The sequence below is a fragment of the Eumetopias jubatus genome, unplaced genomic scaffold (genome assembly GCF_037043125.1).
Source record: "Eumetopias jubatus isolate StellerSeaLion01/CBP00866 unplaced genomic scaffold, mEumJub1_p1.0 scaffold_1, whole genome shotgun sequence".
NCBI classification, from domain to species: Eukaryota; Metazoa; Chordata; class Mammalia; order Carnivora; family Otariidae; genus Eumetopias; species Eumetopias jubatus.
The window spans coordinates 156,726,379-156,798,467 of NW_028274807.1; the positions used below are offsets into that span (position 1 = coordinate 156,726,379).

General features: G+C 48.4%; 1 pseudogene; it reads right to left on the reverse strand.

Moving 5' to 3' along the window:
• Positions 1-21,536: 21,536 nt before the first annotated feature.
• On the reverse strand, positions 21,537-51,265 carry LOC148165086 (solute carrier family 41 member 3-like; annotated as a pseudogene).
• Between the last annotated feature and the right edge of the window lie 20,824 nt (positions 51,266-72,089).

Consider the following 72,089-nt stretch of genomic DNA (forward strand, 5'->3'; position numbering starts at 1 on the left):
CGGGTCCCTACATTTGTATCTTTGTGGTAAATACCCAGCAGTGCAATTGCTGGATCGAACGGTAGCTCTAATTTCAACTGTTTGAGGAACCTCCATACTGTTTTCCAGAGGGGTTGCACCAGCTTGCATTCCCACCAACAGTGTAGGACATCTGCCGCCAACATCTGCCGTTCCCTGACTTGTTCATTTTAGCCAATCTGACTGGTGTGAGGTGGTATCTCATTGAGGTTTTGATTTGGATTTCCCTGATGCCGAGCGATGTTGAGCACTTTTTCATGTGCCTGTTGGCCATGTGGATGTCTTCTTTGGAGAAATGTCTGTTCATGTCTTCTGCCCATTTCTTGATTGGATTACTTGTTCTTTGGGTGTTGAGTTTGATAAGTTCTTTATAGATTTTGGATACTAGCCCTTATTCTGATATGTCATTTGCACATATTTTCTCCCATTCTGTCGGTTGTCTTTTGGTTTTGTGGACCGTTTCTTTTGCTGTGCAAAAGCTTTTTATCTGGATGAAATCCCAGTAGTTCATTTTTGCCCTGGCTTCCCGTGCCTTTGGCGATGTTTCTAGGAAGAAGTTGCTGCGGCTAAGGTCGAAAAGGTTGCTACCTGTGTTCTCCTTTAGGATTTGGATGGTCTCCTGTCTCACGTTTAGGTCTTTCAACCATTTGGAGTCGATTTTTGTGTGTGGTGTAAGGAAATGGTCCAGTTTCATTCTTCTGCATGTGGCTGTCCAATTTTCCCAACACCATTTGTTGAAGAGACTGTCTCTTTTCCACTGGACATTCTTTCCTGCTTTGTCAAAGATGAGTTGACCATAGAGTTGAGGGTCCATTTCTGGGCTCTCGATTCTGTTCCATTGATCAATGTGTCTGTTTTTGTGCCAGTACCATACTGTCTTGATGATGACAGCTTTGTAATAGAGCTGGAAGTCCGGAATTGCGATGCCGCCAGCTTTGCTTTTCTTTTTCAGTATTCCTCTGGCTATTCTGGGTCTCTTCTGGTTCCATACAAATTTTAGGATTATTTGTTCCATGTCTGTGAAAAAAGTGGATGGTATTTTGATGGGGATGGCATTGAATGTGTAGATTGCTCTAGGTAGCATTGACATCTTCACAATGTTGGTTCTCCCAATCCATGAGCATGGAACGTTTTTCCATTTCTTTGTGTCTTCTTCAATTGCTTTCATGGGTATTTTATAGTTTTCTGAGTACAGATCCTTTGCCTCTTTGGTTAGATTTATTCCTAGGTATCTAATGGTTTTGGGTGCAATTGTAAATGGGATCGACTCCTTGATTTGTCTCTCTTCTGTCTTGTTGTTGGTGTATAGGAATGCCACGGATTTCTGTGCATTGATTTTATATCCGGCCACTTGACTGAATTCCTGGATGAGTTCTAGCAGTTTTGGGGTGGAGTCTTTTGGGTTTTCCACATACAGTATCATATCATCTGCAAAGAGTGAGAGTTTGACTTCCTCTTTGCCGATTTGGATGCCTTTCGTTTCTTTTGGTTGTCTAACTGCTGTGGCTAGGACTTCTAATACTATGTTGAATAGCAGTGGTGAGAGTGGACATCCCTGCCGCGTTCCTGACCTTAGGGGAAGAGCTCTCAGCCTTTCCCCCTTGAGAATGATATTGGCTGTAGGTTATTCATAGATGGCTTTTATGATATTGAGGTATGTACCCTCTCTCCCTATACTCTGAAGAATTTTGTTCAAGAAAGGATGCTGTACTTTGTCAAATGCTTTTTCTGCATCTAGTTACAGGATCATATGGTTCTTTTTCTTTTTTTTTTATTAATGTATTGTATCACATTGATTGATTTGCAGATGTTGAACCAACCTTGCAGCCTAGGAGTAAATCCCACTTGGTCGTGGTGAATAATCCTTTTAATGCACTGTTGGATCCTATTGGCTGGCGTTTTGGTGAGAAGTTTTGCATCCATGTTCCTCAGGGATATGGACCTGTAATTTTCCTTTTTGATGGGGTCTTTGTTCGGTTTGGGGATCAAGGTAATGGCCTCATAAGACGAGTTTGGATGCTTTCCTTCCATTTCTATTTTTTGGAACAGTTTCAGAAGAATAGGTATTACTACTTCTTTAAATGGTTGGTAGAATTCCCCTGGGAAGCCATCTGGCCTTCGGCTCCTGTTTGTTGGGAGATTTTTGATGACTGCTTCAATTTCCTCTTTAGCGGTTAAAGGTCTCTTCAGGTTTTCTATTTCTTCCTGGTTCAGCTTAGGTAGTTGATACATTTCTGGGAATGCATCCATTTCTTCAAGATTATCTAATTTGCTGGCCTAGAGTGGCTCATAATATGTTCTTATAATTGTTTGTATTTCTTTGGTGTTGGTTGTCATCTCTCCTCTTTCATTCATGATTATTTTTTTAATTTTTTTATAGTTATGTTAATCACCATATATTACATCATTAGTTTTTGGTGCAGTGCTCCATGATTCATTGTTTGTTCATAACACCCAGTGCTCCATGCAGAACGTGCCCTCCTCCATACCCATCACCAGGCTCACCCATCCCCCTACCCCCCTCCCCTCTAGAACCCTCAGTTTGTCTTTCAGAGTCCTTCATCTCTCATGGTTCGTCTCCCCCTCTGACATACTCCCCTTTTCTTCCTCTCCTGTTATCTTCTTCTTTTTCTTTTTTCTTAAAATATGGTGCGTTATTTGTTTCAGAAGTACAGAACTGTGATTCAACAGTCTTGCACAATTCACAGCGCTCACCGTAGCACATACCCTCCCCAATGTCTAGCACCCAGCCACCCCATCCCTCCCACCCCCAACCACTGCAGTAACACTCAGTTTCTCTCCTGAGATTAAGAATTCCTCATATCAGTGAGGTCATGTGATACATGTCTTTCTCTGATTGACTTATTTCACTCAGCATAACACCCTCCAGTTCCATCCACGTCGTTGCAAATGGCAAGATCTCATTCCTTTTGATGGCTGCATAATATTCCATTGTGTATCTATACCACCTCTTCTTTATCCATTCATCTGTCGATGGGCATCTTGGCTCTTTCCACAGTTTGGCTATGGTGGACATTGCTGCTATAAACATTGGGGTACACGTACCCCTTCGGGTCCCTACATTTGTATCTTTGTGGTAAATACCCAGTAGTGCAATTGCTGGATCGAACGGTAGCTCTAATTTCAACTGTTTGAGGAACCTCCATACTGTTTTCCAGAGGGGTTGCACCAGCTTGCATTCCCACCAACAGTGTAGGAGGGTTCCCCTTTCTCCACATCCCCGCCAACATCTGCCGTTCCCTGACTTGTTCATTTTAGCCAATCTGACTGGTGTGAGGTGGTATCTCATTGAGGTTTTGATTTGGATTTCCCTGATGCCGAGCGATGTTGAGCACTTTTTCATGTGCCTGTTGGCCATGTGGATGTCTTCTTTGGAGAAATGTCTGTTCATGTCTTCTGCCCATTTCTTGATTGGATTACTTGTTCTTTGGGTGTTGAGTTTGATAAGTTCTTTATAGATTTTGGATACTAGCCCTTATTCTGATATGTCATTTGCACATATTTTCTCCCATTCTGTCGGTTGTCTTTTGGTTTTGTGGACCGTTTCTTTTGCTGTGCAAAAGCTTTTTATCTGGATGAAATCCCAGTAGTTCATTTTTGCCCTGGCTTCCCGTGCCTTTGGCGATGTTTCTAGGAAGAAGTTGCTGCGGCTAAGGTCGAAAAGGTTGCTACCTGTGTTCTCCTTTAGGATTTGGATGGTCTCCTGTCTCACGTTTAGGTCTTTCAACCATTTGGAGTCGATTTTTGTGTGTGGTGTAAGGAAATGGTCCAGTTTCATTCTTCTGCATGTGGCTGTCCAATTTTCCCAACACCATTTGTTGAAGAGACTGTCTCTTTTCCACTGGACATTCTTTCCTGCTTTGTCAAAGATGAGTTGACCATAGAGTTGAGGGTCCATTTCTGGGCTCTCGATTCTGTTCCATTGATCAATGTGTCTGTTTTTGTGCCAGTACCATACTGTCTTGATGATGACAGCTTTGTAATAGAGCTGGAAGTCCGGAATTGCGATGCCGCCAGCTTTGCTTTTCTTTTTCAGTATTCCTCTGGCTATTCTGGGTCTCTTCTGGTTCCATACAAATTTTAGGATTATTTGTTCCATGTCTGTGAAAAAAGTGGATGGTATTTTGATGGGGATTGCATTGAATGTGTAGATTGCTCTAGGTAGCATTGACATCTTCACAATGTTGATTCTCCCAATCCATGAGCATGGAACGTTTTTCCATTTCTTTGTGTCTTCTTCAATTGCTTTCATGGGTATTTTATAGTTTTCTGAGTACAGATCCTTTGCCTCTTTGGTTAGATTTATTCCTAGGTATCTAATGGTTTTGGGTGCAATTGTAAATGGGATCGACTCCTTGATTTGTCTCTCTTCTGTCTTGTTGTTGGTGTATAGGAATGCCACGGATTTCTGTGCATTGATTTTATATCCTGCCACTTGACTGAATTCCTGTATGAGTTCTAGCAGTTTTGGGGTGGAGTCTTTTGGGTTTTCCACATACAGTATCATATCATCTGCAAAGAGTGAGAGTTTGACTTCCTCTTTGCCGATTTGGATGCCTTTCGTTTCTTTTGGTTGTCTAATTGCTGTGGCTAGGACTTCTAATACTATGTTGAATAGCAGTGGTGAGAGTGGACATCCCTGCCGCGTTCCTGACCTTAGGGGAAAAGCTCTCAGCCTTTCCCCCTTGAGAATGATATTGGCTGTAGGTTATTCATAGATGGCTTTTATGATATTGAGGTATGTACCCTCTCTCCCTATACTCTGAAGAGTTTTGTTCAAGAAAGGATGCTGTACTTTGTCAAATGCTTTTTCTGCATCTAGTTACAGGATCATATGGTTCTTTTTCTTTTTTTTTTATTAATGTATTGTATCACATTGATTGATTTGCAGATGTTGAACCAACCTTGCAGCCTAGGAGTAAATCCCACTTGGTCGTGGTGAATAATCCTTTTAATGCACAGTTGGATCCTATTGGCTGGCGTTTTGGTGAGAAGTTTTGCATCCATGTTCCTCAGGGATATGGACCTGTAATTTTCCTTTTTGATGGGGTCTTTGTTCGGTTTGGGGATCAAGGTAATGGCCTCATAAGACGAGTTTGGATGCTTTCCTTCCATTTCTATTTTTTGGAACAGTTTCAGAAGAATAGGTATTACTACTTCTTTAAATGGTTGGTAGAATTCCCCTGGGAAGCCATCTGGCCTTGGGCTCCTGTTTGTTGGGAGATTTTTGATGACTGCTTCAATTTCCTCATTAGCGGTTATAGGTCTCTTCAGGTTTTCTATTTCTTCCTGGTTCAGCTTAGGTAGTTGATACATTTCTGGGAATGCATCCATTTCTTCAAGATTATCTAATTTGCTGGCCTAGAGTGGCTCATAATATGTTCTTATAATTGTTTGTATTTCTTTGGTGTTGGTTGTCATCTCTCCTCTTTCATTCATGATTATTTTTTTAATTTTTTTATAGTTATGTTAATCACCATATATTACATCATTAGTTTTTGGTGCAGTGCTCCATGATTCATTGTTTGTTCATAACACCCAGTGCTCCATGCAGAACGTGCCCTCCTCCATACCCATCACCAGGCTCACCCATCCCCCTACCCCCCTCCCCTCTAGAACCCTCAGTTTGTCTTTCAGAGTCCTTCATCTCTCATGGTTCGTCTCCCCCTCTGACATACTCCCCTTTTCTTCCTCTCCTGTTATCTTCTTCTTTTTCTTTTTTCTTAAAATATGGTGCGTTATTTGTTTCAGAAGGACAGAACTGTGATTCAACAGTCTTGCACAATTCACAGCGCTCACCGTAGCACATACCCTCCCCAATGTCTAGCACCCAGCCACCCCATCCCTCCCACCCCCAACCACTGCAGTAACACTCCGTTTCTCTCCTGAGATTAAGAATTCCTCATATCAGTGAGGTCATGTGATACATGTCTTTCTCTGATTGACTTATTTCACTCAGCATAACACCCTCCAGTTCCATCCACGTCGTTGCAAATGGCAAGATCTCATTCCTTTTGATGGCTGCATAATATTCCATTGTGTATCTATACCACCTCTTCTTTATCCATTCATCTGTCGATGGGCATCTTGGCTCTTTCCACAGTTTGGCTATGGTGGACATTGCTGCTATAAACATTGGGGTACACGTACCCCTTCGGGTCCCTACATTTGTATCTTTGTGGTAAATACCCAGTAGTGCAATTGCTGGATCGAACGGTAGCTCTAATTTCAACTGTTTGAGGAACCTCCATACTGTTTTCCAGAGGGGTTGCACCAGCTTGCATTCCCACCAACAGTGTAGGAGGGTTCCCCTTTCTCCACATCCCCGCCAACATCTGCCGTTCCCTGACTTGTTCATTTTAGCCAATCTGACTGGTGTGAGGTGGTATCTCATTGAGGTTTTGATTTGGATTTCCCTGATGCCGAGCGATGTTGAGCACTTTTTCATGTGCCTGTTGGCCATGTGGATGTCTTCTTTGGAGAAATGTCTGTTCATGTCTTCTGCCCATTTCTTGATTGGATTACTTGTTCTTTGGGTGTTGAGTTTGATAAGTTCTTTATAGATTTTGGATACTAGCCCTTATTCTGATATGTCATTTGCACATATTTTCTCCCATTCTGTCGGTTGTCTTTTGGTTTTGTGGACCGTTTCTTTTGCTGTGCAAAAGCTTTTTATCTGGATGAAATCCCAGTAGTTCATTTTTGCCCTGGCTTCCCGTGCCTTTGGCGATGTTTCTAGGAAGAAGTTGCTGCGGCTAAGGTCGAAAAGGTTGCTACCTGTGTTCTCCTTTAGGATTTGGATGGTCTCCTGTCTCACGTTTAGGTCTTTCAACCATTTGGAGTCGATTTTTGTGTGTGGTGTAAGGAAATGGTCCAGTTTCATTCTTCTGCATGTGGCTGTCCAATTTTCCCAACACCATTTGTTGAAGAGACTGTCTCTTTTCCACTGGACATTCTTTCCTGCTTTGTCAAAGATGAGTTGACCATAGAGTTGAGGGTCCATTTCTGGGCTCTCGATTCTGTTCCATTGATCAATGTGTCTGTTTTTGTGCCAGTACCATACTGTCTTGATGATGACAGCTTTGTAATAGAGCTGGAAGTCCGGAATTGCGATGCCGCCAGCTTTGCTTTTCTTTTTCAGTATTCCTCTGGCTATTCTGGGTCTCTTCTGGTTCCATACAAATTTTAGGATTATTTGTTCCATGTCTGTGAAAAAAGTGGATGGTATTTTGATGGGGATTGCATTGAATGTGTAGATTGCTCTAGGTAGCATTGACATCTTCACAATGTTGATTCTCCCAATCCATGAGCATGGAACATTTTTCCATTTCTTTGTGTCTTCTTCAATTGCTTTCATGGGTATTTTATAGTTTTCTGAGTACAGATCCTTTGCCTCTTTGGTTAGATTTATTCCTAGGTATCTAATGGTTTTGGGTGCAATTGTAAATGGGATCGACTCCTTGATTTGTCTCTCTTCTGTCTTGTTGTTGGTGTATAGGAATGCCACGGATTTCTGTGCATTGATTTTATATCCTGCCACTTGACTGAATTCCTGTATGAGTTCTAGCAGTTTTGGGGTGGAGTCTTTTGGGTTTTCCACATACAGTATCATATCATCTGCAAAGAGTGAGAGTTTGACTTCCTCTTTGCCGATTTGGATGCCTTTCGTTTCTTTTGGTTGTCTAATTGCTGTGGCTAGGACTTCTAATACTATGTTGAATAGCAGTGGTGAGAGTGGACATCCCTGCCGCGTTCCTGACCTTAGGGGATGAGCTCTCAGCATTCCCCCTTGAGAATGATATTGGCTGTAGGTTATTCATAGATGGCTTTTATGATATTGAGGTATGTACCCTCTCTCCCTATACTCTGAAGAGTTTTGTTCAAGAAAGGATGCTGTACTTTGTCAAATGCTTTTTCTGCATCTAGTTACAGGATCATATGGTTCTTTTTCTTTTTTTTTATTAATGTATTGTATCACATTGATTGATTTGCAGATGTTGAACCAACCTTGCAGCCTAGGAGTAAATCCCACTTGGTCGTGGTGAATAATCCTTTTAATGCACTGTTGGATCCTATTGGCTGGCGTTTTGGTGAGAAGTTTTGCATCCATGTTCCTCAGGGATATGGACCTGTAATTTTCCTTTTTGATGGGGTCTTTGTTCGGTTTGGGGATCAAGGTAATGGCCTCATAAGACGAGTTTGGATGCTTTCCTTCCATTTCTATTTTTTGGAACAGTTTCAGAAGAATAGGTATTACTACTTCTTTAAATGGTTGGTAGAATTCCCCTGGGAAGCCATCTGGCCTTGGGCTCCTGTTTGTTGGGAGATTTTTGATGACTGCTTCAATTTCCTCATTAGCGGTTATAGGTCTCTTCAGGTTTTCTATTTCTTCCTGGTTCAGCGTAGGTAGTTGATACATTTCTGGGAATGCATCCATTTCTTCAAGATTATCTAATTTGCTGGCCTAGAGTGGCTCATAATATGTTCTTATAATTGTTTGTATTTCTTTGGTGTTGGTTGTCATCTCTCCTCTTTCATTCATGATTATTTTTTTAATTTTTTTATAGTTATGTTAATCACCATATATTACATCATTAGTTTTTGGTGCAGTGCTCCATGATTCATTGTTTGTTCATAACACCCAGTGCTCCATGCAGAACGTGCCCTCCTCCATACCCATCACCAGGCTCACCCATCCCCCTACCCCCCTCCCCTCTAGAACCCTCAGTTTGTCTTTCAGAGTCCTTCATCTCTCATGGTTCGTCTCCCCCTCTGACATACTCCCCTTTTCTTCCTCTCCTGTTATCTTCTTCTTTTTCTTTTTTCTTAAAATATGGTGCGTTATTTGTTTCAGAAGGACAGAACTGTGATTCAACAGTCTTGCACAATTCACAGCGCTCACCGTAGCACATACCCTCCCCAATGTCTAGCACCCAGCCACCCCATCCCTCCCACCCCCAACCACTGCAGTAACACTCAGTTTCTCTCCTGAGATTAAGAATTCCTCATATCAGTGAGGTCATGTGATACATGTCTTTCTCTGATTGACTTATTTCACTCAGCATAACACCCTCCAGTTCCATCCACGTCGTTGCAAATGGCAAGATCTCATTCCTTTTGATGGCTGCATAATATTCCATTGTGTATCTATACCACCTCTTCTTTATCCATTCATCTGTCGATGGGCATCTTGGCTCTTTCCACAGTTTGGCTATGGTGGACATTGCTGCTATAAACATTGGGGTACACGTACCCCTTCGGGTCCCTACATTTGTATCTTTGTGGTAAATACCCAGTAGTGCAATTGCTGGATCGAACGGTAGCTCTAATTTCAACTGTTTGAGGAACCTCCATACTGTTTTCCAGAGGGGTTGCACCAGCTTGCATTCCCACCAACAGTGTAGGAGGGTTCCCCTTTCTCCACATCCCCGCCAACATCTGCCGTTCCCTGACTTGTTCATTTTAGCCAATCTGACTGGTGTGAGGTGGTATCTCATTGAGGTTTTGATTTGGATTTCCCTGATGCCGAGCGATGTTGAGCACTTTTTCATGTGCCTGTTGGCCATGTGGATGTCTTCTTTGGAGAAATGTCTGTTCATGTCTTCTGCCCATTTCTTGATTGGATTACTTGTTCTTTGGGTGTTGAGTTTGATAAGTTCTTTATAGATTTTGGATACTAGCCCTTATTCTGATATGTCATTTGCACATATTTTCTCCCATTCTGTCGGTTGTCTTTTGGTTTTGTGGACCGTTTCTTTTGCTGTGCAAAAGCTTTTTATCTGGATGAAATCCCAGTAGTTCATTTTTGCCCTGGCTTCCCGTGCCTTTGGCGATGTTTCTAGGAAGAAGTTGCTGCGGCTAAGGTCGAAAAGGTTGCTACCTGTGTTCTCCTTTAGGATTTGGATGGTCTCCTGTCTCACGTTTAGGTCTTTCAACCATTTGGAGTCGATTTTTGTGTGTGGTGTAAGGAAATGGTCCAGTTTCATTCTTCTGCATGTGGCTGTCCAATTTTCCCAACACCATTTGTTGAAGAGACTGTCTCTTTTCCACTGGACATTCTTTCCTGCTTTGTCAAAGATGAGTTGACCATAGAGTTGAGGGTCCATTTCTGGGCTCTCGATTCTGTTCCATTGATCAATGTGTCTGTTTTTGTGCCAGTACCATACTGTCTTGATGATGACAGCTTTGTAATAGAGCTGGAAGTCCGGAATTGCGATGCCGCCAGCTTTGCTTTTCTTTTTCAGTATTCCTCTGGCTATTCTGGGTCTCTTCTGGTTCCATACAAATTTTAGGATTATTTGTTCCATGTCTGTGAAAAAAGTGGATGGTATTTTGATGGGGATGGCATTGAATGTGTAGATTGCTCTAGGTAGCATTGACATCTTCACAATGTTGATTCTCCCAATCCATGAGCATGGAACGTTTTTCCATTTCTTTGTGTCTTCTTCAATTGCTTTCATGGGTATTTTATAGTTTTCTGAGTACAGATCCTTTGCCTCTTTGGTTAGATTTATTCCTAGGTATCTAATGGTTTTGGGTGCAATTGTAAATGGGATCGACTCCTTGATTTGTCTCTCTTCTGTCTTGTTGTTGGTGTATAGGAATGCCACGGATTTCTGTGCATTGATTTTATATCCTGCCACTTGACTGAATTCCTGTATGAGTTCTAGCAGTTTTGGGGTGGAGTCTTTTGGGTTTTCCACATACAGTATCATATCATCTGCAAAGAGTGAGAGTTTGACTTCCTCTTTGCCGATTTGGATGCCTTTCGTTTCTTTTGGTTGTCTAATTGCTGTGGTTAGGACTTCTAATACTATGTTGAATAGCAGTGGTGAGAGTGGACATCCCTGCCGCGTTCCTGACCTTAGGGGAAGAGCTCTCAGCCTTTCCCCCTTGAGAATGATATTGGCTGTAGGTTATTCATAGATGGCTTTTATGATATTGAGGTATGTACCCTCTCTCCCTATACTCTGAAGAGTTTTGTTCAAGAAAGGATGCTGTACTTTGTCAAATGCTTTTTCTGCATCTAGTTACAGGATCATATGGTTCTTTTTCTTTTTTTTTATTAATGTATTGTATCACATTGATTGATTTGCAGATGTTGAACCAACCTTGCAGCCTAGGAGTAAATCCCACTTGGTCGTGGTGAATAATCCTTTTAATGCACTGTTGGATCCTATTGGCTGGCGTTTTGGTGAGAAGTTTTGCATCCATGTTCCTCAGGGATATGGACCTGTAATTTTCCTTTTTGATGGGGTCTTTGTTCGGTTTGGGGATCAAGGTAATGGCCTCATAAGACGAGTTTGGATGCTTTCCTTCCATTTCTATTTTTTGGAACAGTTTCAGAAGAATAGGTATTACTACTTCTTTAAATGGTTGGTAGAATTCCCCTGGGAAGCCATCTGGCCTTGGGCTCCTGTTTGTTGGGAGATTTTTGATGACTGCTTCAATTTCCTCATTAGCGGTTATAGGTCTCTTCAGGTTTTCTATTTCTTCCTGGTTCAGCTTAGGTAGTTGATACATTTCTGGGAATGCATCCATTTCTTCAAGATTATCTAATTTGCTGGCCTAGAGTGGCTCATAATATGTTCTTATAATTGTTTGTATTTCTTTGGTGTTGGTTGTCATCTCTCCTCTTTCATTCATGATTATTTTTTTAATTTTTTTATAGTTATGTTAATCACCATATATTACATCATTAGTTTTTGGTGCAGTGCTCCATGATTCATTGTTTGTTCATAACACCCAGTGCTCCATGCAGAACGTGCCCTCCTCCATACCCATCACCAGGCTCACCCATCCCCCTACCCCCCTCCCCTCTAGAACCCTCAGTTTGTCTTTCAGAGTCCTTCATCTCTCATGGTTCGTCTCCCCCTCTGACATACTCCCCTTTTCTTCCTCTCCTGTTATCTTCTTCTTTTTCTTTTTTCTTAAAATATGGTGCGTTATTTGTTTCAGAAGGACAGAACTGTGATTCAACAGTCTTGCACAATTCACAGCGCTCACCGTAGCACATACCCTCCCCAATGTCTAGCACCCAGCCACCCCATCCCTCCCACCCCCAACCACTGCAGTAACACTCCGTTTCTCTCCTGAGATTAAGAATTCCTCATATCAGTGAGGTCATGTGATACATGTCTTTCTCTGATTGACTTATTTCACTCAGCATAACACCCTCCAGTTCCATCCACGTCGTTGCAAATGGCAAGATCTCATTCCTTTTGATGGCTGCATAATATTCCATTGTGTATCTATACCACCTCTTCTTTATCCATTCATCTGTCGATGGGCATCTTGGCTCTTTCCACAGTTTGGCTATGGTGGACATTGCTGCTATAAACATTGGGGTACACGTACCCCTTCGGGTCCCTACATTTGTATCTTTGTGGTAAATACCCAGTAGTGCAATTGCTGGATCGAACGGTAGCTCTAATTTCAACTGTTTGAGGAACCTCCATACTGTTTTCCAGAGGGGTTGCACCAGCTTGCATTCCCACCAACAGTGTAGGAGGGTTCCCCTTTCTCCACATCCCCGCCAACATCTGCCGTTCCCTGACTTGTTCATTTTAGCCAATCGGACTGGTGTGAGGTGGTATCTCATTGAGGTTTTGATTTGGATTTCCCTGATGCCGAGTGATGTTGAGCACTTTTTCATGTGCCTGTTGGCCATGTGGATGTCTTCTTTGGAGAAATGTCTGTTCATGTCTTCTGCCCATTTCTTGATTGGATTACTTGTTCTTTGGGTGTTGAGTTTGATAAGTTCTTTATAGATTTTGGATACTAGCCCTTATTCTGATATGTCATTTGCACATATTTTCTCCCATTCTGTCGGTTGTCTTTTGGTTTTGTGGACCGTTTCTTTTGCTGTGCAAAAGCTTTTTATCTGGATGAAATCCCAGTAGTTCATTTTTGCCCTGGCTTCCCGTGCCTTTGGCGATGTTTCTAGGAAGAAGTTGCTGCGGCTAAGGTCGAAAAGGTTGCTACCTGTGTTCTCCTTTAGGATTTGGATGGTCTCCTGTCTCACGTTTAGGTCTTTCAACCATTTGGAGTCGATTTTTGTGTGTGGTGTAAGGAAATGGTCCAGTTTCATTCTTCTGCATGTGGCTGTCCAATTTTCCCAACACCATTTGTTGAAGAGACTGTCTCTTTTCCACTGGACATTCTTTCCTGCTTTGTCAAAGATGAGTTGACCATAGAGTTGAGGGTCCATTTCTGGGCTCTCGATTCTGTTCCATTGATCAATGTGTCTGTTTTTGTGCCAGTACCATACTGTCTTGATGATGACAGCTTTGTAATAGAGCTGGAAGTCCGGAATTGCGATGCCGCCAGCTTTGCTTTTCTTTTTCAGTATTCCTCTGGCTATTCTGGGTCTCTTCTGGTTCCATACAAATTTTAGGATTATTTGTTCCATGTCTGTGAAAAAAGTGGATGGTATTTTGATGGGGATTGCATTGAATGTGTAGATTGCTCTAGGTAGCATTGACATCTTCACAATGTTGATTCTCCCAATCCATGAGCATGGAACGTTTTTCCATTTCTTTGTGTCTTCTTCAATTGCTTTCATGGGTATTTTATAGTTTTCTGAGTACAGATCCTTTGCCTCTTTGGTTAGATTTATTCCTAGGTATCTAATGTTTTTGGGTGCAATTGTAAATGGGATCGACTCCTTGATTTGTCTCTCTTCTGTCTTGTTGTTGGTGTATAGGAATGCCACGGATTTCTGTGCATTGATTTTATATCCTGCCACTTGACTGAATTCCTGTATGAGTTCTAGCAGTTTTGGGGTGGAGTCTTTTGGGTTTTCCACGTACAGTATCATATCATCTGGAAAGAGTGAGAGTTTGACTTCCTCTTTGCCGATTTGGATGCCTTTCGTTTCTTTTGGTTGTCTAATTGCTGTGGCTAGGACTTCTAATACTATGTTGAATAGCAGTGGTGAGAGTGGACATCCCTGCCGCGTTCCTGACCTTAGGGGAAAAGCTCTCAGCCTTTCCCCCTTGAGAATGATATTGGCTGTAGGTTATTCATAGATGGCTTTTATGATATTGAGGTATGTACCCTCTCTCCCTATACTCTGAAGAGTTTTGTTCAAGAAAGGATGCTGTACTTTGTCAAATGCTTTTTCTGCATCTATTTACAGGATCATATGATTCTTGTTCTTTCTTTTGTTAATGTATTGTATCACATTGATTGATTTGCGGATGTTGAGCCAGCCTTGCAGCCTAGGAATAAATCCCACTTGGTCGTGATGAATAATCCTTTTAATGTTCTGTTGGATCCTATTGGCTAGTATTTTGGTGAGAATTTTTGCATCCATGTTCATCAAGGATATTGGTGTGTAATTCTCTTTTTTGATGGGGTCTTTGTCTGGTTTTGGGATCAAGGTAATGCTGGCCTCATAAAATGAGTTTGGAAGTTTCCCTTCCATTTCTATTTTTTGGAACAGTTTCAGGAGAATAGGTATTAAGTCTTCTTGAAATGTCTGATAGAATTCCCCTGGGAAGCCATCTGGCCCTGGGCTTTTGTTTCTTGGGAGATTTTGATGACTGCTTCAATTTCCTTAGTGGTTATAGGGCTGTTCAGGTTTTGTATTTCTTCCTGGTTCAATTTTGGTAGTTGATACATCTCTAGGAATGCACCCATTTCTTCCAGGTTATCTAATTTGCTGGCATAGAGTTGCTCATAATATGTTCTTCTAATTGTTTGTATTTCTTTGGTGTTGGTTGTGATCTCTCCTCTTTCATTCATGATTTTGTTGATTTGGGTCATTTCTCTTTTCTTTTTGATCAGTCTGGCCAGGGGTTTATCAATCTTGTTAATTCTTTCAAAGAACCAGCTCCTAGTTTCGTTGATGTGTTCTACTGTTCTTTTGGTTTCTAGTTCATTGATTTCTGCTCTGATCTTTATGATTTCTCTTCTCCTGCTGGGTTTAGGCTTTATTTACTGTTCTTTCTCCAGCTCCTTTAGGTGTAGGGTTAGGTTGTGTATTTGAGACCTTTCTTGTTTCTTGAGAAAGGCTTGTATTGCTATATACTTTCCTCTCAGGACTGCCTTTGCTGTATCCCAAAGATTTTGAACAGTTGTGTTTTCATTTTCATTGCTTTCCATGAATTTTTTTAATTCTTCTTTAATTTCTTGGTTGACCCATTCATTCTTTAGTAGGATGCTCTTTAGCCTCCATGTATTTGAGTTCTTTCCGACTTTCCTCTTGTGGTTGAGTTCTAGTTTCAAAGCATTGTGGTCTGAAAATATGCAGGGAATGATCCCAATCTTTTGGTACCGATTGAGACCTGATTTGTGACCTAGGATGTGATCAATTCTGGAGAATGTTCCATGGGCACTAGAGAAGAATGCGTATTCCTTTGCTTTGGGATGGAATGTTCTGAATATATCTATGAAGTCCATTTGGTCCAGTGTGTCATTTAAAGTCTTTATTTTCTTGTTGATCTTTTGCTTAGATGATCTGTCCATTTCAGTCAGGGGGGTGTTAAAGTCCCCCACTATTATTGTATTGTTGTCAATGTGTTTCTTTGCTTTTGTTATTAATTGCCTTATATAATTGGCTGCTCCCATGTTCGGGGCATAGATATTTACAATTGTTAGATCTTCTTGTTGGATAGACCCTTTAAGTAGGATATAGTGTCCTTCCTCATCTCATTACAGTCTTTGTTTTAAAATCTAGTTTGTCTGATATAAGGATTGCCACCCCAGCTTTCTTTTGGTGTCCATTAGCATGGTAAATGGTTTTCCACCCCCTCACTTTCAATCTGGGGGTGTCTTTGGGTCTAAAATGAGTCTCTTGCAGACAGCATATGGATGGGTCTTGTTTTTTAATCCAATCTGATAGCCTGTGTCTTTTGATTGGGGCATTGAGCCCATTTACATTCAGGGTAACTATTGAAAGGTATGAATTTAGTGCCATTGTATTACCTGTAAGGTGACTGTTAACTGTCTGTTGTCTGTGTTCGTTTTTGCTCTTTGCTGCTTTTAGGTTCTCTCTTTGCTTAGAGGACCCCTCTCAATATTTCTTGGAGGGCTGGTTTCGTGTTTGCAAATTCCTTTAGTTTTTGTTTGTTCTGGAAGCTTTTTATCTCTCCTTCTATTTTCAGTGATAGCCTAGCTGGATATAGTATTCTTGGCTGCATATTTTTCTCGTTTAGTGCTCTGAAGATATCTTGCCAGTCCTTTCTGGCCTGCCAGGTCTCTGTGGATAGGTCTGTTGCCAATCTAATGTTTCTACCATTGTAGGTTACATATCTCTTCTCCCGAGCTGCTTTCAGGATTTTCTCTTTGTCTCTGAGACTCGTAAGTTTTACTATTAGATGTCGGGGTGTTGACCTATTATTATTGATTTTGAGAGGGGTTCTCTGTGCCTCCTGGATTTTAATGCCTGTTTCCTTCCTCACATTAGGGAAGTTCTCTGCTATAATTTGCTCCAATATACCTTCTGCCCCCCTCTCTCTCTCTTCTTCTTCTGGGATCCCAATTATTCTAATGTTGTTTCGTCTTATCGTATCACTTATCTCTCGAATTCTGCCCTCGTGATCCTGTAGTTGTTTCTCTCTCTTTTTCTCAGCCTCTTTATTTTCCATCATTTGGTCTTCTATATCGCTGATTCTCTCTTCTGCCTCATTTATCCTAGCATTTAGTGCCCCCATTTTTGATTGCACCTCATCAATAGCCTTTTTGATTTCGATTTGGTTAGATTTTAGTTCTTTTATTTCTCCAGAAAGGGTTTCTCTAATGACTTCCACGCTTTTTTCAAGCCCAGCTAGTATCTTTAAAGTCATGATTCTGAACTCTAGGTCCGACATCGTACTAATGTCCGTATTGAGTAGGTCCCTGGCTGACGGTACTACCTCTTGTTCTTTTTGCTGAGGTGATTTCTTTCGTCTTGTCATTTTGTCCAGAGGAGAATAGATGAATGAGAGAACAAAATGCTAACAGGTTTACAACGTCCCCAGCAAATATACTGTATACAAATCAGAAAAGACCTGAAACCAGGGGAAAAGAAAGGGAAAGAAAGAAAAAAGAAAGAGAAAAAGAAAAAAAAAGATAAAAAAAAAAACAATACAAAAAAGGCAGAATATGATCAAATATGATCAGCCTAGTGCATAGATCAGTGCCACACACTAGATTTTGGGCGTATTTTGGTCTGTTAGAAAAAAGTGCCTCCTAAAATTTTAAAGGAAGAAAGACATATATGTACAAAATAAGGGTTGATACAATGAAGGGACGGAAGATGACTGTAAAGATGAAAATTATAAAAGATTTTATAAAAAGACTTGGTAAGATAAGTTGTTTGAAAAAAGAAAGAAGATTTAAGAAAAAAAGAAAAGGAAAAAGGGAGAGAATGTGATCAGGCAGGAGACTAGAACAAAGCCATAGACTAGTGATTTAGGGTATATTTTGATCTGTTAGAAGAAACTGTACCTCAAAATTTTAAAGAGAGAACAACTTATATATATATGCCAAAAATAAGGGTAAGTACTATGAAGGGATAAAATATGACTCTAAAAATGAAAAATAAAAAATGTTTTTTTTTTTAAAAAAAGGGATTTATAAGATGTTGGTTGAAAAAGGGAAAAAGAAAAATAAAAAAAAAACAGTCAACAAAAATTAACTTTGATGAAATAATGAATCATGGTAAAAAAAAAAAAAAAAAACAAAGCCATGAATCTATGTGCAGTATTCCCCTAGCGCTGGAGTTCTCCTATTCTCCTTGATCGATCAACTTGGTCTTGGCTTGCTGGTTGTTTGTGCTGATCTTCTGGGGGAGGGGCCTGTTGCTGTGGTTTCCAAATGTCTTTGCTGGAGGCGGAATTGCCCCGCCCTTGTCGGTCCGGGCTAAGGAAGCTGCTCCGGTTTGCTCTCAGGAGCTTTTGTTCCCTGCAAGCTCTCGGTACAGCTTTGGAGGACCAGGGCAGAAATGGTGGCCTCCCAATCTCCACCCGGAGGAGCTGAGAACTCGGGGCCCCACTCCTCAGTGTGCCCCCAGAGAAAAGCAGTCACTTCCGTGTCCCCGGTCTCCGGCCGCACTCCGTGCTCACCCGGCCTGTGATCGAGCGTTGCTATCTCTGGCACCCGACCCCGCGCGGAGTCTCCAAACCCAGCAGATCCCTGCAGTGCGTTCCCGCACCGCTCCTCCCCGGGAAGGAAGGGGAGTCTCCCCGGATCTGCTGCTTGTTGGGTCCTTGCTGGGGGAGCCGTGCCCCGAGTGGGCCGCAGATCACAGTTTATGGCAACCCCGAGCTGAGAGCCCGCGACTCTGCTCCGTATCTGCAGCCGGCTTCCCTGCTCTGATACCTGGGAGCTCTGGCGCACTCAGGCACCCCCGGTCTCTCTGTGACCCCAAGGGTCTTGAGACCACACTGTCCCGGGAGGATTCAACCCCCCGCTTAGCCACTGCAGCGACGTCCCTCCGCCGAGCCAACTTCTAAAAGGTCCGATTTTGTGCTCCGCGGCTCTATCACTTGCCAGAAGCGCCGGCGGAGGCCCCTCCCCCGCCGTCTATCCTCCCGAATATCGCCTCGGATTCTCTTCTCCGCGCGCCCTACCTTCCAATAAGTGGTCGCTTCTCTGTTCAGAGAGTTGTTCCTACTCTCCTGTTCGATCTCCTGTTGAGTTCGTAGGTGTTCAGAATGGTTTGATCCCTATTCAGCTGAATTCCTGAGACCAGACGAAATCTAGGTCTCCTACTCCTCCGCCATCTTGCTCCGCCTCATTCATGATTTTATTTACTTGGGTCATTTCTCTTTTCTTTTTGATAAGTCTGGCCAGGGGTTTCTCAATCTTGTTAATTCTTTCAAAGAACCAGCTCCTAGTTTCATTGAATCTGTTCTACTGTTCTTTTGGTTTCTAGTTCATTGATTTCTGTTCTGATCTTTATTATTTCTCTTCTCCTGCTGGGTTTAGGCTTTATTTGCTGTTCTTTCTCCAGTTCCTTTAGGTGTAGGGTTAGCTTGTGTATTTGAGAAATTTCTTGTTTCTTGAGAAAGGCTTGTATTGCTATACACTTTCTAGGACTGCCTTTGCTGCATCCCAAAGATTTTGAAGAGTTGTGTTTTCATTTTCATTTGTTTCCATGAATTTTTAAAAATTCTTTAATTTTCTGGTTGACCCATTCATTCTTTAGTAGGATGCTCTTTAGCCTCCATGTATTTGAGTTCTTTCTGACTTTCCTCTTGTGATTGAGTTCTAGTTTCAAAGCATTGGACCACTTTCTCTTTCTATAATACACTTCTTTGGTCTCCAAACATGATGCTCTCCTGTTTTGTTTTTTTTTCTCCTTACCTCTCCCATGTCTCTTCTCTGCCTCTGCATTGCAGGATCATACTCCCTTGGTCATTAAATGTTGCAGGAACTCAAGCTTCAGTAGTGGCCCCTCTACTCTGCTCCCCCTTTACCTATGATAAGATCCATCTTTCTGAATGCTCTACCTTCCACCCAAACCTCTTCACTCATTGCTGATTTACTCCTGCTTATTCTTGAATCTCAGCTTACATGGCACTTCCTGAAGAAAAATCTTTCCTGAGCTCCTGTCTTGGTCAAATCCTTTTACTACTTGCATAGCTTGGGTCTCAGCCAGATTGTCACCACTCACCAAAGGATCCTGGGAAAGTGAAGAGACCTCAAAATGGCTGTCTCCTCATCTATAAATGGGAATGATCTATCATACCTATAACATAAGGTTGCTGTGAGATTATTACACTGAGTTTACACATTTAAAATGCTCAGAACATGGCACAATAGGTGCTCAATAAGTTTTAGCTCTCGTTACATACTTCTACAGCACCATATTCTTCTCTTTTGCAAGATTTATCAGAGCTAAAATTTTAACACTTGTTGGTGTAGTGTTATTTATTTAAGCAATTTTTTGAGTATAGTTGACACACTATTAGTTTCAGGCATACATCATAGGGATTCAACATCTCTTCCCATTATGCTCGCTCACCAATATAGCTGCTCTCTGTCCCCATACAACACTATCATTGACTATATTCTCTATGCTGTGCCTTTTATCCCTGTGACTTATTCCATAATTGGAAGACTGTACCTCCCACTCCACTTCACCCATTTTGCCAATCCCCATACCCCACTTCCTTCTGGCAACCATCAGTGTATTTATAGGTCTGATTCTTTTTGTTTATTCATTTTTTTTTTTAGATTTCACATATGAGTGAAACCACATGGTATTTATCTTTCTCTGTCTGCTTATTTCACTTAGCATAATACCCTCTAGGTCCATCCATGTTGTCACAAACCTATAATGTCTATTATTGACCATCCCCCCTATAGACCCTTGAGAGAGGGATGATGAATGCTTTGCCCACAAGTGCATCCCCAGTACTTAGCCTAGGACTTGGTACCTAGGTGTGCTGGATATTCTCCACTTGCCTCTCCAGAACCACTCTCCACCCTCAACTGGCTCTGAGCCCCAGGGGGGCTGAGACCTCTATATATTTATGGAACCATCCATAAATGACACCGCCAGTCATTTAACTTCTGGCTGGGTTTGGCTAATGGGAGACACTAGCAGTTTAAAGGGTAAGCAGAGAATAAGGTTGGGTATTTATTCCCATGGATCTCTCTCTGTCAGGCCACAGCTGATGGTAGCTGTTTTTTTTAAATAGAGATGCCCCTTCACCCAACCTCAGATAATCCCACTCCTATTCACTCCCCAGTTCAGGGGAGTTTCTGGTGGTAACAGCCCCTTAACTGTGACCAGGCATAAGGTGCTTCACCATTGTTCCCCTTCCCCATGTATCTGTAAACTGTCCCTTCTTCAAGCCCTGCCCAATTACACCACTTAGGATGCCACCTCTTTCCTTCTGGGGCACTGATACAAGATGGCCCATGTCCATATGTGCTAAATTAATAAGTAAATACCTGTTTTTACCAGATGAAGATAATAATCCTCAGTCCAAACCATGGCTAAAGTTGTTATGATGAGTTAATAAGAAACAAGAAGTAGCAGGCGCCTGGGTGATTCAGTCAGTTGAGCATCTGACTCTTGATTTCAGCTCCGGTCATGATCTTGGGGTCATAGGATTGTGCCCTGTGTTGGTCTCCATGCTCAGCATGGAGTCTGCTTGAGATTCTCTCTCTCCTTCTGCCCTCCCCCAACTCGTGTGTGCTCTCTAAATAAATAAACTTAATAAATTTAAAAAAAATCAGGAAGTAAACATATATTTTAAAAAAGTGAGGGCATTCTGGAGTAGTGGTTCTCAAATGTGAGAGTGTATCAGAACAACATGGAGGGCTTATTAAACCTACATTGCTGAGCTCTACCCCAAGACAGGCTGATTTGGCAGGCCTAGGGGAGGGAGGGTAAACAACTTGCATTTCTAACAAGTTTCCCCATGTTGTTGATGCTTCTATGCTGCAGACCACAGTTTGAGAAACAGACACTAGAGAAACACCAGAGGTTTTTGTTACTTATAGACCCCAAGTCTCATGGTGGCATTAACTATCTTTAAGGACACAAAGGCCAAGTATAATATAATCTATGTTTTATTTTATACTTCTCTGATCATTAAAATCTAAACAGAAGTTTTGCTTAAACATAAAAAGAAAAAAAGAAAAAACATTAACAGGATTAAATACTGGGAACAGATGAAGGGTGTGCAAGGAAGGGCTGTCTTGGGAAGGGCTGCACATTTGCAGGCACACTGGCAAAATGGCCCATGAAGCTCAGACCTGGTGAAGACTGTGCTTAAGCCACAGCTCAGTCCTGAGGCTTGGGCACAGAAGGCATCTCATTCCTGCTCCTCCCCAATCCAGGCTGCATGGGCACAGAACAGTGACAGCATATCTCCCAAGTGCACCGGACATGTCTCTTCCTTCAGCGTCTTCAGGCCAGAGTCCCCTGCTCTCCACACACACATGCACACTCGTTTGCACTCACCAAGCACATGAGTGTGCACTTATGTCTGGGAACATGCAGTCACATTCATACACAAACAATGCTTCTGATTTCAGGCCTCTCTCACCCTCATAGGCTCAGGTTCCAACTCCAGAGTCAAGATGTGTGTTAGTGTCCTTAGCAGACTGACAAAGGGCCACTGCAGAGGCAGGGTGTCAACCATCCTTCCTGAGGACACAGGCAGGGAGAAACTGTATTCTGTACCCTGCTGGTGTGAAGGAAAATTCTACTGAGAAACTGGGGCTGCCTGGGCTCATTAGGGAGGTCCACATGATGGTTCTGAGAAACCATCCAGCCCTGCATCACTCCTCAATAACCAGTTGATAAGAAAGCAGAGTGTCAGAAGGCCAGTCCCTAGGAGGTCCCCCAACCCTGTGAGATAGGAGATACAGTGGTTGTCTGGATCCAGGGCCTGGTGCCATGTCAGCCGAACCATCACTTCTGCCAGGTACAGAAGAATCGTCACCTGGCACAAGAGCAAGCAGACACAAAAAATAACAACTAAGTCAGAGAGTCAAGTGTCACTAAGAAACACTAGCAAATTTCAAAGGCAGATACCAAGGTGGACATGTCCACTCCAAGGAGCCCCCTTCCTCTAGCTTTTCTTGGGGTCAGTGCCCAGCTCTGAGCTCATGCAGAGGCAGGAAGTCCACCCTTATCCATACTTGCCTAGCCTCCCTCCCTGTGGTCAGGTCCTACTTGTGGCAAACTGAGGTGCCAGACAGACCATCTCTGCTACACCAACTCCTCTCACTGTCCTTGAAAACTCAAGACATAGACCTTATTGGGACTTCAATTTGAGTTTGTTGGAAGCCCTTGTATGGGCAGCTTTGGACAGTAAGGCTTTCCTGAAAGTGCCAGTAGTGAGCACAGTCCTGGCTTCATTCCAGGGCTCCTCGGTCCCCTGTCCCAGGCTGACTCCAGCCCTTTCCGTGCTCCTGCTCAAGACAGTTTGTCAGAGTGCCCCAACCCACTATTCAGGGTCAGGGACATGCTGCAATTGTAAATGCCCTAACTCAGGGAGATTTGAGCACGTCAGTCCCTAGCTCTAGCACTGCCCTCCTAGAATTGCCCATCAGTGTCCACAGTTATCTCTGCAGACAACCTGGGCCCACGAGGGGCATCAGTCAGCTAGTCTGGGCAGACAGTCTGCTGAGTACTACCCAGAGGCAGGCACCAGCTTAATCTCTTTCATCATGTCCTTATCACCATCCAGCCCTGACTAAAGTCCCTGCATGCCTTTCAGCAACACTCCAGCAGGGGGCTGGTCTCTGCCCACCCTGTCTGTGATGGTTGGTGTGCATGGCACAGTTTATCGGCTGGACCCAGTCATCAACTTGCTTCACAGCAACTTGCTGCAACTTCAGGATGAACCTTTGGTCCTGAGGAGTGTGCAGTGTGCTATACGTAGTATGGAGCGTGCCTTGTGGGGGGTGTACCCTATTAAATGTGCAGTGTAGCATGTGCTGTGTGGAATGTGCAGTGTGAAGTGTGCAATACAGAGTGTGGAATGGCCTCTCTGTCTGGATCATGCCCTTGGGCTTGAACAAGTTGACTCTTGTAAGATGGGGGTCCTAGAACCGCCCCCCTCACCAACCAAGACAAATCTTGCCGGCTGACCAACCACTGAATGCTGCTCTGATACTGCTATAGTCATCCTCACCTGGATCAGGCTTGCTAGCAGATAGAACACCACAAAGATCTTACTGTCTGGGACCAAATGGCCTTCCACCAAGTAGAGGATGTAGAAAAAAAATCAGATGGCCCCGAACCACCGGAAAGAGCAGGACTCGGGCTGATATGGAATTAATTTCTGTAAAAAGAAAACCAAGGAGATTGTGTGACGTGCTAGGCAGCAGAAGCCACCTTGGCATGTGGCAGTCTCCAGTGAGGCATCCACATTCATTTATCTATTACATGAGTGTTTACTGAGCACCTACTATGTGGCAGGCACGTTCTTGCATATGGGGATATACTCCTGTCCCTTCCCTCATGGAACTGACATTTTAGGGAAGAGAGAGAGAGGGAAAAAGAACAGAATCGAGTAGCAGAAACAAACAAGAAAAGTCATTTCAAACTGACCAGTGTGAGGATGAAAATAAACCAGGATAATGTGGTAGAGAACAAAGTGTATGTTAGTAGGATGAATACTGGAGACTAGAAGCCCTCAAGAGAAGATGACATCTAGGCTGAGATACGAATCTGGAGGAGAGGACTCTGGGCAGAAGAAAGGGAACATGCAAAGGGCTTAAGGTGGAAGAGAGCTCTGGCATGTGGGCGAAAGAAGGCTCAGCATGTGGAATTAGTAATCCAGGGAAGGGTGGCACACTCATGGGAGGCCTCAGGCAGCCCCTTCCTCACGCTAAGCCTCTGGGACTCATTCGGCACATTCTCTTTTGGCTTCAGTACTCTGAGAATTTGAGACTCTGCAAGAAGTGTGACTTCCTTGCCCCAACCACACACACTTAAAAATTGTAACATATGAATGCAACTGACTTCTCAACAGAAATAGAGTTTCAATAAAAAGTCTCCATTTGCCTCTGAGTTAATATATTTCATCAAACTAACAAGAAAGAGGAGGAACAACCATACAGCTTAGAAGCTAAAAACACTACCATAAAATAATATGTAGAGAGGCTGAGAACACTCAAGAGCTCCAAAATCTCTTCATGATGAAAAATTAGACAAGGTATGAAAAGATTCTTTGGAAAAAAAAAGTAGAAGCAAAATAAATAATTGCTATTGGTAGCTGGTCCTAAAACTCAAGAAAATCTATAGAAACGTTACATAAATAAGAATTCAGTAAAATATTTAGATGCTGCTATAGCATCTGGGTGTCCCCCACCACCCAGATCCATATGTTGTAAATCTAATCCTCAATGTGATGGCATTTGGAGATGATTAGGTCATAAGGGTACAGCACTCATGAATGTCATTAGTGCTTATAACCTTATAAAAGACATCTCGGACACTTCACCCCTTCCACCATGTGAGGACACAGTGAGAAGACAGCTGTCTACAAACTAGGAAGCAGGCCATCACCAGACAAAATTTGCTAGTGCCTTGACCTTGAACTTCCACAAACTACAACTATAAAAAATAAGCTTCTTGTATTTATGAGCCACCCATTCTATACTTCCATTATAGCAGCTGAACTAAGACAGATACAGAAATAATAGAGAAAAAGAAATAGATTTTCTTTTTTTAAAAGATTTTATTTATTTATTCATGAGAGAGGGAGAGAGAGAGAGAGAGACAGAGAGAAGCAGAGGGAGAAGCAGGCTCCCAAGGAGCAGGGAGCCCGATGCGGGACTCGATCCCAGGACCCCGGGATCATGACCTGAGCTGAAGGCAGACGCTTAACCATCTGAGCCACCCAGACGCCCCTAGAAATAGATTTTCTATATATAAATGACAAATCAGAAAATTCAATGGTAATTTCCACTTCAAGACAGGATGGTTAGACATATTTCTTCCTATTCCTCTCACTAAATACAACTAAAAACCCTGGACATTATATATAAAACAAACATAAGAAGATTTGAAAAGGTGGAGAGAAAAGGTGGGCTGGCCAGGGACCTGGGGACCCAACAAACACAGAAATGAATTCCCTGAGTTGTTGTTTTGAGGGAGTTTTGCCTCATATATCCCAGACCAGATGCTAGAGCAGTCAGCAATCCAGAAATGTCAATGGCCACAGACAAAAAAAAAAAAAAGAAAAGAAAAACCTCAACAAAAGCCCACTCTGTCTAGCCAAAAGTCCATAAGAGGGACAGCCTAGCAAAACACAGAACTTTTAGGCAACAACTTCTCTATTTCAGCCAAACATCACAGGAAAAACTGCAGCCCCACTTCCATCCGCAAAGGCCAAGAGGGGAGCCTGGACTTCTGACCAAATCTAGGTGGAATGTGCCACTCACCCCTCTGGTTGAGGTGGGATAGAGAAGGCTGAGTGGAGAGTAAGCAGTACTCTGCCTGGTGGTAATGAGCTCCCCACTCAACCATGTCTGTGAAAGCCATGTGGGCAGCAATAACAAAGCTTTCCTCTCCCTCTCAGCCAGGGTGGTGTCAGAGGAACGTGGACCCCTCCCCAGCCCACCAGCAATGAAGTGCTCCTCTTCCCCCAGTGTATGAACAGAGGTGGTGGGTTTGGTAGGGGTGGGGGGAAACCTGGACTTCTACCCCCACCTGGCAGTAAGGAAGCAAAGCATTCCCTTTCCTTCAGTAGTGCAGTGTCAGAAAAGGTAGCTGAAAGAGACTTAAATGAGATCCAGAGTTTCATAATATATACCCCGAATGCCTGGGATTCAATCTGAAATCACTTCTTATAAAAGAAAAAAAAATTCAACTTGAAAAGACAACCAACAGACACTAAGAATGAGATGACACAGATGGCAGAATTATCTGAAAGCAATTTTAAGGAATCCATTGTAGAAGTGCTCCAACCAGCAATTACAAATATACTTGAAACAAATAATAAAAATAGAAAGTTTTGGTAAAAAAAAATTAGAAAGTCTCAGAAAAGAAACAGAAGATACAAAGAAGACCCATGTGGAAATTTTAAAACTGAAAAAATACAATAGCCAAAAAAACCCCAAACAACTCAATGCAAGGGATGACTAGCAGAGTGAAGAGGGCAGAGGAAAGAATCCATGAACTTGAAAAAAAACTATGGAAATTAGCCAATATGAATAAGAGAGAATAAAATAGGCTGGGGGGAAAACTGAACAGAGACTCTAGGGCTTGTGGGACTGTAACAAAAGATCCACCATCATGTCATCAGAATACAGGAAGGAAAGGAAAAAGACAGTGGGGCTGAAGGTGTATCAAAGAAATCATGGCTTGAAATTTCCTAAACTTGGCAAAAGATAAATCCATGTACTCAAGGAGCTCAGTAAACCCCAAACATGGAAAACCCTCAGAAATCCACACCAATGTGCATCACAGCTCAAAAACTAAAAGGTAAAGAAAAAGTCTTGAAACAAACAAAAGACAAAAAAATAATTCTAATGACAGTAATTTCTCATCAGAAACCAGGGGATTCAGAAGAAAGTGGCACATTTTTCAAGTGCTGAAAAGAACCATCAACCTTGAATTTTATATCTGGCAAAAATATCCTTCAGGAATGTGCCAGCAAATCTACCCTAAAAGAATGGCTAAAGGTAGCTCTTTTTTTTTTTTATTTATTTATTCATAAGAGACAGAGAGAAAGAGAGGCAGAGGGAGAAGCAGGCTCCCCACTGAGCAGGGAGCCTGATGCGGGACTGGATCCCAGGACCCTGGGATCATGACCTGAGCCGAAGGCAGATGCTTAACCATCTGAGCCACCCAGGCGCCCTAAAGGTAGTTCTTGAAACAGAAAGGAAATGATTAATAGAAAATGCAGTGGGAGAAAAGATCCAAGTTTTAAAAGTAACAAAAAGAAAAGACCTCAAAAGGTTTCCAGTGGTTCTCAGAATAGAATCCAGTCTCCCTTCCTCAAGCTTCAAGGACCTATAACGAAACCCCTCCCTCCCTGGTCTCAGCTTCCTCCATCCTCTCCCTTGCTCGTTTTGCTCAGGTCTCCCTGGCCTTTCAGTTCTTCAGACTTACCAAGCTCCTTCCTGCTTCTGAGCCTTTGCTCAGGCTGTCCTCCTTGCCTCAAACGCTCCTCTTGCTCCAGCACGCTTCCTCCCCCCACACCCTCCCCTGCTCCCCCCATCATCCTCAGAGAGGAACTTGCCAAACCCAAATCTCAATATCTCCTGAAATTCCTTCCACTGAACCCTGTATTTTTTATTTTAAAACATGCCATAATTCGTAGTTAAATGCTCCTTTTTTTGGTATGTTTATCTGCTCTTCTACATCATGTAAATCCATGTGGGCAAGAATCAGCTTTCTCTGACTCATCACTGCAACCTGACACCTAGCACCTTGCAGAATTAAATATCTGAACGAATGGATGAATCAACTAGAGGCAGAGATAGGGAGTCAGGTCTCTGGGAGGAGGAGCTGTGTCCTTGACGATGATCTGGGCTGAGGTCAGCACTGGTCTTAGACATCTGTTGCTACAGAGCAGATTCCAATGATGGCAATTTTGACTTGTGTAAAGAAATGGCCACATGGCCTCTGGAAGACGCCAGACCCACCTGAGGTGCAGAAAGTGGAGCATGGGTTAGGCCAGAACTGTTTCATCCAGAGGGGGAGAACACCAGGCGTGCTCCACATGTGCAGGTAGGTGGAGATCCGGCTGGTCTGAATGGCCACCAGATTGCCACCAACACCTGGGAGGAGAAAAAGAATGTGGTTTCCCCTTTTTTATGCCAGTCTCTAAGTTCTATCTCTTATTTTAAGTCTATGTCCTCCAGGAAGCCTTCCTTGACTGATTCAGCACTGGATCTTTCTTCCTTCTCTCCCACTTTACCACAGATCTTGTTCGGTCCCAAGCAAGGGTAAACTGGACCTTGTGAATGAGGTACCACCTTGACAGCTATCTCTTACGGTGAAGGAAGTGTGACTGGCAAAGTAGGTGTTTAATACATATTTGTTGGGTAGAGGGAGGGGGTGTGGAATAGGAAGAGAGGGAGGGAAGACAGTGATAGAAAGGTCTATGGGAGGGTATCTTGATAAGCCATTCAAAGTCGTAGGATGTGACAGGAATCAGATTCCAGACTGGAACATCTGAGAAAAAGAAAGTTTTTTTTCCCCCTAAGGTGGGAAGGAGACAGAAGAAAAATTGGGGACAGCAGCAAGAGAAGAGGAGCTATCATATGCAACAGGCCTGGGGCTTACTGCTGAGGCCCCAGCTTCCACATGGAGTGGACTGTGCGCAGCCCTGCCACGACCCCAGGGCCCAGGAGACAAAGGTCATGCCAAGCTCCCTCTGCGGGGCCAGGATCTGGGACTGGCAGAGAACAGGGCCTACTCATGGCCATCTCCTTTAGAGGGTGGGTGGGCTGCCCCCATTTGATTTCCTCAGCCCCCTGGGGATTAATCCCTCACTGGGCCAGATGTGCCCCAGTGATCTCCAGAGGGAGAAACCAACTACCCTGGATACAGAGAATGGTCTGTGGGCAGAGGACAGCTGCAGATCTATTTTGCTAGATCCACATGATTTTTTTATGTATGTATATATGTATGTATGTATGTTCAGTCAGCCACCATATAGCACATCATGAGTTTCTGATGTAGTGTTCAATGATTCAATAGTTGCTTAGCACTGGGTGTTATACACATGATTTTAAAAAAAGGAAAAAACTTTTAAAAAGTAACTCAAATTAATTGCCAGCTTCTCCTAACAAGTCAATTGAGGCAACTCCAGACCTCCAATCTTGACAGGCAGCAACTGGCTGGAGCTGAGCAGGCCCCACTCCCTCCAACCCAAGAACATGCTCTGCAGCGTGACTGTTCCCTGCCACTCCTTGCAGCCCAGTTACTGTCACACCTGCTGAACTCATTCAAACTGCTTTTGTGGCACCAGAGGCATCTGAGTTGGTGACATACAAGGAAATCTCTCCAAGTGTTAAACATCGGGACCTGACTCAGGTGATGCAGTCCGCTAGGTGGCCAGCCCCTTGTGTGAGTGGCCAGCCCTGCCTCTGTTGGGAGCAGAACTACTGGGTCTCACTGACATGCAAGGTACAATCACCTGGGTTCCCATGGAAGTAGGGGGGAGGGGTACCCAAGGGCCTCTGAAGCCTGTTTCTTTCTTACTTTTTTTAAAGATTTTGTTAGGGGAGAAGCAAGATGGCAGAGGAGTAGGAGACCTAAATTTCCTCTGGTCCCAGGAATTCAGCTAGATAGGTATCAAACCATTCAGAACACCTACAAACTCAACAGGAAATCAAAGTAAATAGCAGCAACTCTCTGAACAGAAAAGCGAGCACTTTCTGGAAGGTAGGACGTGTGGAGAAGTGAATCTGAGGCGAAATTCTGGAAGATAGATGGCGGCGGGGAGGGAGCCTCCGTCAGCTGGCTACCGGCAAGTGATAGAGCACAGAGCACAAAATCGGAATCTGCTCCACTGAGGGACATCACTCCAGTGGCTAAACGGGGGGTGGAACCCTCGCTGGGACAGTGTGGTCTCAGGACCCTTGGGGTCACAGAAAGACTGGGGGTGCCTGAGTGCGGCAGAGCTCCCAGGTATTGGAGCAGGGAAGCCAGCTGCAGAGACGGAGCCAAAGAGTGGGCTCTCAGCTCAGCGTTGCCGTAAACCATGATCCGTGGCACAGCCAGGCCAGCGCTCTTCCAGCAGGGACCCAACAAGTGGCAGATCTGGGGAGACTCCCCTTCCTGCCCAGGGAGGAGTGGCGCAGGAGCGCACCTCAGGGATCTGCTGGGTTTGGAGACTCCACATGGGGTCGGGTGCCAGAGATAGAAACGCTCGGTCACAGGCCGGGTGAGCACAGAGTGCGGCCGGAGACTGGGGAGACAGGAGTGATTGACTGCTTTTCTCTAGGGGTGCACTGAGGAGTGGGGCCCCGAGTTCTTGGCTCCTCTGGGGTGGAGATTGGGAGGCCGCCGTTTTCACTCTCGTCCTCCAAAGCTGTACCGAAAGCTCGCAGGGAACAAAAGCTCTGGAGAGCAAACCCGAGCAGATTACTTAGCCCGCACCAAGCAAGGGCAGGGCAATTCCACCTCCGGCCAAGACATTTGGGAACCACTGCAACAGTCCCTTCCCCCAGAAGACCAGCAAGAATAGCCAGCCAAGACCAAGTTTACTGATCAGTGAGAATGGCAGAACTCCAGCACTAGTGGAATACAGCACAAAGAATTCATGGTTTTTTCCCCCCATGATTCTTTAGTCTTTCAAAGTTAATTTTTTAAATTTTCTTTTTTTCTTTTTCTATATTTTTTGGTTGAATTTTTCTTCTTTCCTTTTTCAACGAACATCTTATCAATTCATTTTTTAAAATATTTTTTAATTTTTCATTTTTTACAGTCATATTCTCTCTTCATTGTATTTAAAATTTGGGGATACAGTTTCTTCTAACAGACCAAAATATACCCTAAATCTAGTGTATGACATTGTCCTAGTGTCCTGCCTGATCACATTCTCTTTTTTAAAAAATTTTTTTCATTCTTTTTTCAACCAACTTCTTATCATTTCCTTTCTTAAAATCTTTTAATTTTCATCTTTACAGTCATATTCCATCGCTTCATATTTACCCTTATTTGTGTGTGTGTGTGTGTGTGTGTGTATATATATATATATATATATACATATATATATATATATTTTCTTCCTTTAAAATTTTGGGAGACAATTTCTTCTACAGACCAAAATACACCCAAAATCTAGTGTGTGGCTCTGTTATTTTCACCAACCTGATCATATTCTTTTAATCCACCTTTCATTTCCCCCCAGTTTCTGGTATCATCTGATTTGTTTAGTGTATATTTTTCTGGGGTCATGGTTATTATCCTGTTAGCATTTTGTTCTCTCATTCTGCTATTGTCCTCTGGTCAAAATGACAAGATGGAAAAAAAACACCTCATAAAAAAGAATAAGAGGCAGTACTGACTGCCAGGGACCTAATCAATATGGACATTAATAAGATGTCGGAACCAGAGTTCACAATGACGATTATAAAGATACTAGCTGGGCTTGATAAAAGCATGGAGGATATTAGAGAAACCCTTTCTGGAAAAATAAAAGAACTAAAATCCAACCAAGTCAAAATCAAAAAGGCCATTAATGAAGTACAATAAAAAATGGAGGCTCCAACCGCTAGGATAAACGAGGCAGAAGAGAGAATCAGTGATACAGAAGACCAAATGATGGAAAATAAAGAAGCTGAGAAAAAGAGAGACAAACTACTGGATCACGAGGGCAGAATTCAAGAGATAAGTGATGCCATAAGATGACACAATATTAGAATAATTGGGATCCCAGAAGAGAGAGAGGAGCAGAAGGTATATTGGAACAGGCATCAAAATCCAGGAAGCACAGAGAACTCCTCTCAAAATCAATAAAAATAGGTCAACACCCCGACATCTAATAATAAAACTCCCAAGTCTCAGAGACAAAGAGAAATTCCTGAAAGCAGCTCGGGACAAGAGGTCTGTAACCTACAATGGTAGAATCATTAGACTGGCAGCAGACCTATTCACAGAGACCTGGCAAGCCAGAAAGGACTGGCATGATATATTCAGAGCACTAAACGAGAAAAATGTGCAACCAAGAAATCTGTATCCAGCTAGGCTGTCATTGAAAATAGAAGGAGAGATAAAAAGCTTACAGGACAAAAAAAAGCTGAAAGAATTTGTGAACACCAAACCAGCTCTACAAGAAATATTGAAAGGGGTCCTCTAAGCAAAGAAAGAGCCTAAAACTAACAGACCAGAAAGGAACAAAGACAATATATAGTAACAGTCAACTTACAGGCAATACAATGGCACTAAATTCATACCTTTCAATAGTTACCCTGAATGTAAATGGGCTCAATGCCCCAATCAAAAGACACAGGCTATCAGATTGGATAAAAAAACAAAACCCATCGATATGCTGTCTTCAAGAGACTCATTTTAGACCCAAAGACACCCCCAGATTGAAAGTGAGGGGGTGGAAAACAAATTACCATGCTTATGGACACCAAAAGAAAGCTGGGATGGCAATCCTTATATTAGACAAATTAGATTTTAAACCAAAGACTATAATAAGAGATGAGGAAGGACACTACATCATACTTAAAGGGTCTATCCAACAAGAAGATCTAACAATTGTAAATATCTTTGCCCCTAACATGGGAGCAGCCAATTATATAAGCCAGTTAAAAATAAAATCAAAGAAATACATCGACAACAATACAATAATAGTGGGGGAGACCTTTACACCCCCCTCACTGAAATGGACAGATCATCTAAGCAAAAGATCAACAAGGAAATAAAGACTTTAAATGACACACTGCACCAAATGGACTTCACAGATGTATTCAGAACATTCTACCCCAAAGCAACAGAATCCACATTCTTCTCTAGTGCCCACGGAACATTCCCCAAAACAGATCACATCCTAGGTCACAAATCGGTCTCAACCTGTAACAAAAGACTCGGATCATTCCCTGCATATTTTCGGACCACAATGGTTTGAAACGAACTCAATCACAAGAGACAAGTCGGAAATAACTCAAATACATGGAGACTAAAGACCATCCTACTAAAGAATGAATGGGTCAACCAGGAAATTAAAGAAAAATTTAAAAAAATTCATGGAAACCAACGAAAATAAAAACACAACTATTCAAAATCTTTGGGATGCAGCAAAGGCAGTCCTAAGAGGAAAGTATATAGCAATACAAGCCTTTCTCAAGAAACAAGAAATTTCTCAAATACACAACCCAACCCTACACCTAAAGGAGCTGGAGAAAGAACAGCAAATAAAGCCTAAACCCAGCAGGAGAAGAGAAATCATAAAGATCGGAGCAGAAATCAATGAACTAGAAACCAAAAGAACAGTAGAACAGGTCAACAAAACTAGGAGCTGGATCTTTGAAAGAATTAATAAGATTGAGAAACCCCTGGCCAGACTTATCAAAAAGAAAAGAGAAATGACCCAAACAAATAAAATCATGAATGAAAGAGGAGAGATCACAACCAACACCAAAGAAATACAAACAATTATAAGAACATATTATGAGCAACTCTATGCCAGCAAATTAGATAACCTGGAAGAAATGGGTGCATTCCTAGAGATGTATCAACCACCAAAACTGAACCAGGAAGAAATAGAAAACCTGAACAGACCTATAAACACTAAGGAAATTGAAGCAGTCATCAAAAATCTCCCAACAAACAGGAACCCATGGCTAGATGGCTTCCCAGGGGAATTCTACCATACATTTAAAGAAGAATTAATACCTATTCTTCTGAAACTGTTCCAAAAAATAGAAATGGAAGGAAAACTTCCAAACTCATTTTATGAGGCCAGCATTACCTCAATCCCCAAACCAGACAAAGACCCCATCAAAAAGGAGAACTACAGACCAATATCCCTGATGAACATGCATGCAAAAATTCTCACCAATATACTAGCCAATAGGATCCAACAGTACATTAAAAGGATTATTCACCACGACCAAGTGGGATTTATTCTTGGGCTGCAAGGTTGGTTCAACATCTGCAAATCAATCGATGAGATACAATACATTAATAAAAGAAAGAACAAGAACCATATGATCCTGTCAATAGATGCAGAAAAAGCATTTGACAAAGTACAGCATCCTTTCTTGATCAAAACTCTTCAGAGTGTAGGGATAGAGGGTACATACAACAGTATCATAAAAGCCATCTATGAAAAACCCACAGCAAATATCATGCTCAATGGAGAAAAATTGAGAGCTTTTCCCCTAAGGTCAGGAACACGGCAGGGATGTCCACTATCACCACTGCTATTCAACATATTATTAGAAGTCCTAGCCACAGCAATCAGACAACAAAAAGAAATCCAAGGCACCCGAATTGGCAAAGAAGTCAAACTCTCACTCTTTGCAGATGATATGATACTGTATGTGGAAAACCCAAAAGACTCCACCCCAAAACTGCTAGAACTCATACAGGAATTCAGTCAAGTGGCAGGATATAAAATCAATGCACAGAAATCAGTGGCATTCCTATACACCAACAACAAGACAGAAAAAAGAGAAATTAAGAAGTCGGTCCCATTTACAATTGCATCCAAAACCGTAAGATACCTAGGAATAAATCTTACCAAAGTGGCAAAATACTCATGAAAGAAATTGAGAAAGACACAAAGAAATGGAAAAACATTCCATGTTCATGGATTGGAAGAACAAATATTGTGAAAATGTCTATGTTACCTAGAGCAAATCTACACATTTGAGGCAATCCCTATGAAAATACCATCCACTTTTTTCAAAGAAATGGAACAAATAATCCTAAAATTTGTACAGAACAGAAAAGACCCCGAATTGTTAGAGGAATGTTGAGAAAGAAAAGCAAAGCTGGTGGCGTCACAATTCCGGACTTCAAGCTCTATTAGAAAACTATAATCATCAAGACAGTATGGTACCGGTATAAAAACAGACACATAGATCAATGGAAAAGAATAGAGAGCCCAGAAATGGACTCTCAACTCTATGGTCAACTAGTCTTCAACAAAGCAGGAAAGAATATCCAATGGAAGAAAGACAGTCTCTTCAACAAATGGTGTTGGGAAAATTGGACAGCCACATGCAGAAGAATGAAACTGGACCATTTCCTTACACCACACACAAAAATAAGACTCAAAATGCATGCGCAGCCACACTGCTCTGGGTTTCAGTCTGGAGGGCTGCTTTCCCTGTCACTACAGATGCAGTGAGAAGAAGGATCCAATGTTCATAGCAGCAATGTCCGCAATAGCCAAACTGTGGAAAGAGCCAAGATGCCCTTCAACAGACAAATGGATAAAGAAGACGTGGTCCATATATGCAATGGAATATTACTCAGCCATCAGAAAGGATGAATATCCAACTTTTGCATCAACATGGATGGGACTGGAGAAGATTATTCTAAATGAAATAAGTCAAGCAGAGAAAGTCAATTATCATATGGTTTCACTTATTTGTGTAACATAAGGAATAGCATGGAGGACATTAGGTGAAGGAAGGGAAAAATGAAGGGGGCGAAATTGGAGGGGGCAGATGAACCCTGAGAGTCTATGGACTCTGAGAGACAATCGGAGAGTTTTAGAGGGGATGGGGGTGGAGGGATGGGTTAGCCTGGTGATGGGTATTAAGATGGCACATATTGCATGGAGCAAAACAATGGTGTTATACGAGAACAATGAATCATGGAACACTACAACGAAAACTAATGAGGTACTGTATGGGGACTAACATAATAAAATTAAATTAAACTTAAAAAAATAGTCTCAAAATGGATGAAAGACCACAATGTGAAAGGAATCCATCAAAATCCTAAAGGAGAACACAGGCAGCAACCTCTTCAACCTCAGAAACAGCAACTTCTAGCTACACATGTCTCCAGAGGCAAGGGAAAGAAAAGCAAAAATGAACTATTGGGACTTCATCAAGATAAAAAGCTTTTTGCACAGCAAAGGAAACAGTCAACAAAACCAAAAAACAACCAACAGAATGGGAGAAGATATTTGCAAATGACATATCAGATAAAGGGCTAGTATCTAAAATCTATAAAGAACTTATCAAACTCAACACCTAAAGAACAAATGATCCAATCAAGAAATGGGGCAGAAGACATGAACACACATTTCTGCAAAGAAGACATCCAAATGGCCAACAGACACATGAAAAAGTGCTCAACATCACTCAGTATCAGGGAAATACAAATCAAAACCACAATGAGATACCACCTCATACCAGTCAGAATGGCTAAAATTAACAAGTCAGGAAATGACAGATGTTGGCAAGGATGCAGAGAAAGGGGAACCCTCCTACACTGTTGGTGGGAATGCAAGCTGGTGCAGCCTCTCTGGAAAACAGTTATGGAGGTTCCTCAAAAAAGTTGAAAACAGAGCTACCCTATGACCCAGTAATTGCACTACTGGGTATTTACCCCAAAGATACAAATGTAGTGATCCGAAGGGACACATACATCCCAATGTTTATAGCAGCAATGTCCACAATAGCCAAACTATGGAAAGAGCCTGATGTCCATCGACAGATGAATGGATAAGGAAGATGTATATATATATATATATACAATTGAATATTATGCAGCCATCAATAGGAATGAAAGCTTGTCATTTGCAACGACATGGATGGAACTAGAGGGTAGCATGCTAAGCGAAATAGGTCAATCAGAGAAAGACAAGTATCATATGATCTCAATGATATGAAGAATTTGAGAAACAAGGCAAAGGATCATAGGGGAAGGGAGGGAAAAATGAAACAAGATGAAACCAGAGAGGGAGACAAACCATAAAAGACTCTTAATCTCAGGAAACAAACTGAGGGTTGCTGGAGTGGGGGGTGGGAGGGATAGGGTGGCTGGGTAATGGACATTGGGGAGGGTATGTGCTATGGTGAGCACTGTGAATTGTGTAAGACTGATGAATCACAGATCTGTACCCCTAAAAGAAATAATACATTATATGTTCATTAAAAAAAAAAGATTTTATTTATTTATTTATTTTTTTGACAGAGAGACAGCACAAGCAGGGGGAGCAGCAGGCAGAGGGAGAAGCAGGCTCCTTGCTGGGCTGGGAGCCCGATGTGGGACTCGATCCCAAGACTGCAGGATCATGATCTGAGCCAAAGGCAGACACTTAACCAACTGAGCCACCCAGGAGTCCCTGAAGCCTGTTTCTACAGACCCAGAACACCAGGGCCTGGGACCAAGCGAAGTGTGCAGTAAGTTATCACGTTTGGTTCCTCTCCTGACTGGCTGGTCCCATTTATAGATTCTTATCAGAAGCTGGACACGAACCAAGCTTTGGTTAAAAGAGGGTCCTCACCATAAATGCCCACAGGGTCTAAGCCTAAAAGGTGAATCAGTGAAATGTTGGGTGAAAGACAACGGGGAATGGAGGGGATTCAGGCAAACAGAACAGCATAAATCCTATCTCAGTGGCAGCTGATTCTCACCTCACTGAGAATGTAAATTCAGTACTATCACAGCCTTGCTTTTTAAGGAGAAAACAGAAATCCAGATTTTTATGTGCAAATGTCTGAGTTTTAAATGTCATCAATGAATCTAAGTTTAAAAACAAAACAAAACCATGAGAAGCCAACACCCCAGTTCTGAAGGCCACATTCTCTCTGCAGGGGCCAGCAAATCCTGGCTTAGACACGGTATGCCTTCAACAGGTGGGATTTAGCTCTGCGGGAAGGCTCAAGTCTCCGTGGTGACTAGGAGGAAAAGGGTGTGAGCTGGTGGAACAGTGGGCAGGGCTTTCTCCCCAAGGATCTCCTTCCACCTGAGACAAACCAGTCCAGCAGCTGCTGCCCAGCAGAAGCATGGCCATGGCTCTGAGGGCCTGGGAACAGACCTCTGAAGTTGCTGCTGTCAGAGCCCATTGCCCTGGCCCTGGGGGCCGGCACAGCCCAGCACACTGAGGACCCCAGGTGACGGTGCTGCCGATACCTACCACATATAATGGGAGTAAATATGGCCATGCCTTTGTACTGCTGTTTAGAAATAGTTTTGTTCAAGATGAGCCCTCCGAAACTGGGGAGAGAGTAGAGGGCAAATGGTTAGTTTACCCTTGTAGATGACCTGGCACACCTCTATACAAAATGTTTCATCAGCCTGCCTTCTCAGCTTAGCAAACACTTTCCTGACCCCTACACAAAATATCTGTTGTAGCCAAGCTGGTCTCCCCAGTGTCCTCTGCACTATGCGTGCTTGCTTCTCCACCTGTATTCTGAGCCTCAGCTGTTTCAGAAGACCCATCAGATAATGTCAGCCCATTAAAAACAAATGACAAACTCCCCTCCAAGGCCACTTAGCTGGCTGGGCTCTGCCACGTGACCCACGCCCTGAAATGTAACTGAAATGCTAGTTTCCTGAGCAGAAAATGGAACCTGCATGAGTATCGTCCCATGCTGCTTGTTCTCAGAGATGCCACAACAAGACCTCACTCCCACCAGCCCCTGTAGTTTAGCAAAGGCTGCCCTGCCGCTATAGCCCTGGAAAAGTTAGACCAGTTTGTATAAGGAGCCCAGGAGCTTTCTGGAAGCAAAGACACCTAGCCCATAACTCCTTCTCCCTGAGATTCAAGGTTAGGAAGGCACCTCAGAAAAGACTGGGTGGCCCCTGTCCAGGTCTACTAACAGAAAGGGCTCTGGAGGATCAGGTTTCAAGGGTAGAAGACCTGAGATGAGCTGAAGGGCCCAGGGCCAATAATCCCTCAGCCTCCCAGGTCCCACCAGCAGCCATGCTATAGAAGTGGTGTTCACAGAGGCAGGTAGGGGGCTCCCTACAGCCTAAGCAGGGGTCCAGGCCAGTGAGAGCTCTGGCAGCATGGGAGCGGGAGACCCAGTGTCCTGCAGCGCCATGATGGGGCAGGGAGTGGAAGCACTAGTGCACCCATCCGATGTTCCCAGGTTGGCTCTGCCTGGCTCTCTGGTGCTCCTGCAATTGTAAATAGGGCTGCCTCTCAGAATAAGTAAGGCCTAAGGTTCCTGGTGAGAGGGAAAGAGATGAAGAATAAAGAGGTATGACTCAACCAGCACCAGGACTTAAGGGAGGAGCCCACAGCAACCATGAGTGCCGCCCTCACTCCAGAGGTTCTGCAGCTCTCAGGCCACTCTCCTTGTCCACAGAAGCCACGGGTGGTGTGTGAAGGGAGAAGTTGGTGGCAGCCCTCGCTCATGCTCACCTGCTGATGACCATCGCTAGGATGATTGGGAACCACCCAAACTTCAGGATCTTCATGATGGGTGGGTTCTGCTTGGCAATGAGGACCCAGACGGGGATCAGGGCCATGAAGCCAATACACAGCAGCGGCGTCAGATATCGATTGTCTGTGGGGAGAGGGAGGGGACGCATGCCAGGGCACATGAGCATGGCCTGCTGGGCCATGGCCTGGGTTGCAAAAGTGAGGGGTGGGCAGAGAGCTAAAAGCACTAGAGGTCTGAGGAGACACTTCTGTCCCCAGCAGCTTAGAATGGGCCAACCTAACATACCTCTCAAAGAATTTGTACCATCTCATGAAGCAACTGGAAAAGCTCCTCTTTGTCCTCAATTCCTGTCACTGTCCCCTTCACCTTTCTTTTTTGCTATTTTCCTGACATAAGTACCCTCTTCCATCTCCTCCCATGCCAACCTAGTTATTATTATTAATGGTGGCATTTATAGGATTGTGACCATGGGCCAGCACCGTGCTCAGCATTTCCCAAGCACAAACTCATTTCACATTCTCAACTACCCCTCAGATAGGCATACTACAGTGTGACGAGGTGGCCCACGAGGACTCGAGCCAGCATGCAGAAATCAGGGCTAATGCCAGAGTTAACTAATGATGCCAATCCTGCTTCTGGCTGAGGCCAGCCCAAGGTGACCTCCTTGGCATCCATGGGTCTCAGGGCCCAGAACATGGCCAGCTTTGCAGCTACTCATGCCCATGTCATTTTCTTGCACTGGTGTGAGTCATGAAAACACACCTGAATGTGGGACACCTGACTGTACCTCAGGTCCGGCCAGGGCCCAACACACACCAGCACCATTCTCACTCACACTCTTCCTGCTTATTCTCTGTGTGTCACCTTCCAAATGCACACAGAACAAGACACCAGCTTTCTCTAGAACTGTCTTCTCACCCCTTAGCCCTGCTTCCAAAGGGCAGGCTTAGGCAGGGTGGTGCATGCCCCTCTGCAGAGTGGGCCTCAGCACTCAGAGGTGTGCAGGTGGGTCTGCGCCCCACACCCCCTTTCTCTGAGCAGCATCATTAGGAGCATCTCCCACTCGTCTTTCTCTGCACTAGGCAATCACGGTCCATTCCTTTCCTTGAGCAACTACAAGGAAGGGTGGGCCACAGGTGCCCATGGTGGGCTCCGGACAAAGTGCTCCATGGCAGAAGTGGCCAGCCTCTTCACCATCCCAGGAGATGAGGGACGAGCCCAGCAAGCTCTAAGCACGTTTCGAAGGCTCTGGAAGGCAGCAGCCTATAGGGGCACTACTTGTGGGACAGTTTTGCAGGCCAGTTGTTCTAGAATGACTTGGAAGCCCTGACAGAGGTTCCACCTCATATTTTCCCACCACCATGATGAGTACATCCCCCTGCATATGGCTTGTCTTCCCAACTGCACTGACAGGTGACACAGTCATCAGTGAAGATTTATCCGATACACGCCAGGCCCAGTGAACCCCCCAAGCACACCCAAGGTGTAGTCACAGTCTAATTTGAGAGATGGACCAGCCCAACACTACTCAACGGCTAGTAAGTCATGTGTTGAAATGCGCACTATTTCAGTAGGGGTACAGCAGGGTGGAGAGGAAGGGTCTCGGGACACCTATAAAACTCCATTAGCCAACCCATACACAAATCTTATTTTATAAATTCAGTTTGGTTTAAAAGGAAAATTAGGTCATCTTATCATTGGATCTTCACTGCCACTTACAGGAACTTTGAGAATCTCCCAACCATTAAACATTGGTGGCAAGCATATCCCGGGGTGGCAAGGAGCCAGGCCCAAGGCTGAGAGGGAAAGGTTTCCAGGGCCTGAATACTCTCAGTGGCAGGTACTCTGTCAGTATGCTTCAGATGCCATCATGGAGATGCTGGGTGATCTCTCATGGTCCTGGGTCCACATTCCCACAGGGCAATGCTAAGCCGGAGCTTCAGTGCAGCTGTGCCTTTGTCCAGGCATTTCCTCCAATGCTCCCCACTGTCCTCTTCACCATCCGCACCACTCACTGATGCCACCTGCCCCCCTCCCAACACTCAGGGTTGTGACCATGCTCAGAATCCACACTTACTAGATCCAAACAACTGCAGGTGGCCAGCTTAGGTGGAAAGTAACAACTGTGACACTCAGAGGGGAGTGGTCAGCTGTGGAAACCTAGCAGGTGAGAACCATCTGGCAAGGGGGATGCTGCCTGGTCACACTGCCCAGGGCATGAACAAACCTCGGTACTCCCAGGACACACCTGGGGAGACCCCTGGTGGGGTCAGAGCCTCTAGCCGTGAAGGCCCATCATACAAGATGTGTGACTGTCTCCCTCAGCTGCTGACCAGGGCACCGGACCACCTTCTGAGGAGCCCTGGGCTCCTCACACCTTTGGAGGGACCATATGCTGCTGCTGCCCATGGCTGTGACACTGCTGCTTGGGAGTCCCTTCCTGGGTGGTTTGTATGTGTCCAACGTGAACTGCCTTCCCATGGAGCTCTGTTAGCCTCCAGTCCTCCCTGGCCTCCCCGTGCACCCCTGTCCTAAGGGGGACACAGACAACATATCTGTTGACCCGAGTGGTTGGGAAAGCTTCAGATACCTGCTACAGAACACCTCAAATCTGCTGAATGACCTCAGGCTTTGTCTTGGGAAAAGTAGGATTTCTGACCCCACAATAGACCCCATAGGTTCCTTTCTGTGTGAGGGTGCCTGATCTGAATGCTGTGGGCTGGGTGCGGATGTCATACCCAGACCTCCTCGTGCCCCCCCCCTTCTTGGGGCACCCCTACCTTTGTGTTTGTAGAAGAAGCTGCTGACAAAAGCCAGAAGGGACAATGTAGTGAGGTCTCCCAGGCTGGCAGCAATAGGCGTGGCAATGTTGTCTGGGTTGAGCCCGAGCTTCGGAGCGCCAATCACTATACAAACCATCAGCATTCCTGCAGAGAGGAGACAGAGGAAACTCAAAGCACAGGATGAGAAGGTGGCCGTGAGGCTGCTCAGTAATGCCTCGATCCACATAGCCCGAGCCTGGAGCCAGGCTGCCCTGACACTCAGTTTCACTGCTATGCTGGAGCCTGAGAATCAGGCAGTGGCAGTGGGAGGTTGGGGGGGGTGGACCCCTGTGACAGCCTGCAAAGAGCAGCCTGAAAGCTTTGATGATACACTCAAACCCATGGGGGAGATAGCAGGGAGTTGACTCCCGGGCTCCCCAACACCTGGGACTACAGACATGAAGCTCACAGCCCCTCACTGCAGGAAAGAGGACTCCAAAACTGCTGTGAACGATGGAGTCCCAGGGGCAGGGCATGGCCTCTTGTGTCCACTGGAGTCCCCAGGGAAACAGGTACCTTGGTGGGATTAGCAACGCGAGAGGTTTGTTAGGGGCAAAGACTGTGAGGGGGGAGTTGGGGGCAGGGGAACCAGGAGAGCCACAGGGTGGTGCACAGGGCGCCCAGGGTGGGAGAGGGGGAGGGTAGGAAGGGGAAGCAGGTGCAGACTGCACTGAAGTACTTTCAGTGGGGCCACATCTCTGGGGAACAGGCCCATGTTGGGAGCCCAGCAGGGCCACCACTAGGTGCAGGCAGCAGGTGGCCTCTGCCAGTGGGGCTGGGGGTGGAGTTTCAGGTGCTGCACTGGAGACCTCCCCAGGGCCTACTTTCCGTCTTCACCCTGTGTTCTAAGGTGATAGTCGTGTGTCATCTTCTAGCCCTCGGCCACTGCCTAGGACTTCAACCAACCAACAGTGTCACACGTGCATCTTTAAGAAGACACTTTGTATCTTGGCTATTGATGTTTTAACATTTTACCCAGTATTCATAACTCTAAACAAAATTATTATTCTCACCTCAATGCCATACTAATTGACCACAGTTTGTGCCCTGTTTCATGACCAGGTCATAGCTGCTTTCTCTTTTGAAATGTCAGTCCTAAGTGAAGTTGAGTCTGCACAGCTGGTGGTCTGGTAACAATCCCACAGGGACTACACAGACACCACCAGTTTGAGAGCACCTACTAAAATCCACCAGCACCACCACCGCCACCACCTGGCTTTACAGCAGAGTCACATCGAGGTCACACAAGGAGCCACCAGCAATGTTTCTGAACTTCTACACATCTCTGGACAATCCGGCTATGTCCATGCTGGTGAGCTCCGCCCCCTCTCTGGGCCTTAGTTTCCTCATCTGTAAAATGGGGAGTTAGGAATGGCATTCTCTACAGGGCCCCACAGAAACAGGACTGGCCTCCTGAATCGTCTGATGGTGCTGTTTTCATTTTATTTTTTATTTTTTTTAAAGATTTTATTTATTCATTCATGAGAGACAGAGAGAGAGACAGAGAGAGAGAGAGAGAGAGAAGCAAAGGGAGAAGTAGGCTTTCCACGGAGCAGGGAGCCCGATGCAGGACTCGATCCCAGGACCCTGGGATCATGACCTGAGCCGAAGGCAGACGCTTAATGACTGAGCCACCCAGGCGCCCTGATGGTGCTGTTTTCAGAAGAGACTTCATGTCAAGCATCTCCTGGGCTCTAATTCTCCAGAAGGTGTGGCGTACTCACCCTGCTCTTCCGTTGGCCAGACTGCTACAGGTATCTGGCCAGGAGCACACTCCTACCCAGGGAAGCGCAGCTTGTGAATCTGCTCCTGGGTTTCTGCACTTGTACCCTCCCTCCTGATTATATACACTAGCACAGGAAGGAACAGAATTCACCACATAGCCCGCCACATCATCTTACAGAACACTGAGCTCAAAGGGGTTTTATGAGCAGTCAGATGGAGGACAGAAGTGTAAATGCAAATCCAATTTATTGTTTTCACTTATTCCTTCTTGTACTTGCACATGGTTTGCAAGAGACACTCAGACCAGAAGAGAACCAGAATAAAGCCCATTCATTCAGCAAACATTTAGGAGCTAAAATACGCCTATTTTAGGTAATGAAAATAACCATCAGATTAACATAACAATAAAAAAATTTAAAAGAAAAGAAAAGAACCATCAGGCTCTGCACTCACACAGTAAATGCCTGTTGGGCAGAGGAACAGAGAGTGCACAAATAAGTGAACAAGAATTTGAAGTAAACAAACAGGACATGAAAAGAAAGCATGACTGTGAATGGGGGGCTACCCTAGACACTTGGCCCTTTGTGCTCGTGTATGGATGTCTCACTGCACCAGAATATCAACATCACAGAACGGTGCAGTCACTCACCAGAGCATCCCTAGCACCGCAACAGTGCCTGGCACGCAGCAGACACTCAGTAAGTACTGAGGAAATGAGCGAAGGGGTGACATTCTACAGTAACTGCCTGGCCACTGTCATGCGTGAGCTCATGTCTGTCAATGCTTGTGTCTTCCCGCCTTCTGCAGACACATAGGAAGCAATTGATGTGTGGCAGGCAGTGTGATAGGAACAGAACTGGAGAAGCAGGGCCCCTGTCTGAGGTGCTGACATTTTAGCAAGGAAGTGAGACAGAAAATGAATGAAGAAAGTGGATGATTACAGATTTTCACAAGTGCTCTATAAGGAAAACAGGTGCACGGCGCAGAAGAGCATGGTGGCAGCTGGGGAGAAGGGCGGAGGATGGAACGTGTGCAAGGGCCACCTGCAGAGATGAAATTGAAGTTAAAACCTGAGCCTTGCTCCCCACCATGACTGCAGACTCCAGATCCCACCACAAGCCCATATGCAAGCCATGCTTGAGAAATGTTTAAAGACTAACTGAATGAGTAAGTGAATGAATGAATGGATGGATGGATGAAGAAATGAATGTGTCTACTGAGCAAAGGCCAGTTCTTTAAACAAGCAGAGGGAAGAGATGTGGAGTCAGCAGCTCGCTCTGGCACACACACCCTGCCTAAGAGTAGGACTCATCATCTTCCCTGCCCACCTTTAAGGTGCGTCTTGGTAACCCAACAGGCTTTCCCCCAGCCCCTGGCAGGATATATGAGGCTCCACCATTAGTGCTCCCATCTTTCACATCTCAAGGAATTGCAACACAAAGAGCTGAGAGCAGAGCACTGAGGAAGGGGGGCGGAGCAAGCTGGGGGGGTGGTCACTGGGGTGGGCGCACAGCTCACCGAGGGCAAACGCGGCAAGGAAGGCGGTGATGACGCTACTGGCACACAGCAACTGCACCTTTGCCACATCTAACTCCTCCCTAGACACAGCGCCCAGCAGCAGGGCGGCCACAGCAGCCAGGAGCCCCACGACGGTGGCCTGCACCTGTCAGGGCAGAAATCAGAAATGTGAGGAAAGGTGCCACTGACCACCATCGCTCCTCCCTGCCTTTCACTCTGCCTCCTCTGTGACCTTGAGAGGTCAGTATGTCACTCACCACTACCTCTCGTCCCTTACCCTAAAGTCTGCCAATGGCCCCTCCAACCTGGGAAAAACAAAGACTAACACCTTGCTTCAATCCAACTCCCTTGAAAACTGTTGTTTTCCTGTTCTGCAGCTAGCTCAATGCCATCTTGCTTCATGAAATCTTCATCTTCTACTCGGCCCTTGGCCAAAGGCCACCAGTCTCTTGCCTGTGGCTCCTCCCACGGCTCTAGGCAAAAGTGCTCTCCAGCTGTACAGACAACCAATCTCCCCTGCAATGTGGAAACACTCCATGATCCACAGCTACACCTTGGAAGCCTCTGTGTACAATTTCCATCTTTCTCCCTGGCTTCCTTCCTTGGCACTTGCTCTGCATGCTGGTGCCCCCTTTCTCTACATTCTCCCCCATCCCAGCTGCAGTTCCCATTTCATCTTGGTGGGGACACATCTCTGCTGCTCACTCAGGCCAGTACCATGATGTGTCCAGGTCTGAGTATCAATACTGGCACCTGTTATCAGTACAGTTGACCCTTCAACAACAGAGGCATTGGTGTGCCGATGCAGGTGAAAATCTGTGTATAACTTGCGACTCCCCCAGAACTTAACTACTAATAGCTTACTGTTGACTGGAAGTCTTACCCATGACATAAAGTTACTTATATCCTTACAATTCAGTAAGCTAGAGAAGAGAAAATTAAGAAAATCATAAGGAATCATACACTTACAGTACTGTATTTATTGAAACAAATCTGCATAGGGGCAGACCTGCCCAGTTCAAACCTGTGTTGTCCAAGGGTCAACTGCAATTCAAATGTCTTAATGGAAATGGAAACATGTTGTGTTATTAAAGAAGGCTGAATAAACAGAGAACTTTACCGTATACATGGATGAAACTTGCTCCCCAAGTTAACCTATATAATTCCAATCAAAGTCCCAACAAGCTTCTTCATGGCACTTGACAACTTATCTTAAGTTTCACAAAGATGAGTAGATGTGCAAGAATAGCCAAGACAATTTGAGAAAAAAGATCAAGAGGGAGTTTTGGCACATTCATTATCAATACATAGTTTTAGGGCTATAGTAATTAAAACATGGTGGTATTGGCAGAGAAATAGACAAATAGATCAGCAGGACAGACTGGTGTCCGGGAATAGTATCATGAATATATGAAAATTTAATATATAAAAATTTAATAAAGATAAAAGTGGCATTTCAAATCAGTATGGAATGGGTGGATACTGAATAAACAGGGAAAGGGAAAGCAGGCATCTGTCTGGGGGGAGAAAATATATTTCTACTTTATACCGTGCGTGCACACACACACACACACACACACACACACACACACACACACCACTAAACATAAAACCTCAAGTGTAAAACAGGAGAAAATATAGAAAAGTATGTTTCAGATTTTGGATTAGAAAGGGACTCCTTCTGAAGATATAACATGTAAAATCTATAAAGAAAAATAGAGATAAATGTATATAACTCCAAGTATGACTTCTATGCGATACCAGAAATTCAAAGATGGAGAGACAGCTGGAGAAAATATCTCCAGCATTTACAACTAATAAAGTGTTAGTGATCAAAATAACAAACCAATGGCAATTTTTAAAAAAGACAACCTGAAAGAAAAATGTACAAGGGGTATGGATAGACAATTCACGTAAAAGGAAATACAAATGGCTAAGAAACACACAAAAATGTGACCAACTTCCTGAATAATCAGGAAAATTTAAAATAAAATCCCAATTTGATAGTAGGTATCATTTCTTTGTAACTGACGTTGGTCTTCCTCTACTAAAAGGTCAGTGCCATCTCTGCAGGTGCTCAGCCCTCATCTGTGCTCATCCAATCAATGAATGAATTAATGGATGGGATATACTATTTTTATCCATCAGACTAGGTAAACTTAAAATTTAAAAGGCCAATAACATGAGATACACATTGACAAATATATGGGAAAATGGTTCTCTTATACATAGATGTGATATAATTGGTACAAGAATTTGGGGGGAGGGGATTTCGTTACTCTTTATGATCTAGCATTTTCCCAGGAATACATTTGCACATGTGAACAAAGAGTCACAAAATAATGATAATGATGACTGGAGCTGATATTTACTGAGTGCTTACTATCTGCTATTCTCAGTGATTTTCATTCATTAAGTCACTCTTAAAAGTACAAGTAACAGAATTATATGTCCAGTACAATACTTCTAATGCTTAAAAAACACAGAAAGTTGTATCATATATTGTCTATGGACACATACATATATATGGCAAATGCAGAAAGTCATTCAGAAGAATACTTCCAATGCTGGTGAGGTTATGGAGAAATTAATAACTGAAATATTAATACTGGTCTATTATTTGGTACTAAGAATTCAAATATCTTATAACCTTTTTGGAAAAAAATCTAGAACTTCAAATTGTTCATACCTTGTGAACTTGTGGGAACTTCTCTTAAGAAATTCATGCAAAAGAGAATAATTTCATTGCAGTATAATTTATCGAGTAGAAGCATACAAACAATTGCAGGTGCACACTCGTGGTGACAGTTGAAAGAAGTGGAACAGGGCTGAGTCTGGACAGTTGGCATTGGCCCTGCCAATGTTGTTAAATATCACTCTTGGGTATATTTGTGATAGAATACAAAGTTATTAAAAAGTTCAATTATGAAATTTATTGTACCACTTGTGATTCAATGTTAAACTTTTTAAAAAATGGGGGAGACAAAATTATATCCATGCTATGATCAGGACAATGTGCCAAGCCAGTGCCTGGCCCAGAGTGGGACTTAATGAATGTTTGTTGAGAATCAATCATGTGGAAATGTGCATGCATATGGGTAAGGACTTGGTGACTTGTAGCTGAGGCATTTATAACCTGCCCCTTGTCAGACCCTCTGTTAAGGGCATCACGAGCATCTCATTTAATCTCCAAAGTTCTTCAGCCACAGGCTGGGGTCCTGGCCTATGTGACTCAGCTCAAGTGGGGAAGGCAGACATCTAAACACAGAATGGCAACCAGGGCAGCCCCAGCAGCTTGTACAAGGCCCCAGAGAGTACCCGGTATCGGGCTGGAACTGACTGGAGCTTCACTGCCAGGAGAACAGGAAGAGAAAGGACATTCCAAGGAGAGACAACCACATATGCAAAGGCAGCAGGGATGGGGACTGAGACTGCAGGAGGGCAGGACCAGGCCAGGAGTGCCTCTGGGCTAGGCCCACACTTGGACAAGAAGGACCAACAAAGGCACCTCAGGAGGAGGACGCCTGATCAGCTTTAGGATTTAGAGAAGGCCGCTCAGGTGGCCATGCAGAGGAGAGCCAGACAGGAAGAAGCTTGGGGCAGTGAGAACAGTGAAGAGGTCTGTCGTCAGTGAGGCCAGAGACCAAGAGGCCAAGGCAAGGAGGAGGAGAAGCAGGGCTGATTCAAGCACAGCTCAGACGCAGACTCCTCAGGACTGGACAGAAGGGTAAGGAGCAGAGAAACGCTGAGGGTGACTTGGTCTCTAGCTTGATTAATGGGCACAGCGACCACGACTGGGAGATTACCATGTGCTAGCCAGGTGTCACAGTCTTCCATGACTGAAACCTCACAATGGCCCATCTTGCGGAGAAGGTGAGGTGACTTGCCCAAGGGCCTCCAGCTGGTCGACCCCCAGAATGAGCTTTCAACCATCAAACTCTTCAGGGTTGGGGACTTCACCAGAAGTGAGTGCGAGGAGAGGAAGTGATGAGGCCAGATCTGGCTAAGCTGTTTTGTGGATGCTTCTGGTACAGGTAGATGGAGATACCCAGTGGAGAGCTAGAAACAGGGGCTCTGGAGCCCAGGTAAGAGTTAAAGTGGGTATCCTCCTAATTTGATGGACAGGGAAATACAGCTAAGCAAGTCTTGTGTGTCCTGCCCAAGGCCACCCAGTTGATACATGATAGCCTTAACTCCAGGGCTGTCTGATCTCAGAGTCCAGGTTCTTTGTGTGGCCATAGGCTGCCCCCAGCCAGAGAAGCCCAGAAGGTTCTGGATGAAGCCACTTCCTCTCTTACCTTGAGCCAATCTCTTCCCAGTCTCCCCCTGCCCTGGGCCTCCTGACTCTCTAATACTCTGAGACTCCTAGGATGAGAATTGAGCCCAACTAGGGTCTGCTAGAAGGAGGTACAAATTTGAACGAGCATGAAGCATTTAAGGGACAAAGGCATGGGGGGCAGAGTGTCCTGCAAAGTCTGCACGTGGCGGGAGTGCAGCCACAGAGGAACCTCCAGGCAGAAAGAATAGCAGATGCTCCAGAGAGAATAAGTAGGATCACATGTATGAGGCAATCAGAGGGTATACCAATTAAGATGTCAGTGACCTTGGCAAGCACAGCTTGAGTCAAGATAGTGGGAAGAGAAAGCTGTCAGCTCTGTCCAGGCTATAAGAGAGAGGAGCGAGCAAGTATAGGTGAATCTTTCAATAAGCCTGTCTTGAAAAAAAGGGGCTGGGGGCGCTGGAGGGACCTTGGGTTCTCAGAAGAGGCATCTACTTTCAGTTGGACATGCTAGTGCCCTATAGTTGGGCTGAGCCTCCCGCTGCCATATGAGTGTGGTCTGGTGGGTGCAGGGTGGATGGGTGGCCCATTCCCCAAGTTCCGTCTGGAGTGCAGGGACAAAGGCTTACTTAGTCTTCAGCCTTCCTACATGGAGCAGGCCTGGCTGCAGATTCAAAAGCAGGGAGGAGATTCAGCGATCGGACAAAGGGGAAAGTCACCTGAATGAGGGCAAGGTTACTGCTGATAACTCTGTGCTGCTCCTGGGGATCATCAATTTGTCCAGTGTTGGCCTAGGATGGAGAGAAAAGGACAGAGGGTAAGTCTGGGTGGTCACAAAGCCAGGCCAAGCCTTCCGGGAAAAGGCAGTCTCTCAGGACAGAAATCAGCAAATATCATTTCATTGATGTTAGAACAAATTATTCTGCCCAGCTTTCAAAACTGACTTGGGGGTGGGAAAGGTAAGGACCCAAGTCCCTTTGAGAGTGTCATAGACCATCTCTCCCATGCTCAAGTTTGCAAGGACACAGAGATAAGTGTCACCAACAATTTCAGGGTCACCTGACTCTAAAGCTCAGCCACAGGCAGCATGGGAAGGACTCTTGCTGGAAAAACTGGCTTGTGCCCTCAGCCAAGTCTTGGGCCATGTTGTCCCCAACACCTACAATTCCCTACTCCCCCTTCCAGCAAGTCACATCTCAGATGACCACTAACCACCCCAACATGACCTCTGCAAATCATCCTATTTAAGAAATGCTCAAGTCCTTCTCTTAGGATTAAAAAACAAGATCTGAAATATGATTTTCTCCTATAAAAATGGTAATCAGCTCCTAACTTCATAGCACTTGCCAGCAAAATTCAAGATGTAGATAAGTGTATTTTCCTAGCTCCTTTGCACTGAGTTCATGAAGTTCCTGAACTTGAAGGGAAAAATGGAATTACTTTTCATGGACAAATAAGGGGGTGCTTTTGTTTTAAGCATGATGGACACCTTGGATGCAGCATGGAACAATCATAGAGCCCCAGGTGACTCCTCCTTCACAAAGGTAGACTAATACCCACCTAAGGGGTGCTCACAAGGACAAGGAACTAAGGGGGAGCAGAACACAGTTACACAGCCTACCATGTCCCGAACGTGTGAGGCCAACAGGCTCATTGCCCCTCTCTGCTCCTCAATGCACTATTCCAGTGCTCACTGGACTCAACGTGCCCATTTGCTGTTTCCTATCGATCAGCCAACTCAAAACCTTGTACTCATCAGAAGAGGGATACTACTGGGCCCATGACCCCTGAGTATGAATTAGAAAGGAATTCATTCCTCAAGATGTTGTCTTTCCAAGCTGAGGCTGAACAGGAGAGGGAGTGATGCCAAGAGGTGCAGAGGAGGAGTGGTGGGCTGGAGAGCTTGAAGAACTTGTAGAGATGAGCAAAGGAAGAGCAACAGAGGGAAGGAAGCTGTGAGAAGACGTGGGATGTGAAGTCAAGAGGATTTTGGAGCATGTGCAAGCATGTCAAGGCCACATGAGGGGCCTGGGCAGCTGAGGTGGAATGGAGGTGAAGGTCACTGGAGATGAAGCCATCCGAAAATTCGGAGGCTTGGGTTTGGGATGAGTTATTCATGTGCATGCTGAGACAGTGTAGGATGGTGTAGGGGAAGAACGCGAAGCAAAAACAGTGTGCAGAATGCGTACAGTAGCTACCGCCGACCTCTCTGCGGGAGGAAGCAGTGTACGGTGTCCGGGCGCGAAAGCCTGGGGCACGGGTTCCATACGCCAAAGCGAGGTTAGACGCAGGCCGTTGCGGAAGGCACCTCTCGGCTCAGCCCTTGCTATCTGGCGCTGCTAACTCTACACTGATCCCCGTGGCTCTGGCACTCTCGGTGCTCAAACCTGACTTGTAAGAAAGCAGCCTGGAAACAAGCACAGCTGTAGCTCCCGTCCCCTCTCCACAGGGGGCGGCCACACGTTCAACCGTGCTTGTGTAGCCACCTAGGGCGTGGGTCCCGGCAGAATTCCAAGTGAGAAAGAGGCAGGGGCCCAAGGTGCCTCTCGATGCAAACAGCTCTTTCGTGAAGCTAGGTCGTCTGCCCTGAGTGCGTTTAGTCCGAAGAGCCATCCGCCTCACGCCAAGGAACCAAAAGCCAGAGGCCTCGAGCCTCCACCGAGAACGCCCTTCCTGAGCGCACATATCACCTGTCGGGTATTTGTGTGAAAGCATGAGCACTGGAACCTAAACGTTCCTCTGACCGAGAAAACAGGCCTGTAAGGAAGGCTGCTCTCTCGACCCCACTCTGGTGTGAGGAGGTGAGCACTGCTCTACCCTGTGGGCCTGCCAGGAGACCTAGGTACCTAACCACTAGCACGGAGAAGCCAGGCTGTAGAGTGACCGAACACTAGCTAACAGCAGGGGAGAGGGACCGTGCTGTAGACAGCATCACGGTTCGGGAGGGTGGCAACACTTTCAGTGTGTCTGCGTGAGAGCCTAGGAAACGATTCCCCTACATTACAGGGCGAGAGAAACAGCTTCGCGCAGAGGAACCTCTCACACCAGCTCCAGGGTCACGAAGCCGGCAGTCCTCGGGCATGGGTGCTGGAGCCCTGAGTTCCAGGCACCTACTTCGAAGGCAGAAATCTAGGCAGATACCGTGCCTTAACTTCCCGCCGGTCCCTGGGTGAGAGGACGCGGGATACTGTGTACTGTGGCTGAGAGCTCTGGGAACGGCCTCCCTAAAGTCAACCGGAGTGAGAAAACGGCCGGTGCCGAAGACACACCTCTTGGCTCAGCTCTCATTTCTGGGCCTAGTTCCATTGCCCTGTGTGTAAGGGCAGGCCGCTATACCACGACCTGACTCCAAGGAACCACACTGGAGAGCACCCTTGGTCAGCCAGGGCAGCAGGAGCTGAGGGTGGAAGCATTCTGCTGTGTGCCTGTGGGCGTGTGCAGCCAGCGAGTCCAAAATCATTTTCGGAGTGGGACTCAGGGGGCGGCAGAAGGCAGAGCACGACTCCCCACTTGTTTCATGAAGCTGGGCCTGCGGCCCCGCTTGGGCAGGCAAGCCTCATTGCTAGCGGACGAACGCGAAGCAAAAACAGTGTGGAGTATGCGTGCTGTGGCTACCGCGGACCTCTCTGCGGGAGGAAGCAGTGTACGGTGTCCGGGCGCGAAAGGCTGAGGCACGGGTTCCGTACGCCTATGCGAGGTTAGACGCAGGCCGTTGCGGAAGGCACTCTCGGCTCGGCCCTTGCTACCTGGCGCTGCTAACTCTACACTGCTCCCCTTGGCTCTGGCACTCTCGGTGATCAACCCTGACTTATAAAAATGCAGCTTGGAAACAAGCACAACTGTAGCTCCCGTCCCCTCTCCACAGGGGGCGGCCACAGGTTCACCCGTGCTTGTGTGCCCACCTGGGGCGTGCGTCCCAGCAGAACTCCAAGGGATAAAGAGGCAGGGGCCCAAGGCACCTCTCGACGCAAACACCTCTTTCCTGAAGCTAGGTCGTCTGACCCTGTGTGCGTTTAGTCCGAACTGTCATCCGCCTCACGCCAAGGAACCAAACGCCAGAGGCCCCGACCCTCCGCCAAGAACGCCCTTCCTGAACGCAAATATCACCTGTGGGGTGTTTGTGGGAAAGCACGAGCAATGGAACCTAAATGTTCCTCTGACTGAGGAAAGAGGCCTGTAAGGAAGGCTGCTCCCTCGACCCCTCTCCTGTGTGAGGAAGTGAGCACTGCGCTACCCTGTGGGCCTGCCAGCAGACCTAGGTACCTAACCACTAGCACGAAGAACCCAGGGTGTAGAGGGACCGAACACTAGCTAAGAGCAGTGGAGAGGGACCGTGCTGTATACAGCATCACGATTCCGCAGGGTGGCAACACTTTCAGTGTGTCTGCGTGAGAGCCTAGGAAACGATTCCCCTACATCACAGGGCGAGAGAAATAGCTTCGCGGTGAGGCACCTCTCGCAGCAGCTCCAGGGTCACGAAGCCGGCACTCCTCCGGCATGGGTGCGTGGAACCCTGAGTTCCAGGCACCTCCTTCGAAGGCAGAAATCTGGGCATATACCGTGCCTTAAGCTAACGCCGGTCCCTGCGTGAGCTGACGCGGTATACGGTGTACTGTGGCTGAGAGCTCTGGGAACGGCCTCCCTAAAGTCAACCGGAGTGAGAAAATGGCCGGTGCCGAAGACGCACCTCTTGGCTCAGCTCTCGTTTCTGGGCCTAGACCCGTTGCTCCGTGTGTGAGTGCAGGCCGCAATAACACCACCTGACTCCAAGGAACCACACTGGAGAGCACCCTTGGTCAGCCACGGCAGCCGGTGCTGAGGGTGGAAGCATTTTGCTGTGTGCCTGCGGGCGTGCGCTGCCAGCGAGTCCAAAATCATTTTCGGGGTGGGACTCAGGCGGCGGTAGAAGGCAGAACACGACTCCAAAATTGTTTCATGAAGCCGGGCCTGCGGCTCCGCTTGGGAAGGCAAACCTCATTGCTAGCGGGTGAACTCGAAGCAAAAACAGCGTGGAGCATGAGTACTGTAGCTACCGCCGAACTCTCTGCGGGAGGAAGCAGTGTACAGTGTCCGGGCGCGAAAGCCTGGGGCACGGGTTCCGAAAGCCTAAGCGAAGTTAGACGGAGGCCGTTGCGAAAGGCACTCTCGGCTCAGCCCTTGCTACCTGGCGCTGCTACCTCTACACTTCTCCCCGTGGCTCTGACACTCTCGGTGCTCGACCCTGACTTGTAAAATAGCAGCTTGGAAACAAGCACAGCTGTAGCTCCCGTCCCCTCTCCACAGGGGGCGGCCACACGTTCACCCGTGCTTGTGTGCCCACCTTGGGCGTGCGTCCCAGCAGAACTCCAAGGGATAAAGAGGCAAGGGCCCAAGGCACCTCTAGACGCAAACACCTCTTTCCTGAAGCTAGGTGGTCTGCCCTGTGTGCGTTTAGTCCGAACTGTCATCCGCCTCACGCCAACGAACCAAACGCCAGAGGCCCCGACCCTCCGCCAAGAACGCCCTTCCTGAACGCAAATATCACGTGTGGGGTGTTTGTGTGAAAGCCCGAGCAATGGAACCTAAATGTTCCTCTGACCGAGAAAACAGGCCTGGAAGGAAGGCTGCTCTCTCGACCCCTTTCTGGTGTGAGGAAGTGAGCACTGCTCTACCCTGTGGGCCTGCCAGCAGACCTAGGTACCTAACCACTAGCACGGAGAAGCCAGGGTGTAGAGGGACCGAACACTAGCTAACAGCAGTGGAGAGGGACCGTGCTGTAGACAGCATCACGGTTCGGGAGGGTGGGAACACTTTCAGTGTGTCTGCGTGAGAACCTAGGAAACGATTCCCCTACATCACAGGGCGAGAGAAACGGCTTCGCGGTGAGGCACCTCTCGCAGCAGCTCCAGGGCTACGAAGCCGGCACTCCTCCGGCATGGGTGCGTGGAGCCCTGAGTTCCAGGCACCTCCTTCGAAGGCAGAAATCTGGACATATACCGTGCCTTAAGCTCACGCCGGTCCCTGGGCGAGATGACGGGGTATACGGTGTAGTGTGGCTGAGAGCTCTGGGAACGACCTCCCTCATCTCCACCCGGGTGAGAAAATGGCCTGTGCCGAAGACACACCTCTTGGCTCTGCTCTCGTTTCTGGGCCTAGACCCGTTGCACCGTGTGTGAGTGCAGGCCACAATACCACCACCTGACTCCAAGGAACCACACTGGAGAGCACCCTTGGTCAGCCAAGGCATCCGGTGCTGAGGGTGGAAGCATTCTGCTGTGTGCCTGCGAGCGTGCGCTGCCAGCGAGTCCAAAATCATTTTCGGAGTGGGACTCAGGCGGCGGTAGAAGGCAGAGCACGCCTCCCCACTTGTTTCATGAAGCCGGGCCTGCGGCCCCGCTTGGGCAGGCAAGCCTCATTGCTGGCGAAAGAACGCAAAGGAAAAACAGTGTGGAGTATGCGTGCTGTAGCTACCGCCGACCTCTCTGCGGGAGGAAGCAGTGTATGTTGTCCGGGCCCGAAAGCCTGGGGCACGGGTTGCGTTCGCCAAAGCAAGGTTAGACGCAGGCCGTTGCGGAAGGCACCTCATGGCTCAGCCCTTGCTACCTGGGGCTGCTAACTCTACACTGCTCCCCGTGGCTCTGGCACTCTCGGTGCTTAAACCTGACTTGTAAGAAAGCACCCTGGAAACAAGCACAGCTGTAGCACCCGTCCCCTCTCCACGGGGGGGGGGGGCACACGTTTAACCGTGCTTATGTGCCAACCTGGGGCGTGGGTCCCAGCAGAATTCCAAGGGAGAAAGAGGCAGGGGCCCAAGGCGCCTCTCGAGGCAAACACCTCTTTCCTGAAGCTAGGTCGTCTGGCCCTGTGTGTGTTTAGTCCGAACTGTCATCCGCCTCACGCCAAGAACCAAACACCAGAGGCCCCGACCCTCGGCCAAGAACGCCCTTCCTGAGCGCACATATCACCTCTGGGGTGTTTGTGTGAAACCACGAGCAATGGAAAGTAAATGTTCCTCTGACCGAGAAAACAGGCCTGAAAGCAAGGCTGCTCCCTCGACCCCTCTCTTGTGTGAGGAAGTGAGCACTGCCCTACCCTGTGGGCCTGCCAGCAGACCTAGGTAACTAACCACTAGCATGGAGAAGCCAGGCTGTTTAGGGACGGAACACTAGCTAACAGCAGAGGAAGGGACGGTGCTGTAGACAGCATCACGGTTCGGGAGGGTGGAAACACTTTCAGTGTGTCTGCGTGAGAGCCTAGGAAACGATTCCCCTACATCACAGGGTGAGAGAAACGGCTTCGCGCAGAGGCACCTCTCCTAGCAGCTCCAGGGTCACGAAGCTGGCGCTCTTCCGGCATGGGTGCGTGGAGCCCTGAGATCCAGGCACCTCCTTCAAAGGCAGAAGTCTGGGCAGATACCATTCCTTAAACTCCCGCCGGTCCCTCGGTGAGAGGACGCGGTATACGGTGTAGTGTGGCTGAGAGCTCTGGGAACGGCCTCCCTAATGTCAACCCGAGTGAGAAAACGGCCGGTGCCGAAGACACACCTCTTGGCTCAGCTCTCGTTTCTGGGCCTAGTCCCGTTCCCCCTTGTGTGAGTGCATGCCACAACACCACCACCTAACTCCAGGGAACCACACTGGAGAGCACCCTTGCTTTCGCCAGGGCAGCCGGTGCTGAGAGTGGAAGCATTCTGCTCTCTGCCTGCGGTCGGGCTCTGCCAGCGAGTGCAAGAATTATTTTCGGAGTGGGACTCAGGCGGCGGTAGAAGGCAGAACACGACTCCCCACTTGTTTCATGAAGCCGGGCCTGCGGCTCCGCTTGGGAAGGCAAGCCTCATTGCTAGCGGACGAACGCGAAGCAAAAACAGTGTGGAGTATGCGTACTGTAGCTACCGCCGAACTCTCTGCGGGAGGAAGCAGTGTACGGTGTCCGGGCGCGAAAGCCTGGGGCACGGGTTCCGTACGCCTAAGCGAAGTTAGAGGCAGGCCGTTGCGAAAGGCACTCTCGACTCAGCCATTGCTACCTGGCGCTGCTAACTCTACACTTCTCCCCGTGGCTTTGGCACTCTCGGTGCTCAACCCTGACTTGTAAGAAAGCAGCTTCCAAATTAGCACAACTGTAGCTCCCGTACCATCTCCACAGGGGGCGGCCACACGTTCACCCGTGCTTGTGTGCCCACCTTGGGCGTGCGTCCCAGCTGAACTCCAAGGCATAAAGAGGCAGGGGCCCAAGGCACCTCTCGACGCAAATACCTCTTTCCTGAAGCTAGGTCGTCTGGCCCTGTGTGCGTTTAGTCCGAACTGTCATCCGCCTCACGCCAAGGAACCAAACGCCAGAGGCCCCGACCCTCCGCCAAGAACGCCCTCCCTGAACGCAAATATCACCTGTGGGGTGTTTGTGTGAAAGCACGAGTAATGGAACCTAAATGTTCCTCTGACCGAGAAAACAGGCCTGGAAAGAAGGCTGCTCGCTCGACCCATCTCTGGTGTGAGGAAGTGAGCACTGCTCTACCCTGTGGGCCTGCCAGCGACCTGGGTACCTAACAACTAGCACGGAGAAGCCAGGGTGTAGAGGGACCGAACACTAGCTAACAGCAGTGGAGAGGGACCGTGCTGTAGACAGCATCACGGTTCGGGAGGGTGGGAACAGTTTCAGGGTGTCTGCGTGAGAACCTAGGAAACGATTCCCCTACATTACAGGGCGAGAGAAACGGCTTCGCGGTGAGGCACCTCTCGCAGCAGCTCCAGGGTCACGAACTGGCACTGCTCCGGCATGGTTGCGTGGGAGCCCTGAGTTCCAGGCACCTCCTTCGAAGGCAGAAATCTGGACATATACCGTGCGTTAAGCTCACGCCGGTCCCTGGGTGAGATGACGGGTTATAAGGTGTAGTGTGGCTGAGAGCTCTGGGAACGACCTCCCTAATCTCAACCAGAGTGAGAAAACGGCCTGTGCCGAAGACACATCTCTCGGCTCAGCTCTCGTTTCTGGGCCTACACCCGTTGCCCCGAGGGTGAGTGCAGGCCGCAATACCACCACCTGATTCCAAGGAACTACACTGGAGAGCACCCTTGGTCAGCCAGGGCAGCCGGTGCTGAGGTTGGAAGCATTCTGCTGTGTGCCTGCGTTCGGGCTCTGCCAGCGAGTCCAAAATCATATTCGGAGTGGGACTTAGGCGGCGGTAGAAGGCAGAACACGCCTCCCCACTTGTTTCATGAAGCCGGGCCTGCGGCTCCGCTTGGGCAGGCAAGCCTCATTGCTAGCGGACGAAGGCGAAGCAAAAACAGTGTGGAGTATTCGTAATGTAGCTACCGCCGACCTCTCTGCCGGAGGGAGCAGTGTACGGTGTCCGGGCGCGAAAGCCTGGGGCACGGGTACCGTACGCCGAAGTGAGGTTAGACGCAGGCCGTTGCGAAAGGCACTCTCGCCAAAGCCCTTGCTACCTGGCGCTGCTACCTCTACACTGCTCCCCGTGACTCTGGCACTCTCGGTGCTCAAACCTGACTTGTAAGAAAGCAGCCTGGAAACAAGCACAGTTGTAGCTCCGGTCCCCTCTCCACAGGGGGCGGCCACACGTTCACCCGTGCTTGTGTGCCCACCTTGGGCGTGCGTCCCAGCTGAACTCCAAGGGATAAAGAGGCAGGGGCCCAAGGCGCCTCTCGACGCAAACACCCCTTTCCTGAAGCTAGGTCGTCTGGCCCTGTGTGCGTTTAGTCCGAACTGTCATCCGCCTCACGCCAAGGAACCAAACGCCAGAGGCCCCGACCCTCCGCCAAGAACGCCCTTCCTGAACGCAAATATCACCTGTGGGGTGTTTGTGTGAAAGCACGAGTAATTGAGCTAAATGTACCTCTGACCGAGAAAACAGGCCTGGAAGGAAGGCTGTTCTCTCGACCCCTCTCTGGTGTGAGGAAGTGAGCACTGCTCTACCCTGTGGGCCTGCCAGCAGACCTAGGTACCTAACAACTAGCACGGAGAAGCCGGGGTGTAGAGGGACCGAACACTAGCTAACAGCAGTGGAGAGGGACCGTGCTGTAGACAGCATCACGGTTCGGGAGGGTGGGAACACTTTCAGTGTGTCTGCGTGAGAACCTAGGAAACGATTCCCCTACATTACAGGGCGAGAGAAACGGCTTCGCGGTGAGGCACCTCTCGCAGCAGCTCCAGCGTCACGAACTGGCACTGCTCCGGCATGGGTGCGTGGAGCCCTGAGTTCCAGGCACCTCCTTCGAAGGCAGAAATCTGGACATATACCGTGCGTTAAGCTCACGCCGGTCCCTGGGTGAGATGACGGGTTATAAGGTGTAGTGTGGCTGAGAGCTCTGGGAACGACCTCCCTAATCTCAACCAGAGTGAGAAAACGGCCTGTGCCGAAGACACACCTCTTGGCTCAGCTCTCGTTTCTGGGCCTAGACCCGTTGCTCTGTGTGTAAAGGCAGGCCGCTATACCACGACCTGACTCCAAGGAACCACACTGGAGAGCACCCTTGGTCAGCCAGGGCAGCAGGAGCTGAGGGTGGAAGCATTCTGCTGTGTGCCTGTGGGCGTGTGCAGCCAGCGAGTCCAAAATCATTTTCGGAGTGGGACTCGGGGCGGCAGAAGGCAGAGCACGACTCCCCACTTGTTTCATGAAGCTGGGCCTGCGGCCCCGCTTGGGCAGGCAAGCCTCATTGCTAGCGGACGAACGCGAAGCAAAAACAGTGTGGAGTATGCGTGCTGTGGCTACCGCGGACCTCTCTGCGGGAGGAAGCAGTGTATGGTGTCCGGGCGCGAAAGGCTGAGGCACGGGTTCCGTACGCCTACGCGAGGTTAGACGCAGGCCGTTGGGAAAGGCACTCTCGGCTCAGCCCTTGCTACCTGGCGCTGCTAACTCTACACTGCTCCCCTTGGCTCTGGCACTCTCGGTGATCAACCCTGACTTATAAAAATGCAGCTTGGAAACAAGCACAACTGTAGCTCCCGTCCCCTCTCCACAGGGGGCGGCCACAGGTTCACCCGTGCTTGTGTGCCCACCTGGGGCGTGCGTCCCAGCAGAACTCCAAGGGATAAAGAGGCAGGGGCCCAAGGCACCTCTCGACGCAAACACCTCTTTCCTGAAGCTAGGTCGTCTGACCCTGTGTGCGTTTAGTCCGAACTGTCATCCGCCTCACGCCAAGGAACCAAACGCCAGAGGCCCCGACCCTCCGCCAAGAACGCCCTTCCTGAACGCAAATATCACCTGTGGGGTGTTTGTGGGAAAGCACGAGCAATGGAACCTAAATGTTCCTCTGACCGAGGAAAGAGGCCTGTAAGGAAGGCTGCTCCCTCGACCCCTCTCCTGTGTGAGGAAGTGAGCACTGCGCTACCCTGTGGGCCTGCCAGCAGACCTAGGTACCTAACCACTAGCACGAAGAACCCAGGGTGTAGAGGGACCGAACACTAGCTAAGAGCAGTGGAGAGGGACCGTGCTGTATACAGCATCACGTTTCCGCAGGGTGGCAACACTTTCAGTGTGTCTGCGTGAGAGCCTAGGAAACGATTCCCCTACATCACAGGGCGAGAGAAATAGCTTCGCGGTGAGGCACCTCTCGCAGCAGCTCCAGGGTCACGAAGCCGGCACTCCTCCGGCATGGGTGCGTGGAACCCTGAGTTCCAGGCACCTCCTTCGAAGGCAGAAATCTGGGCATATACCGTGCCTTAAGCTAACGCCGGTCCCTGCGTGAGCTGACGCGGTATACGGTGTACTGTGGCTGAGAGCTCTGGGAACGGCCTCCCTAAAGTCAACCGGAGTGAGAAAATGGCCGGTGCCGAAGACGCACCTCTTGGCTCAGCTCTCGTTTCTGGGCCTAGACCCGTTGCTCCGTGTGTGAGTGCAGGCCGCAATAACACCACCTGACTCCAAGGAACCACACTGGAGAGCACCCTTGGTCAGCCACGGCAGCCGGTGCTGAGGGTGGAAGCATTTTGCTGTGTGCCTGCGGGCGTGCGCTGCCAGCGAGTCCAAAATCATTTTCGGAGTGGGACTCAGGCGGCGGTAGAAGGCAGAACACGACTCCACAATTGTTTCATGAAGCCGGGCCTGCGGCTCCGCTTGGGAAGGCAAACCTCATTGCTAGCGGGTGAACTCGAAGCAAAAACAGCGTGGAGCATGCATACTGTAGCTACCGCCGAACTCTCTGCGGGAGGAAGCAGTGTACAGTGTCCGGGCGCGAAAGCCTGGGGCACGGGTTCCGTACGCCTAAGCGAAGTTAGACGGAGGCCGTTGCGAAAGGCACTCTCGGCTCAGCCCTTGCTACCTGGCGCTGCTACCTCTACACTTCTCCCCGTGGCTCTGACACTCTCGGTGCTCGACCCTGACTTGTAAAATAGCAGCTTGGAAACAAGCACAGCTGTAGCTCCCGTCCCCTCTCCACAGGGGGCGGCCACACGTTCACCCGTGCTTGTGTGCCCACCTTGGGCGTGCGTCCCAGCAGAACTCCAAGGGATAAAGAGGCAAGGGCCCAAGGCACCTCTAGACGCAAACACCTCTTTCCTGAAGCTAGGTGGTCTGCCCTGTGTGCGTTTAGTCCGAACTGTCATCCGCCTCACGCCAACGAACCAAACGCCAGAGGCCCCGACCCTCCGCCAAGAACGCCCTTCCTGAACGCAAATATCACGTGTGGGGTGTTTGTGTGAAAGCCCGAGCAATGGAACCTAAATGTTCCTCTGACCGAGAAAACAGGCCTGGAAGGAAGGCTGCTCTCTCGACCCCTTTCTGGTGTGAGGAAGTGAGCACTGCTCTACCCTGTGGGCCTGCCAGCAGACCTAGGTACCTAACCACTAGCACGGAGAAGCCAGGGTGTAGAGGGACCGAACACTAGCTAACAGCAGTGGAGAGGGACCGTGCTGTAGACAGCATCACGGTTCGGGAGGGTGGGAACACTTTCAGTGTGTCTGCGTGAGAACCTAGGAAACGATTCCCCTACATCACAGGGCGAGAGAAACGGCTTCGCGGTGAGGCACCTCTCGCAGCAGCTCCAGGGCTACGAAGCCGGCACTCCTCCGGCATGGGTGCGTGGAGCCCTGAGTTCCAGGCACCTCCTTCGAAGGCAGAAATCTGGACATATACCGTGCCTTAAGCTCACGCCGGTCCCTGGGCGAGATGACGGGGTATACGGTGTAGTGTGGCTGAGAGCTCTGGGAACGACCTCCCTCATCTCCACCCGGGTGAGAAAATGGCCTGTGCCGAAGACACACCTCTTGGCTCTGCTCTCGTTTCTGGGCCTAGACCCGTTGCACCGTGTGTGAGTGCAGGCCACAATACCACCACCTGACTCCAAGGAACCACACTGGAGAGCACCCTTGGTCAGCCAAGGCATCCGGTGCTGAGGGTGGAAGCATTCTGCTGTGTGCCTGCGAGCGTGCGCTGCCAGCGAGTCCAAAATCATTTTCGGAGTGGGACTCAGGCGGCGGTAGAAGGCAGAGCACGCCTCCCCACTTGTTTCATGAAGCCGGGCCTGCGGCCCCGCTTGGGCAGGCAAGCCTCATTGCTGGCGAAAGAACGCAAAGGAAAAACAGTGTGGAGTATGCGTGCTGTAGCTACCGCCGACCTCTCTGCGGGAGGAAGCAGTGTATGTTGTCCGGGCCCGAAAGCCTGGGGCACGGGTTCCGTTCGCCAAAGCAAGGTTAGACGCAGGCCGTTGCGGAAGGCACCTCATGGCTCAGCCCTTGCTACCTGGGGCTGCTAACTCTACACTGCTCCCCGTGGCTCTGGCACTCTCGGTGCTTAAACCTGACTTGTAAGAAAGCACCCTGGAAACAAGCACAGCTGTAGCACCCGTCCCCTCTCCACGGGGGGGGGGGGGGCACACGTTTAACCGTGCTTATGTGCCAACCTGGGGCGTGGGTCCCAGCAGAATTCCAAGGGAGAAAGAGGCAGGGGCCCAAGGCGCCTCTCGAGGCAAACACCTCTTTCCTGAAGCTAGGTCGTCTGGCCCTGTGTGTGTTTAGTCCGAACTGTCATCCGCCTCACGCCAAGAACCAAACACCAGAGGCCCCGACCCTCGGCCAAGAACGCCCTTCCTGAGCGCACATATCACCTCTGGGGTGTTTGTGTGAAACCACGAGCAATGGAAAGTAAATGTTCCTCTGACCGAGAAAACAGGCCTGTAAGCAAGGCTGCTCCCTCGACCCCTCTCTTGTGTGAGGAAGTGAGCACTGCCCTACCCTGTGGGCCTGCCAGCAGACCTAGGTAACTAACCACTAGCATGGAGAAGCCAGGCTGTTTAGGGACGGAACACTAGCTAACAGCAGAGGAAGGGACGGTGCTGTAGACAGCATCACGGTTCGGGAGGGTGGAAACACTTTCAGTGTGTCTGCGTGAGAGCCTAGGAAACGATTCCCCTACATCACAGGGTGAGAGAAACGGCTTCGCGCAGAGGCACCTCTCCTAGCAGCTCCAGGGTCACGAAGCTGGCGCTCTTCCGGCATGGGTGCGTGGAGCCCTGAGATCCAGGCACCTCCTTCAAAGGCAGAAGTCTGGGCAGATACCATTCCTTAAAGTCCCGCCGGTCCCTCGGTGAGAGGACGCGGTATACGGTGTAGTGTGGCTGAGAGCTCTGGGAACGGCCTCCCTAATGTCAACCCGAGTGAGAAAACGGCCGGTGCCGAAGACACACCTCTTGGCTCAGCTCTCGTTTCTGGGCCTAGTCCCGTTCCCCCTTGTGTGAGTGCAGGCCACAACACCACCACCTAACTCCAGGGAACCACACTGGAGAGCACCCTTGCTTTCGCCAGGGCAGCCGGTGCTGAGAGTGGAAGCATTCTGCTCTCTGCCTGCGGTCGGGCTCTGCCAGCGAGTGCAAGAATTATTTTCGGAGTGGGACTCAGGCGGCGGTAGAAGGCAGAACACGACTCCCCACTTGTTTCATGAAGCCGGGCCTGCGGCTCCGCTTGGGAAGGCAAGCCTCATTGCTAGCGGACGAACGCGAAGCAAAAACAGTGTGGAGTATGCGTACTGTAGCTACCGCCGAACTCTCTGCGGGAGGAAGCAGTGTACGGTGTCCGGGCGCGAAAGCCTGGGGCACGGGTTCCGTACGCCTAAGCGAAGTTAGAGGCAGGCCGTTGCGAAAGGCACTCTCGACTCAGCCATTGCTACCTGGCGCTGCTAACTCTACACTTCTCCCCGTGGCTTTGGCACTCTCGGTGCTCAACCCTGACTTGTAAGAAAGCAGCTTCCAAATTAGCACAACTGTAGCTCCCGTACCATCTCCACAGGGGGCGGCCACACGTTCACCCGTGCTTGTGTGCCCACCTTGGGCGTGCGTCCCAGCTGAACTCCAAGGCATAAAGAGGCAGGGGCCCAAGGCACCTCTCGACGCAAATACCTCTTTCCTGAAGCTAGGTCGTCTGGCCCTGTGTGCGTTTAGTCCGAACTGTCATCCGCCTCACGCCAAGGAACCAAACGCCAGAGGCCCCGACCCTCCGCCAAGAACGCCCTTCCTGAACGCAAATATCACCTGTGGGGTGTTTGTGTGAAAGCACGAGTAATGGAACCGAAATGTTCCTCTGACCGAGAAAACAGGCCTGGAAAGAAGGCTGCTCGCTCGACCCATCTCTGGTGTGAGGAAGTGAGCACTGCTCTACCCTGTGGGCCTGCCAGCGACCTGGGTACCTAACAACTAGCACGGAGAAGCCAGGGTGTAGAGGGACCGAACACTAGCTAACAGCAGTGGAGAGGGACCGTGCTGTAGACAGCATCACGGTTCGGGAGGGTGGGAACAGTTTCAGGGTGTCTGCGTGAGAACCTAGGAAACGATTCCCCTACATTACAGGGCGAGAGAAACGGCTTCGCGGTGAGGCACCTCTCGCAGCAGCTCCAGGGTCACGAACTGGCACTGCTCCGGCATGGTTGCGTGGGAGCCCTGAGTTCCAGGCACCTCCTTCGAAGGCAGAAATCTGGACATATACCGTGCGTTAAGCTCACGCCGGTCCCTGGGTGAGATGACGGGTTATAAGGTGTAGTGTGGCTGAGAGCTCTGGGAACGACCTCCCTAATCTCAACCAGAGTGAGAAAACGGCCTGTGCCGAAGACACATCTCTCGGCTCAGCTCTCGTTTCTGGGCCTACACCCGTTGCCCCGAGGGTGAGTGCAGGCCGCAATACCACCACCTGATTCCAAGGAACTACACTGGAGAGCACCCCTGGTCAGCCAGGGCAGCCGGTGCTGAGGTTGGAAGCATTCTGCTGTGTGCCTGCGTTCGGGCTCTGCCAGCGAGTCCAAAATCATATTCGGAGTGGGACTTAGGCGGCGGTAGAAGGCAGAACACGCCTCCCCACTTGTTTCATGAAGCCGGGCCTGCGGCTCCGCTTGGGCAGGCAAGCCTCATTGCTAGCGGACGAAGGCGAAGCAAAAACAGTGTGGAGTATTCGTAATGTAGCTACCGCCGACCTCTCTGCCGGAGGGAGCAGTGTACGGTGTCCGGGCGCGAAAGCCTGGGGCACGGGTACCGTACGCCGAAGTGAGGTTAGACGCAGGCCGTTGCGAAAGGCACTCTCGCCTAAGCCCTTGCTACCTGGCGCTGCTACCTCTACACTGCTCCCCGTGACTCTGGCACTCTCGGTGCTCAAACCTGACTTGTAAGAAAGCAGCCTGTAAACAAGCACAGTTGTAGCTCCGGTCCCCTCTCCACAGGGGGCGGCCACACGTTCACCCGTGCTTGTGTGCCCACCTTGGGCGTGCGTCCCAGCTGAACTCCAAGGGATAAAGAGGCAGGGGCCCAAGGCGCCTCTCGACGCAAACACCCCTTTCCTGAAGCTAGGTCGTCTGGCCCTGTGTGCGTTTAGTCCGAACTGTCATCCGCCTCACGCCAAGGAACCAAACGCCAGAGGCCCCGACCCTCCGCCAAGAACGCCCTTCCTGAACGCAAATATCACCTGTGGGGTGTTTGTGTGAAAGCACGAGTAATGGAGCCAAATGTACCTCTGACCGAGAAAACAGGCCTGGAAGGAAGGCTGCTCTCTCGACCCCTCTCTGGTGTGAGGAAGTGAGCACTGCTCTACCCTGTGGGCCTGCCAGCAGACCTAGGTACCTAAAAACTAGCACGGAGAAGCCAGGGTGTAGAGGGACCGAACACTAGGTAACAGCAGTGGAGATGGACCGTGCTGTAGACATAATCACGGATCGGGAGGGTGGGAACACTTTCAGGGTGTCTGCGTGTGAACCTAGGAAACGATTCCCCTACATCACAGGGCGAGAGAAACGGCTTCGCGGTGAGGCACCTCTCGCAGCAGCTCCAGGGTCACGAAGCCGGCACTGCTCCGGCATGGGTGCGTGGAGCCCTGAGTTCCAGGCACCTCCTCCGAAGACAGAAATCTGGACATATACCGTGCCTTAAGCTCACGTCGGTCCCTGGGTGAGATGACGGGGTACACGGTGTAGTGTGGCTGAGAGCTCTGGGAACGACCTCCCTAATCTCAACCAGAGTGAGAAAACGGCCGGTGCCAAAGACACACCTCTTGGCTCAGCTCTCATTTCTGGGCCTAGACCCGTTGCCCCGAGTGTGAGTGCAGGCCGCAATACCACCACCTGACTCCAAGGAACTACACTGGAGAGCACCCTTGGTCAGCCAAGGCATCCGGTGCTGAGGGTGGAAGCATTCTGCTGTGTGCCTGCGAGCGTGCGCTGCCAGCGAGTCCAAAATCATTTTCGGAGTGGGACTCAGGCGGCGGTAGAAGGCAGAGCACGCCTCCCCACTTGTTTCATGAAGCCGGGCCTGCGGCCCCGCTTGGGCAGGCAAGCCTCATTGCTGGCGAAAGAACGCAAAGGAAAAACAGTGTGGAGTATGCGTGCTGTAGCTACCGCCGACCTCTCTGCGGGAGGAAGCAGTGTATGTTGTCCGGGCCCGAAAGCCTGGGGCACGGGTTCCGTTCGCCAAAGCAAGGTTAGACGCAGGCCGTTGCGGAAGGCACCTCATGGCTCAGCCCTTGCTACCTGGGGCTGCTAACTCTACACTGCTCCCCGTGGCTCTGGCACTCTCGGTGCTTAAACCTGACTTGTAAGAAAGCACCCTGGAAACAAGCACAGCTGTAGCACCCGTCCCCTCTCCACGGGGGGGGGGGGGGCACACGTTTAACCGTGCTTATGTGCCAACCTGGGGCGTGGGTCCCAGCAGAATTCCAAGGGAGAAAGAGGCAGGGGCCCAAGGCGCCTCTCGAGGCAAACACCTCTTTCCTGAAGCTAGGTCGTCTGGCCCTGTGTGTGTTTAGTCCGAACTGTCATCCGCCTCACGCCAAGAACCAAACACCAGAGGCCCCGACCCTCGGCCAAGAACGCCCTTCCTGAGCGCACATATCACCTCTGGGGTGTTTGTGTGAAACCACGAGCAATGGAAAGTAAATGTTCCTCTGACCGAGAAAACAGGCCTGTAAGCAAGGCTGCTCCCTCGACCCCTCTCTTGTGTGAGGAAGTGAGCACTGCCCTACCCTGTGGGCCTGCCAGCAGACCTAGGTAACTAACCACTAGCATGGAGAAGCCAGGCTGTTTAGGGACGGAACACTAGCTAACAGCAGAGGAAGGGACGGTGCTGTAGACAGCATCACGGTTCGGGAGGGTGGAAACACTTTCAGTGTGTCTGCGTGAGAGCCTAGGAAACGATTCCCCTACATCACAGGGTGAGAGAAACGGCTTCGCGCAGAGGCACCTCTCCTAGCAGCTCCAGGGTCACGAAGCTGGCGCTCTTCCGGCATGGGTGCGTGGAGCCCTGAGATCCAGGCACCTCCTTCAAAGGCAGAAGTCTGGGCAGATACCATTCCTTAAAGTCCCGCCGGTCCCTCGGTGAGAGGACGCGGTATACGGTGTAGTGTGGCTGAGAGCTCTGGGAACGGCCTCCCTAATGTCAACCCGAGTGAGAAAACGGCCGGTGCCGAAGACACACCTCTTGGCTCAGCTCTCGTTTCTGGGCCTAGTCCCGTTCCCCCTTGTGTGAGTGCAGGCCACAACACCACCACCTAACTCCAGGGAACCACACTGGAGAGCACCCTTGCTTTCGCCAGGGCAGCCGGTGCTGAGAGTGGAAGCATTCTGCTCTCTGCCTGCGGTCGGGCTCTGCCAGCGAGTGCAAGAATTATTTTCGGAGTGGGACTCAGGCGGCGGTAGAAGGCAGAACACGACTCCCCACTTGTTTCATGAAGCCGGGCCTGCGGCTCCGCTTGGGAAGGCAAGCCTCATTGCTAGCGGACGAACGCGAAGCAAAAACAGTGTGGAGTATGCGTACTGTAGCTACCGCCGAACTCTCTGCGGGAGGAAGCAGTGTACGGTGTCCGGGCGCGAAAGCCTGGGGCACGGGTTCCGTACGCCTAAGCGAAGTTAGAGGCAGGCCGTTGCGAAAGGCACTCTCGACTCAGCCATTGCTACCTGGCGCTGCTAACTCTACACTTCTCCCCGTGGCTTTGGCACTCTCGGTGCTCAACCCTGACTTGTAAGAAAGCAGCTTCCAAATTAGCACAACTGTAGCTCCCGTACCATCTCCACAGGGGGCGGCCACACGTTCACCCGTGCTTGTGTGCCCACCTTGGGCGTGCGTCCCAGCTGAACTCCAAGGCATAAAGAGGCAGGGGCCCAAGGCACCTCTCGACGCAAATACCTCTTTCCTGAAGCTAGGTCGTCTGGCCCTGTGTGCGTTTAGTCCGAACTGTCATCCGCCTCACGCCAAGGAACCAAACGCCAGAGGCCCCGACCCTCCGCCAAGAACGCCCTTCCTGAACGCAAATATCACCTGTGGGGTGTTTGTGTGAAAGCACGAGTAATGGAACCGAAATGTTCCTCTGACCGAGAAAACAGGCCTGGAAAGAAGGCTGCTCGCTCGACCCATCTCTGGTGTGAGGAAGTGAGCACTGCTCTACCCTGTGGGCCTGCCAGCGACCTGGGTACCTAACAACTAGCACGGAGAAGCCAGGGTGTAGAGGGACCGAACACTAGCTAACAGCAGTGGAGAGGGACCGTGCTGTAGACAGCATCACGGTTCGGGAGGGTGGGAACAGTTTCAGGGTGTCTGCGTGAGAACCTAGGAAACGATTCCCCTACATTACAGGGCGAGAGAAACGGCTTCGCGGTGAGGCACCTCTCGCAGCAGCTCCAGGGTCACGAACTGGCACTGCTCCGGCATGGTTGCGTGGGAGCCCTGAGTTCCAGGCACCTCCTTCGAAGGCAGAAATCTGGACATATACCGTGCGTTAAGCTCACGCCGGTCCCTGGGTGAGATGACGGGTTATAAGGTGTAGTGTGGCTGAGAGCTCTGGGAACGACCTCCCTAATCTCAACCAGAGTGAGAAAACGGCCTGTGCCGAAGACACATCTCTCGGCTCAGCTCTCGTTTCTGGGCCTACACCCGTTGCCCCGAGGGTGAGTGCAGGCCGCAATACCACCACCTGATTCCAAGGAACTACACTGGAGAGCACCCCTGGTCAGCCAGGGCAGCCGGTGCTGAGGTTGGAAGCATTCTGCTGTGTGCCTGCGTTCGGGCTCTGCCAGCGAGTCCAAAATCATATTCGGAGTGGGACTTAGGCGGCGGTAGAAGGCAGAACACGCCTCCCCACTTGTTTCATGAAGCCGGGCCTGCGGCTCCGCTTGGGCAGGCAAGCCTCATTGCTAGCGGACGAAGGCGAAGCAAAAACAGTGTGGAGTATTCGTAATGTAGCTACCGCCGACCTCTCTGCCGGAGGGAGCAGTGTACGGTGTCCGGGCGCGAAAGCCTGGGGCACGGGTACCGTACGCCGAAGTGAGGTTAGACGCAGGCCGTTGCGAAAGGCACTCTCGCCTAAGCCCTTGCTACCTGGCGCTGCTACCTCTACACTGCTCCCCGTGACTCTGGCACTCTCGGTGCTCAAACCTGACTTGTAAGAAAGCAGCCTGTAAACAAGCACAGTTGTAGCTCCGGTCCCCTCTCCACAGGGGGCGGCCACACGTTCACCCGTGCTTGTGTGCCCACCTTGGGCGTGCGTCCCAGCTGAACTCCAAGGGATAAAGAGGCAGGGGCCCAAGGCGCCTCTCGACGCAAACACCCCTTTCCTGAAGCTAGGTCGTCTGGCCCTGTGTGCGTTTAGTCCGAACTGTCATCCGCCTCACGCCAAGGAACCAAACGCCAGAGGCCCCGACCCTCCGCCAAGAACGCCCTTCCTGAACGCAAATATCACCTGTGGGGTGTTTGTGTGAAAGCACGAGTAATGGAGCCAAATGTACCTCTGACCGAGAAAACAGGCCTGGAAGGAAGGCTGCTCTCTCGACCCCTCTCTGGTGTGAGGAAGTGAGCACTGCTCTACCCTGTGGGCCTGCCAGCAGACCTAGGTACCTAAAAACTAGCACGGAGAAGCCAGGGTGTAGAGGGACCGAACACTAGGTAACAGCAGTGGAGATGGACCGTGCTGTAGACATAATCACGGATCGGGAGGGTGGGAACACTTTCAGGGTGTCTGCGTGTGAACCTAGGAAACGATTCCCCTACATCACAGGGCGAGAGAAACGGCTTCGCGGTGAGGCACCTCTCGCAGCAGCTCCAGGGTCACGAAGCCGGCACTGCTCCGGCATGGGTGCGTGGAGCCCTGAGTTCCAGGCACCTCCTCCGAAGACAGAAATCTGGACATATACCGTGCCTTAAGCTCACGTCGGTCCCTGGGTGAGATGACGGGGTACACGGTGTAGTGTGGCTGAGAGCTCTGGGAACGACCTCCCTAATCTCAACCAGAGTGAGAAAACGGCCGGTGCCAAAGACACACCTCTTGGCTCAGCTCTCATTTCTGGGCCTAGACCCGTTGCCCCGAGTGTGAGTGCAGGCCGCAATACCACCACCTGACTCCAAGGAACTACACTGGAGAGCACCCTTGGTCAGCCAAGGCATCCGGTGCTGAGGGTGGAAGCATTCTGCTGTGTGCCTGCGAGCGTGCGCTGCCAGCGAGTCCAAAATCATTTTCGGAGTGGGACTCAGGCGGCGGTAGAAGGCAGAGCACGCCTCCCCACTTGTTTCATGAAGCCGGGCCTGCGGCCCCGCTTGGGCAGGCAAGCCTCATTGCTGGCGAAAGAACGCAAAGGAAAAACAGTGTGGAGTATGCGTGCTGTAGCTACCGCCGACCTCTCTGCGGGAGGAAGCAGTGTATGTTGTCCGGGCCCGAAAGCCTGGGGCACGGGTTCCGTTCGCCAAAGCAAGGTTAGACGCAGGCCGTTGCGGAAGGCACCTCATGGCTCAGCCCTTGCTACCTGGGGCTGCTAACTCTACACTGCTCCCCGTGGCTCTGGCACTCTCGGTGCTTAAACCTGACTTGTAAGAAAGCACCCTGGAAACAAGCACAGCTGTAGCACCCGTCCCCTCTCCACGGGGGGGGGGGGGGCACACGTTTAACCGTGCTTATGTGCCAACCTGGGGCGTGGGTCCCAGCAGAATTCCAAGGGAGAAAGAGGCAGGGGCCCAAGGCGCCTCTCGAGGCAAACACCTCTTTCCTGAAGCTAGGTCGTCTGGCCCTGTGTGTGTTTAGTCCGAACTGTCATCCGCCTC